This window comes from Lepisosteus platostomus, chromosome 7 (genome assembly GCF_059453375.1).
Source record: "Lepisosteus platostomus isolate fLepPlt1 chromosome 7, fLepPlt1.hap1, whole genome shotgun sequence".
NCBI classification, from domain to species: domain Eukaryota; kingdom Metazoa; phylum Chordata; class Actinopteri; order Semionotiformes; family Lepisosteidae; genus Lepisosteus; species Lepisosteus platostomus.
In genome coordinates, this window is record NC_142617.1 from 13,771,160 (window position 1) to 13,837,984 (window position 66,825).

General features: G+C 36.9%; 5 protein-coding genes across 5 annotated transcripts; all 5 read right to left on the bottom strand.

Moving 5' to 3' along the window:
- Positions 1 to 8,751: 8,751 nt before the first annotated feature.
- Positions 8,752 to 9,726, bottom strand: LOC148658311 (olfactory receptor 51F2-like). The gene has a single exon (XM_088641936.1). The coding sequence runs from the start codon at positions 9,724 to 9,726 to the stop codon at positions 8,752 to 8,754; it is 975 nt and encodes a 324-aa protein (XP_088498062.1).
- Positions 9,727 to 25,074: 15,348 nt separating this feature from the next.
- LOC148658312 (olfactory receptor 51F2-like) lies at positions 25,075 to 25,902 on the bottom strand. The gene has a single exon (XM_088641937.1). It carries the CDS (start codon positions 25,900 to 25,902, stop codon positions 25,075 to 25,077), a length of 828 nt encoding a protein of 275 aa, XP_088498063.1.
- Positions 25,903 to 40,355: 14,453 nt separating this feature from the next.
- Positions 40,356 to 41,339, bottom strand: LOC148658313 (olfactory receptor 51F2-like). Its single transcript, XM_088640695.1, has one exon. The coding sequence runs from the start codon at positions 41,328 to 41,330 to the stop codon at positions 40,356 to 40,358; it is 975 nt and encodes a 324-aa protein (XP_088496821.1). The 5' UTR covers positions 41,331 to 41,339.
- Positions 41,340 to 45,131: 3,792 nt separating this feature from the next.
- Positions 45,132 to 46,127, bottom strand: LOC148658314 (olfactory receptor 51F2-like). Its single transcript, XM_088640718.1, has one exon. It carries the CDS (start codon positions 46,125 to 46,127, stop codon positions 45,132 to 45,134), a length of 996 nt encoding a protein of 331 aa, XP_088496844.1.
- A 9,173-nt stretch (positions 46,128 to 55,300) lies between these two features.
- On the bottom strand, positions 55,301 to 56,278 carry LOC148658315 (olfactory receptor 51F2-like). The gene has a single exon (XM_088641938.1). The coding sequence runs from the start codon at positions 56,276 to 56,278 to the stop codon at positions 55,301 to 55,303; it is 978 nt and encodes a 325-aa protein (XP_088498064.1).
- Between the last annotated feature and the right edge of the window lie 10,547 nt (positions 56,279 to 66,825).

The window sequence follows — 66,825 nt, forward strand, 5'->3', positions numbered from 1 at the left end:
TAAAATATTCATTTCCTATAAAAAGTCAAAGTATGGATTAAATTTTATTATAATTAAAAAAACATTAAATTCAAATCATTTTAAAGTATTTTTACCATAGATTCTGTATATAACAGAAGTCAAAATACATTCTAATAAATTGTTACATACTGTAACTGTATAAGACAACAATCTACCTTTTCCTTCAAATTCATTACTTCATTAACATTATAATCAATATTGCATTGTGTGCATTATAATCAATATATTAAATATAAATAAAACTGTATTGTGTGCTTTATTATTGTTGTTGTTGCCACTTCCTATAGCCTTACCAAAAATATGCTGCAAAATTTTAGACTTCTCTATGGGCACAGTAAATAGAAAATCTAACTTTCATTAGTACATAACAATTAAGAGATACAGCATATGTTTTCTAAACAATACTGTATATTCTTTCAATTAATTTAAACAATAATATAGTATTATTTCAATATAACTTTTTTCAAAATGTAATTACAGGTTATAAGATATTTTATAAATTAAAGAAAGAAAATCCAATACTCACCAAAAATGCCAGTAGCACATATAAAAAGATGATGAAGCTGAAGTACTGTTATAAAAGAAACAAACATCACTTGTGACTTTATTTGGGTTTTGTTGAAAAATATATACATCTTGTGCTTTAACATTTTTTAGCATTTTTTTTCTTATGGGTACACATACAAAATCATTTGAGCTTTCAAAGTTCCTCAACTGTAAAGTTTATTTTTTATAAAGAAATGCAATTCATTTCACTGAATAAATAGAAATATAACACTAACAAATAACAAAGGTACTAATACTCACTACAATATAATTCTATAGAGCTTTCTGTGATGTTCTCTATAATGTTGTATTTACTGCTCACCGTGTTCTTGTAATTTCGTATTTGGTTCTCATAAAAGAAAGAAAATATTAAAACATGTTTAAGTATTGTAAATGACTGTGCATCAAAGCATACAAGTACCATTGGTGAGAAACGAGTTCGTTTTATAAAGAAAATGTTGTATCAACACAATCAACTTGGGAATGTGTAAGGCAGCAGTCTGTACTGTCGATCTACCTGTGCTCCACAGAGAGGTAAACATGACTCATTTAATTATATGGCACTGTGTGCAATACTGGGCGGAGCGGTGGCTCTGTGGCTAAGGATCTGTGCCTGTGACTGGAAGGTTGTCGGATCAAATCACGCAGCTGGCAGAGGAATCCTACTCTATTGGGCCCCTGAGCAAAGCCCTTAACCCCAACTGCTTCAGGGGCGCTGTACAATGGCTGACCCTGCGCTCTGACCCCAAGCTTCTCTCCCTGTCTGTGTGTCTGTGTCTCATGGAGAGCAAGCTGGGGTATGCAAAAAGACGAATTCCTAATGCAAGAAATTGTATAGGGCTAATAAAGCAACATTATTATTCTTATTATTAGAAATAAAATGTATTCTTCGTTGCTTGTTTGTATGGAAGCCCATTTACGCCAGGGAGTAAAAAAAAAACGCGACTTCATATCTCAGAATTGCGACTTCTAAATGGCCACATTTCATTGTCCTTTTGTTATTTTAACGGATTTGGGTTCTAGGGCTTGTGCCCTTGCCGCTTCCACCGTAGTTCGTGCCTCACTCCATTGGCTCAAATCCAGATCTTGCCAGCTGAGCTAAAGAAGACCTTCTTTTTTAAGTAAAAAAGGAATTGTACCAAAATTGTTCTGGATAGATTTCCAAAATGTTATTGTTAAATATTTAAAGGTAAATGTTAAGTTTAAAGATTTTGATATTTTATATTTTTATATTTGTATCCAATTTGGATACAGGATATGTTCTTATTATTAATCTGTTAATTATGTTGGCGAAATACTTCATTCACAAAAGTAAATGGTCTAATACTGCTCCCTCTATTAATGCTTTTAATTCCTTTTTTACTTAAATTCTATTAGAAATTTAAAGAATGAAAAGGCAAGACATACAATGGAAATATGTAAAAAGTATAAGTTTCAGCTTTAATAATTGTGAATTCCTCTGGAAGTCCACCCGTTTCCACCCGTCCCTCAAATATACGGTTAACATATCTTCCACTACTCTTCCGTTTCTAGACATCAACTTCTCCATCAACTACCCCCGACTCTCCACTTCGGTTAATTACAAACCCACAGATTCACACAGCTATCTCCTGTATAGCTCATTTCACCCCAAACACACTAAGAACACTCTCTCTTTTTCACAGTTCCTTCGGCTACAACGATTATGCAGCGACGACATGGACTTCCAGAACCAAGCCCTCAAAATATACTCCTTTTTCATCAACAGAGGATACCCCAGCAATGTTATTGACAGGGCCCTTGCCCGAGCCAAAAACACCCCTCGGACCATCAACTCAATCAGGAACTCCCGCCGTAACAACCGCATTCCTTTGGTGCTTCCCTACCACCCCAACACACTTTCTATCCCCAGGACTATTAACGACAACTTTTCCATCCTATAGGATGATCCCTCCATTGGGGCCCTCTTTTCTGAGCGCCCCATCATCTCATATCGCCGACCACCTAATCTGCGCAACCTTCTTGTTCACAATTACTTGCAAGTACACATCTAACACCACACTCATTCAAGGCTCAGGACAATTCAGGATCACCCAGACAGCATCTTGTACCTCCAGCAACCTTATTTACTGTATCTCTTGCAGTAAATGCCCAGCCATCTACATTGGAGAAACAGGATGGAGGCTCAGAGACCACTTGAGAGAACATGTCAGGGCTGTGAAGATTAAAGATCTCTCCAAGCCCATTGTTTCTCATTTCACCTCTGCCGGCAATGACCACCCTAATCTCTCCATATGTGTTCTCAAAGACAGTTTTCCGAACTCATACATCAGAAAGACTACAGAAACCAAAATTATCCTGCAGCTAGGATCACACCTTCCCCATTCTCTTAACGACAGACTACTTTTCTTCTCAATTTTCTCCATTCATTGGAAGTTTAATTTCACACCTCTCTACACCTATTCTGACTTCACACCTCTTGATTGGCCTCTCTTTCTGTCCCCTGTTCTCGCCTCTCACTCCTCCTATCTCCCAGCCTTTGTTCTCACGCTACATTACCTTTGCTTACTGCCTTGTCTTTCTCACATCTGAAGAAGGCTCCGCAGCTGAAACATTCTGTTTTCTTTCTTCTTTTTTCAGCATTGAATAAACCTATTACTTGTTTGTTTGCACCCTACGCATGCTGATGCAGCTACCCACCTGAGCTACTACTTCCTCTGGAAGTGTCTAATTCTATCTTTTTTTCATATTCTGTCCCCTTTTTTGCATTTCTGGTGTTTAAATAAAAACCACCTATTAGCAAAGTAACATAATGATACTCCCTTTATAAAAGGGAATAAACTAAGATTATGAAGTTTCATTTCAATTTGCAGAGAAAAATCTCCAAATACAAAATCATGTACTATTAAATCACACAATAACATCGGCATTGCTATATATATATATTATTCAATATATCATTTTAATGTGTTAGCTTTTAGAAAAAATAAATAGGGTCCATGTTACAGTGCATACAACATCTGTAAAGCAGGAGATCAAGGTGTCTATGAAAGGTACAAAGTCAACAGAGAGATGAAGATGAATAATTACACTCTAGCAGAATAACACTTCCTGAGGGCACTGGAGAGAGAGTAGCAGAATGTAGAGAAAATACGCACAAAGGGAGACAGACTGTATTAGTCCCAATAGAGTAAATACAGTAAGTGCAGGATTGTAGAATAAGTATATACAGAATGCAATAAGGAGAGAGAGGCAGAGAGACACAGGGCCCAGAAAATGAATGTGTAAAAAAGAAGCCATAACAGGCAGCGTGATGAAACAGTGAGGGTGCTACAAAACAGTGTGGGAAGAAAAGCATAAAAAGTTCACAACATGGCAAAATAAAAGGAAGCTACAATTGCTAACGTCAAACATATGAGCTATAAATCAGCAATAAACTACAACAAAACATTCAATCTGTTCATCACAGTATCTTAAACAGCCAGAAACTATTGTCGAAAATAGTAAGAACATACTATTACGTTAGTCAATATGAGTGTCTTTTATATACTAAGGTTAACATTCAAGCAATGGTAGCAAAAACTAAATCTACTGTACAGTATGTTTAATTGGCACTAATCCAATTATTTCAACTGAAAAAGCTTATTATCAGCTTTCACCCTAGCCACTATCCCTCGTGAAACATCGGCAAGTTATGGAGTCTTCATCACTGAAGCTCCTCCCAAACATGTCCTAACAATTATTCCTCCTTTAAATTTACTGAGGTTTCTTCTTCAAGTCGTGATAGCTAAAATAATGGTCAAATGAGCCTGGCCAGTGTTTTTATACATGACCCTAAGAATGACATGTCATGTCATTCACCAAACTGCTTTATACCATACAGTGTCGCCTACCCGGAAAGCAATGAGCGAAAGGCAGGGTACACCCTGGATGGGGCGCCAGTCCACTGCAGGGCAAGTGCAAACCAATCATACATGGAGACAATTTCGAGGCCATGGTAAAGGCAATGGTAAGGGGAAGTTTGGCCAAGACATCGGGATAACTCCCTACTCGTATTGAGAAATGCCTGAGGATCTTTAATGAGTCAGGACCTCGGTTTAACATCTCATTCGAAATATGGACCCTACGAATGATGGGATCTTAATTTCTATAATATTAATCTGTTAATTATTTCTTATTCTTAACATTATTTTCTCCTAAAATGCTGTTATTAATAGATAATAATAATAATAATAATAAACTTTATTTTATATAGCACCTTTAAAGGTGGCTTCTCAAAGCGCTTTACAGGATGACAATAACAATAAATAAGAAGACTACAACAATAAATAAGAAAATTTCACAAGACAGGACACAATTATAATTACAACAATACAGTACAATACAATAACAATAGAGGAGACCGTGGAAGATGGTATTAAGAAGAGCAGAGGGGTGAAGAATGGAACCAGTTAAGTAAAGGCTTTTCTGAAAAGGAGGGTTTTGAGTCTGGATTTGAAGGAGTTTAGAGAAGGTGACTCTCTAATATCCTTGGGCAAGGAGTTCCAGAGCTTGGGGGCATAGCAGGAGAAGGCCCTGTCGCCCATACAATGTAGACGGGCTTGGGGGACAGTAAGGAGGGCAGAATTTGAAGAGCGGAGGTTGCGAGGTGGGGAGTAGGGCGATAAAAGTTCAGACAGGTATTGAGGTGCCAAGCCATGTAAAGCCTTGTAGGTGAGCATGAGGATTTTAAAGTCTACGCGGAATTTGACCGGAAGCCAGTGCAAGGACTCCAGGATAGGAGTAATGTGAACACTTGCACTAGATCTGGTCAGGATTCTGGCTGCTGAATTTTGGACATACTGCAGCTTGTTCAGAGTAGATTTAGATACCCCAGGGAGCAGAGCATTGCAGTAGTCAATTCGAGAGAATACAAATATGTTGATCAGCTTTTCAGCCACAGTTAATGATAGCATAGGGCGTAGTCTTGCGATATTTCTAAGGTGAAAAAAAGATGTTTTGACAGTATGCTGTACATGTGGGTCGAATGTTAAGCCAGAATCGAATATAACCCCAAGGTTTTTCAATTTTGATTGGAGCTCAAGTACAGAGCCATCTACAGACAGGGTTACAGGACTGGCTTTACGAAGTTGATGGGGGGTACCAATAAGCATGACTTCAGTCTTGTCACAGTTAAGATGAAGGAAGTTTTGAGTCATCCAAATTTTTATGTCAGAGATGCAATTAGATAGAATAGAGACAGCCACATCAGTGTCGGGTTTGGTATGGATGTATATTTGAGTATCGTCAGCGTAAAAATGAAAGCTGAAGCCATGTGATCTTAAAAGCTGACCAAGTGGGAACATGTAAATGCTGAAGAGCAAGGGGCCCAGTATTGAGCCCTGAGGGACACCAGACTTGACAAGACCAATTTCAGACCTGTACCCATTGAGAGAGACAAAGTGACAGCGATCAGTGAGGTAAGACTTAAACCATTTGAGGGCAGTGTCAGAGACTCCAAACACAGTCTCGAGACGAGAAAGCAAGATGTTATGGTCAACAGTGTCAAAGGCAGCACTGAGATCAAGAAGGATGAGTATGGAAAGAGAACCAGAGTCAGAAGCTATTAGGAGATCGTTGGTGACTTTGACTAGGGCGGTTTCGGTGCTGTGAAGTTGACGGAAGCCAGATTGGAGGGGTTCGAAAAGGTTGTTTGTCATGAGGTGGTTATGTAACTGAAGTGTGACAGCACGTTCTAGAATTTTAGAGAGAAAGGGTAAGTTGGAGATGGGGCGAAAGTTGTTAAGATTGTCGAGAGCCATGTTAGGCTTCTTTGGCACTGGGGTAATAGCAGCAGTTTTGAGGACCGTTGGTACAATGCCGGTGCTCAAGGATTCATGTATTATATTGAGGACAATGGGACAGAGAGAAGAGAAACAGGACTGGAATAAAGTGGTGGGAATGGGATCTAAAATAGATGTGGTGGGTTTCATGCGCGTAACTAGTTTGTTTAGGGATGCTGAGTCAAGAAGAGAGAAGCTGGAGAGACGGGAACCAGAGAAGTTGGATGAGGAGGGAGGAGGTGTGGAAATTATATCCGTAGTGGAGAGAATGTGATGCTGGATGTTGTCAATCTTAGAACTAAAGAAATCTAAGAATGTGTTGCAAAGTTGTGATGAGGCAGGTAATGTGGTGGGGCAGTTTGGCTTGAGCAGTCTGTTGATGGTGGAGAAAAGATGTCTGGGATTGTTTTGGTGATTTTCAATGATGTGAGAGAAGTAGGTGGATCTAGCAGACTCTATAGTAACCTTATAATCAGATAAGTAATCTCTCCAGGCCTGATAATGTACATTTAGGCCGGAAAGACGCCACCTAAGCTCAAGTTTGCGAGAGGCTGCCTTCATGAAACGCAGATGGTCATTGTACCAGGGGGCAGGGCGAGAGAAGGAGATGGTTCGAGTTTTTCAAGGGCGAAGCGGGCGATAGATTACTTGGAGTATTAATATCTATTGGTTTTCGTCTATAAAAAAATCGTCGTTAAAACTTTCACTTACTGTATAATGTGAATATTCAAAGGAAGAAGACTGCGCTTTTTATAAAGGCTCCATATTCCAATTAATATAAATATACAATGTAGAATAAACTAAATGGTGAGACTATTCTGTGTGTAAAAAATAGGAAAAATTTATTTACTGATATACTTGCCTAGATGTGTGAAGGAGAAAGAGGGAGTGTTTTTTTTAACAGATGAAATATTGAGACATGTGCTTTTATTATTCTCTACTAACAAACAATAATATAGCTAGATTAATATGTTTTACTTGTTTTTGTTTTTAATAAAAAGTAATAATATTTTAAATGTTCTTTCCAGACAATTTGTGGGACATTGAATAGGAATTGAGAACACAGGTCATAATATGGAGTGCTACAGTCTTGCCTGTTTGGATAAAATTCTTCACAGCATGTAGTCTTCCGTCATGTATGAGCTGAATACACTGACACAAAACTACATGTGAAGTACTATCCACAGATATCCATACAGTATATCATGTACAGTGTTAGTATCATTCTTGCAGAATGCCTTCGTCTAGATGCCATTAATTACACTACTGTTTTGCAAGCTAAAATTAAAATTATTAATTTTAATTAAAATGTTTGGATGGATACCTACTGTACCTCAATAGAATAAAAAATAGATTTCTTAACAATTTAAATATATTAAACCAAATATTGTGCAGACTTTTATCAGAAACAATGCAGTGCATACACTGCATACACAAAATCCTTCAAATCACTACTCAAAACATTTATTTTAATATGACCTTTTTGTTCTTCACATGAATTATTGCTTTAAAATATTACGTTTTTAAATCTACTATATATAATATGTTTTTGTAAGTAAAATATAAAATACAATTATCTGTTTTATAATTGCCATTTATACACAATTAATAATTATACACAATTCTGTTTACTGTATGTAATTAATCCAATTAATGTTATACAGTATTGTGACATATCTCATTTGAGGTGTGATAGAAACGTAGTAACAACATCCTGTCAATAATGTAATCATTTTGTCTAATGATATTATTTGTCGCTAGTATGCATACAGGAAAGCATTAATGTACGTACCAATTGACAACTGCCAGCTCACAGCTGCAGTACTTTAAGGATTCACTACACCACATGTCAGTTTTAAAGAGCTGTGCAGTTCCGAATCACATTATTAGAGAAAAATAAAAATTGCCATGATATGCAGCTGTCTGGAACACTGAGGTTCATACTGCAGTCTCCCAACTGACACATGGAGCATTACCTAGATTGTCTGTATATTGGGAATCAGTGTTTATAGTTACCACTCATGTTTTCTATAATTAGATGACGATAATTTAAACACAGATCCTCCATTTCTTTTTTTAGAGACTGTCTACTGTTTGTTTGTATATTGTCTCGATGCACTGTCTGCACTTTGTTTTTTTATACTTTTTAACAATCCAGAGACATTATTCCATTGTACCATTACATGTACCAGTTACATATGGCAGTAAAGTTCAAGTTCAACTTCAGTGAGAATGTTACAGATTGGTGAGGTAAGAACATAATCAAGAAGTGTGTAATATTATCAAAACAAAAGGTACAGTAGCTCAAACAAGACAGGAACATTAAAAACAATAAGTCTTATACATTAATGAAGACACCGCACTAATGTCATATATTAAAACTCTACAAATTCTGTTTTTTGATTGTCTTGTTCCTTTCGTGAAACTTTTTCACTGCTTTTATTACCTCATCTGTTTTGATTGTGTAAATGATGGGGTTCATCATTGGTGGAATGGTGGAAGATAAGGATGTACTTATTATTCTGGTATTTGGGTGAATAGTGGTAATGTTTGCTGCAATGTAGATGGCAGATATCGGAAGGTAAAACATTGCCACTAAGATCAAATGGGAGGTGCAGGTTTTCATTGCTTTTATGCGTTCCTCCTCTGAAGCGATTTTCAGTAATGCCACTATTATACATACATAAGATGACAGAATTAGAGTCAAAGGTGCAGCTAGCAATATTGTAGTACCAATCTTGGCCATTACATAGTTAGGAAAATTGTCATTGCAGGACATCCGATAAATAGGTCCATGATCACAGAAATAGCTGTCTATCACAATTGATTTGCAGAATGATAGTCTGGTAGTGAAACCTACACCTACAATTACTACTCCAGCTGCTAGAATCCATATTCCAGCTAATATTTTACCCATCCCAGTAGTAGTGATGATGATATGATACTTCAGAGGAAAACAAATAGCAACAAATCTGTCATAGGCAAGTGCAAGAAGAGTTAAAGACTGCATGAATGTAAACAAATGTACAAAAAACATATTGGCCAAGCAGCCTTCATACGTGATGAATTGGGAATCAAAGAGAAAAGTCTCAATCGTCTTAGGAATGAGAGCTGTGCTGCCACACATGTCAACTACAGCTAAATGAAAAACAGCCACATACTTTGGGGTATGAAGGCTTTGCTCCACATATATAATTAACATAATGAAAGAGTTTCCTAATAGTGTTACAGTGAAAACAAAACACAAGAAAATGTAATAGTATTTCACATAAGGAATATTAGAAAGTCCATTGATATAAAAGAACTGAGGTCGAACTAATGAAACATTTGGAGGAAGTGTTGAATTCAAGGAACTCATGAGGGTGTTTTTTCCCAGTTGTCCTGAAATTCAAAAAATTAAATTAAATTAAATTAAAAAGTTGTTATTGTATTGCATTTTAAAAGTTTTTCTTTCTATACTACAATTTACAACATGCAAGAATTTCAACTCCAGTAGTACAGAATGCAGCCAAAAAAGATGAAACCTTGGTGCTATTTTTGCTCCATGTAAACAATAAGCATGAATGTAATAATGCTTCACATGAGGAATATTAGAAAAATCATTGATATACTGGAACGGAGGTGAATCAAATGAAACATTTTGAGGAACTGTTGAATTGAAGGATATCATGTTAGTTTCTTTACAATTGTTTTTTTTTCTGTCCTGTAATTAAAAGGATTTAAAACTCAATATTAAAAAAAAATGGACAATACATCATTTTCGTTTTATTTTACTTTGTCATATAAGGAAAGACTTGATGATTGGAGATCTTAATAACAAAATTGAGAATTGGTTGCATTACTATCTTAAGGTTATTAAAGGGCATTTGGAATTGTAGGTGTGGATTAATCTTATGTTAAGGGTGTAACTGTAGGTTTAATTTCCTTCGAAGCAGGATATTAAATTATTTTAAACAACATACACTACTTAGCATACATATAGAATTTTAGATTTTATCAATCAATTAAATGCAGTACTATATAGAATACAGTATAAAACAAATTGCTTTCCTTGGAAATTAATTTAAATGATCTTAAATGAATTGTCTTATACTTAACAGAAATAAAGCCAAGCACCATCTCGTGCATTACCCACTTCTCAGAAAATAATAATGAAAACAGTATAATAGTATTGTAAGTTTTAGTGCTGGGACTGTAATAACAATGGTTTCACAAGAAAATAGTTTCACAATGTAGTACAGTGCAGTGGGATAATGCATAAGAAGTCCAAATTGATTCTGTAATTATAATATTTCCACATAGAAAATAAAACACGTTAACATTTTTATAATTATTGAATGTAATATGACTTTGTAAATCTTATTTTTGTAGGAAATGACTTTGTATTTTTAATTTCTTGTTCAATAAACAAATATTTCGATGTTAAGAATTTAATCGTGTAAGGAAAGCAAGCACTTTATACTCACCCAAAAACTTCTTGTTCATGTGAAAAGGAAGTGGGAGATAAAATGCAGCTTTGAAAAACAAAAGCAACAATTGTGGCATAATTTGAATTCCTTAAAATGTTTCTATCTTGTCTTCTGACTATACTTATTTTCTTTTTCATGTGCAACACTATAATGACTCCACTGTTACATTGCTTATACTTTAGAAATAGAGCACATGGAAGTAGAATAAAGTCAGTATTTAAAGTCATTAACAAATATTGTTTTTTGAAATGTAAGATATAACTAAAACTATACAACTGAAATATAGCTGTGGAGTGTTATATAATGTGCTGTGCAATTGCATTATCTTACCAAATAAAGAAATTTTAAAATATTTTAATATAATACCTGATAGAGTAAAAGAGAACACAAGTAAAAATGACAAAAACCTAAGGCCTTTTATAAATAAGATCCTGCAGAGTGCAATCATCATGGGAATGCACTGTTCAACAGTATTACTGTGGGACTCATCAGTTCCACTCATAAGGACTAAGTAAAGTAGCAAAGTATTTTCTTTGCCCAGACCAACTATAAACATGTACACACTTGTACCTTTCACATCTTTCTAAACTCACAATTCTGAAAGTAACGTACTTTCCTGATCACACCAACACCTCTAAATGAAGCTTTTATTATTTATTATATCAGTTTTACAGATGGCCAGGTCAGATTGACTATATATCCTGAGTAGAGCCAATTAGGTGCCAGTACATTTTGGCAGTTTTTAGTTTTTTTTTGTTTGGTGGTTTCTAAGCATTTATTTTGGAAGGTCAAGTCTGGTAAAAACCCTACACAGGAAAACATTGATGTAGACTTATTTAATAATGGGGTTATAGGTGTGTAAACTTTGGTTGATCGAGTCTGTTTTTAGGTTTTAGAGGAACAGTGATCTGAGAATGTCTGCCATATGTCACAACTCTCTTCCTATCCCTAGAGGGCACTCCACTTTTCTGTCCTGTTCCTTTCTTCCCTGTGCCCATGCTTCCGGTGCATCTGGTGGAGGTTTGTCATTTATTCCTGGTCTGTCCTGTCCTCCTCGATCAGCATTGGGTTCGGTTGTCGAGAGGCTCGCCTCACCAGGTCACCCCACATCCACTACCTGAGGGCTTATGTCGTGTCCCTGACTCTGCCTGATACCTTGTTCCTGCCACTTCGCATAGGCTGTTCCTGTTCTGCCAGTCTTTCCATGGATAGCCTCCGGATTCCATGACAGAATGGCCGAGCCTGCACTGGACCCCGCAAGCTGTTCTGGCCTCCCTGGCTTCTGGTTTCTTGCCTGCCCTAGCCTCTGTTTCCCTTTCTCCCTGGTCTTTTTATGTTTCATTTGTCCCCATGGATTCCAAGGTTTTATCGGTTGTGCATTAATTTTTTGTGTTGTTTGTTCCCCTGTTCCATCAGGGTTTTTTTATGTTGTGGGTTATTTTTTAATGTTTCATTTGTTGCCTTGGATTCCGGGTTATTTCTGTTGTACCTTTTTTTACGTTTTGCCTGGTTTTTGTCCCTGGCCTCAGGATCCCCGCCCAGCTCCCCCTTCCTCTACTAATAAAGTTTACCCCGAAGGAGGGGGTTAGCTCTCAGCTGTGGAATCCTGGAGGTTTCCTTTCAGTTAAATGACGTTTTTCCTGCCCCCAGTGCTATGCAACTTATTATCTTTGTGCGTCCGGAGCCATCCTTGAAAGGGGGTACTGTCACGACCCTCTTCCTACCCCTAGAGGGCGCTACACCTTTCTGTCCTGTTCCTTTCTTCCCTGTGCTTGTGCTTGTGCTTTCGGTGTGTCCGGTGGAGGTTTGCTATTTCCGGTCTGTCCTGTCCTCCTCGCTTGGCATTGGGATCGGTTGTCGAGAGGCTCACCTCACCAGGTCGCCCCACATCCGCTACCTGAGGGCTTATGTCTCGTCCCCGACTCTGTCTAATATCTTGAGCCTAGAGTGAATTCCTGTGTTTGCTCCGTTCCTGCCGCTTAGCATAGGGTCTACCTGTTCTGCCTGTCTGTCCATGGCAAGCCTCCGGCTTCCGTGACACCATAGTGTAGAGTGAATGAGATCCATGTATGATGTGGGTGTTGGAATGTAATACAGCAAACAAGTGGCAGTAGGGCCATCCAGCTCTAACTCAATCGAAGACACTGTGTTGTCTTGAAAAGAGCATCCTAAGGTCATCCGCAATATGAACCTTTACAAAAAGGCAAGATATGAATTGCAGAGAACGCTAAAAGGGAATATCATAACAGAATAGAAATACAAGCTGCCTCTTCCAATGTGTGCCAAATGTGGTGGGGTATTCAGACATTAACAAATCATAAAGCTAAAATAAGCATTGTTATATCCACTGATACTGATTTCTCTCCCCCAGATCAGTTGAATGCCTGTTATGCTCGGTTTGAGAATGGAATCATGGAGCCACAAGCGCCAGTGTTCCCAACCGCTGATGATACAGCCATGTCTGTCACAGAGGCTGAAGTCAGGGCAAACTTCGGACGGGTGAACATACGGAAGGCGACTGGCCCAGATGGCGTTCCTTTCACTTTTACAATCTTCCATTTCTATGTGTTTTAAGGAAACTACCTTTATACCAGTGCTGAAGAAAAATACTGTGACCTGTTTAAATGATGACAGACTGGTATCATTCACTGCATCTACTGTAATGAAATGCTTTGAAAGGCAGGTCATGAGGCACATTAACACAATGATACCTGAGTGCTTAAACCCCCTGCAGTCTACATACCGGAGTAACAGGTCCACTGACGATGCTATTTCCCTGGCTTTTCAAACTGCCCTGGCTCATTTGGATAATAATTTAGATATTAAACCTTAATGACCTGGGAGTCACCACTTCTTTACAGTATGCAGCTGGATTCTGGATTTCCTGACTGGCAGACCACAGACTGTGAAGGTCGATGGAAAGCTTTCTTCCATGCTGACCATCAATATACAGTAGGTGCCCCTCAGGACTGTGTGCTTAGCCCCCTGCTGTTTTCCACGTATACCCACAATCATGTGGTCAGACACAGCTCCGACTCCATCTACAAATATGGTGATGACACTACCACCATTAGCCAAATCACCTGTAATAATGAGACAGCCTACAGGGATGAGGGCAGGAAGCTGGTGGAATGGTTCCTCGACAATCTCTCCTTCAATGTCAGCAAAAAAAAAGATCTGATCATCAATTTTAGAAAACAGGCAGGGGGGGAACCACATCCCTGTTCAAAATCAATAGGGTGGCTGTAGAAATGGTTAGAAGCTTCAAGTTACTGGGTACCATTATTACTAACGATTAAACATGTTCCGAGCATGTAACTGGAGCCACACAGAAAGCACAACAGCACCTTTACCTCAGGCAGTTGAAAAATGTGGTCTCCCTTCAACTATGCTTACTAGATTTACAGGTGCACTATTGAGAGTGTGCTCACGTGTGATATTACATTATGGTTTAGCAGCAGCTCGTTGTCTGACCAGAAGGCATTGCAGGGGGTGATCAGGTCAGCCCTGTCCATCATTGGAGTATAGCTCATCTCTGTTGTGGACATTTTTATAACTCGCTGTTTCAGGAAGGCTGGAAGTATTTGTTGTGCCAAACAAAGGGCATCAGCCGAGAGTTTGTGTGTTGAAAGTCGTTTTTATTTTATATGCATATGGGAGTCTTGCTCTTGTACGCAAGACTCAAAAGACAATGCTTAAAGGGCTCTTTTATACAGTGTAACAAACAATACAAGATACACTTCCACATGAATCCCTGCTTGCATTGTGACTTTATATACTAGAAAGCTGACCAGTACCTACAGATGCAGCCATTCAAAATGCGCGGGTGATACCGCATTATTTTCCGGTGCGCTGTACGCAGTCTACCGCGAGTTACCGGTAAATACCGCTAGTTACCGTAAATTCTCCTATAATACCGCAAGCAAAATAATAGTATCCGGAATTTCCGCAGGATGGAGCTAATAAAGCTCAACCTCTCATGTTTGAGCTGTCGCCATCAAAGTCTTTAACAAAGATATTACTAATAATATTAATAATGAATGACCTTGGACAAGCTGTAAACTCAAAGTATTGCCCTGGTCCACATTCTTTTTTTCATTGACCGTCTTTGTAAAAGTAACACCACAGCATTTCGCAATCACGCATTTGTTCCCAATCATGCAAAGTACAGTAATTTTTGAGAATCGATTCACCATGCCTTTCACATGCTCATAAAAGAGATTGATTTAGGAACATAAACATATTACCGTATGCAAACTGTACTGTATAGAGTATGTATATGTATATTTAATGTCTTAACTGTACCCGTTTAAGTATTGAATATTTATATGGAATTTTACCACTGAAGGGAAATCTTAGTGCCTGAGCATAAAAAGAATAGGAGCATACTGTAACGCATGTGAAGGCCATAAACAATATTAATTTTGGAACTTAAACATACAGTATATGGCTGGTCTCGATACTTTAAAGAAAACATATACACCAGTATTCCATTTCTCCCTAAACATTTTAAGCATCGAAGTCTTTAACTAACGTGATACGGGAGTCAAAAAGCATACTTTTAGAATTTGATTAAAAGGGAATATAATATGGAATCGTGTATCTAAAGAAATTAATAACGATATAATTATATTCATGTTGCAAAAAAACTGCAACGGACATAAAAACTCCCTTGCTTTTAACAGAGCGTTTCATAATTTCCAACTACGAAATTTATTTAAACTGCGACACTTATCATTCAACCAGAGCTCGAAATATCACAAGGATCCCCAAGAGCACAGCAAAGACTGTATTAAAAGTATACTAGTGACAAACCAGTATACTTTATATATTTTTTTCTGAACCGGGGAAAATCTGATCATGTTTCTCTACAACAATAATAAAAACATTATTTTACATATCACCTTTATGTGATATCACCTTAAGGACAGCACATACAAGGGTTAATTGCACAATGGACCGCGCAAAGAAATTTAAAATAGTCTTCTTTAGGTGTGAGGGCAGGAGTGGATCGCAGAAGGCATAATCAGCAAATTAGGAAAACAAAGAACAGGACAGGTGAGACGTTTATCCAGAGAGTGAGTGATCAGAAAAAGGAACAGCTGTTACGCCCAGGTTTTACGCTCTCTCTCTCTGCTGAAAGAATAAAAGCATTTTATTAAAAACGCATTTGTGTTTGTCTGGGTATTTACTTTGTAATCTGTGGTTTACATCTACTGTATTGCTTTGAGATGCCACTTTTAAAGGTGATATGTCAAATAAAGTTTTTTTATTATTGTTATAGAGAAACATGATCAGATTTTCCCTGGTTCAGAAAAAAGCCGATTAAAATCTGTAATCTTTCCACTTGTATGTCATCGGAAAATACAAGAAGTTTCTGCTTTGTGTAAGGATGGTATCAAAAAGTAATCTAAGTGGTGAGAAAGCTGTGCTCCTCAAAGCGCTTTACAGCATAAAAACAACAGCAATAGTGTTAAGCGGGAGTGCTGGCTGTGACGAATTAAACCGGTTTCACAGGTATTTTCAAAGAAGAAGGGGGTGAGATTTCCAGCGAAAGACACCTCCCCCTCCAAAGGCAAGGAAGTTCAGTACTTACTAGTTAAGAAAGCTAGGCTCCTCAATGAAATCGCTTTAACATGCTAATGCGTTGGTGTAACAGTCCAGGCGTGGCAAGCTTCTAATGTCAACTCGACTCGATTGGAAGACAATGAGCGTATTCTAGCCCTAAATGAATTAATAGCAAACATGGTTTACATAAAATACATTTTTCCAAGAAAGTTTATAATAATACGATCTATAGTTGAAATCTGAGCCTAAATAAAAAGAAAAAGCATTTTCAGAGAGCAATCACGCTGTGTTTATGTAGAAAAAGCGATTAGGTTTATGAGCAGTCTAATTACTTATTCGTTTAAAATGCTATATAAAAAAAGTGTATTATTAATTTGCTGGACAGAGCGGTGAACATTATTATGGATAAGACAAAGATAACGATCCTAATCAGTTTAGAAATCTGTGTACGCTGTAAGGTTTTTACTTCTTAAACTTTTAAAATACACGTTTCGAATAGAAAGAAATCATCTTCCTGGTACAGTATGTATAGCAAACCAGCACGTCTTTTTTCTCCAATCAGAGGGGTAAGACGCTCGGTTAAAAGCAAAGGAGATTGTCTGTTATAGTGGACATAAAAACAAGAGTTCGCTGGCATTATATCCTAGAAGACACAGATCGGCGCCAGACCAGGAGAATGCCCGCAGCGTAAGAGAAAATGCCTGATGAACTAGGGATTGGACAGTTTCCAAGTGCTTGTACAATCGATGGAAATGTTCAAATAAATGTGCAAAAGAAATAAAATAATCATTTATTTCTTTATCATATTGGCTAGCTTATGTCCTCTCTTTGCTTATTAGTGGCTGTGTTCCTGCGTCGGGTAGCAACAGGTGACTGTTCTCAGGCGGAAGATGTAAACAGCTTAATTTTCGTGTTAAATAATTTTTTTAAATTAAAATTCATTCCATATAGCAATCGCATATTTGGGTACCATTTCATAAAACTTTCATGCTTAAAATGTATAGGGAGAAATGGAAGACTGATAATGGAATGGCATGGAATGATGATAAGTGTCGCAGTTTAAATCATTTCCTTAGTTAGAAATTGTGAAACGCTCTGTTAAAAGCAAGGGAGTTTTTCTGTCCGTCGCAGTAAAAGAAAATGCCTGACAAAGTAGGGCTTGGACAGATTCCAAGTGCATTTTTGCAATTTACATTGCATTGTCCATTGTGCTGCTGTAATACAGTTTAAAATAAGTCTAAACTGTATCAGCTTTATTTATGGGTTGCAATTTAGAAAAAGTTAAAAACCGCACTCAAAATGCAATTTAGAGCTTTCTGGCAAGAGGAGACACCCAAATTAATAATGTAACATGCCACTGTTTGTGCATGAACAAAGTTATACTGCTATTTCATTAGATACGCGATTTAAAAAAATAAATTTTTTGAATCCCCGGTGGAATACATTCCATAAGATTCAGCGCTTTTATATATCGCCTTTAAAGCTGGCTTCTCAAAACGCTTTACAGGATAAAAACAACAATAACAGCAACAACAACAATATTGTATTTCATTGCACTTTGAAAACCAAGTAATAACTTAACTATATGTGCAATCGTTTTATGATATGTCGCTGTTGTGAATGTCTGTGGAGTGTATCTTATTTGCCTGTCTGTCCTGGCTCTCTTGCTCGCCCTCCCCCCCTCTCTCCCTCAATTCAATTCAAGGTGCTTTATTAGCATGACAGATGGGTACAATCGGTGTTGGGTATTTACTTTGCTTTGAGATTCCACTTTTAAAGGTGGTATATAAAATCAAGGCTTTAACTTGCTTTAACTCCGCAATGTATTAAAAAAATAAAAACAATTACAATCTAATCTTTCCACGTTTGATCCCAAGATCCCAAGAAAAATAAATCTAAACAGGGAGAAAGCTATGCTGAAAGTTTATTGAGATACTTAGAAGACAAAGATATCAATTTATGTTGCATTTGTCTGATTGTGAATCAAAAAACACATATATTTAAACCCACGTTTGCGATTTAAATCAAAACACAATTTAAATCAATATAAATGTTTATATTGTAATGCCTAGGTGACTATTCATTGTTATTAAAATGACTTAAATTCGATCATGTTGTGATATTTAGAAATATAAATTTGTTTGGTGCGAGTGAGGTTTTATTTAATCTCTGACCAAGGGAAACGTTTCATTTTTTCAAAGAAATGTTTGTTAAAAAACAAATGGTTCCACAGTGGGATTCGATCACAGACCATGTGACATGGGAGTCAGGAACCTAACCCACAGCGCCACCGGCAAGGTCACATGCAGAATGCCGAAAAAGCACTACAGAAACATTATCAACAGACAATGTACAGCGTGTACTATTCTTATGTTGCAGTACATGAATATAATTATATCGTTATTAATTTCTTTAGATACGCGATTCCATATTATATTCCCTTTTAATCAAATTCTAAAAGTATGCTTGTTGACTCCGGTATCTCATTAGTTAAAGACTTCGATACTTAAAATGTTTAGGGAGAAATGGAATACTGGTGTGTATTTTTTCTTTAAAGTACCGAGACCAGCCATATACTGTATGTTTATGTTCCAAAATTAATATCGTTTATGGCCTTCACACGCGTTACAGTATGCTCCTATTCTTTTTATGCTCAGCTACTAAGATTTCCCTTCAGTGGTAAAATTCCATATAATTATTCAATACTACAACGGGCACAGAAAAGACGTTTACTGTAAATCTTTCTACGACAGACCAACGGACCACAAGTGCCCCTGTCGGTCAACCAATCAAGTACCGCGCGTCATCCTGCGTCTCAATGCGCGACACCGTAGCCAATTACCTCCGGTACGTGTCTCTACCGCGCACTTTGAATGGCTGCATCTGTATATTTTCTTTACTGCTGGCTTGCGTGACAAGCAGCCCCTTCTGCTTGTAACTGAATAGACCATTTGTTCCAGGAGAGGTCACTCAGTCATTTCCCTGAGAACCATGACAGCTTTGGGAATCCCTCCTTCCCTCTGGTAAGCATTAAAGGAGCATAAAGGCACACATTTCCAGATTCAAGGACTGTTTCTTCCCACAAATTATCAGATTATTGAACTCTTTCCCTACCACTGACTCACACTGATGTTTTTCTTTATCTTCTCACACTGCTTGTCTGAATTTTTTTTAAATGGCATGTGTTACGAAATAGAAGTGAGGACCCTATGCAGAAAACCTGAATTATATCCAAAGGTGTAGTCAAGAGGGTGTAGTGTGCTCTCACAAGGCACCAGTTCTGTAGGGGTTTGGGCTTTTACTGGGACAATTATTAATTGTAGCAGTAAGTCACAAAATGATTCCTTTAATGGCTTTAGAATCCAACCTTGCGATATAACTCAAACAACGCACACACACAGGTACTAATACACAAGAATACATTTATGAATACATAAAAAATGCATATAAACCTAACAGATCTTATCGAGAGGGTTATCAGAATACAAAAGGTATATATTCAATCAGTCACGAAGAGTTACACATATCAAGAGGACATACGTTCGGTATATCATTCATTTAGACTGTTTTGTAATTGAACTTGGTTACAACTTCTACATTAGATACTCAAAATAAGTACATAACTCTTAGGAATTAAATTTATATCAGCTGGTTGGGATAACAATTGAATTCTCGAGCAGTAATGCAGTGAAGTTGAATACTCATCCAATCTCTGGGGATTCAGATCTCCTGCGGGCACAAAGAAGCAGTTGCAGGCTTGTTGCTGTCCAATCCACGCTCTCTGGCTCAGTGCCAGACAGTGCTGTGCGCCTTGCAACGGTGTGCTGCTGATGCTCACCGACCGGCTAGTTAGTGTTGGCTTTAACTAGCAAAGTTTGTGCACAGGAGAAAAGATGACTTTGGGTCCCAGCAGGTCAGGAAAAGGACCGGTTCGTTCCTGATGAAGCGCTAGTTCTGAATAGTGATTCAGCTGTGCACAGTTCCGACCTGTTCACGAGGCTTGCTGCTGATGCTAACCTCGGGTGGATCCCCTGGTTATTCTCTGGCAACCTCCGCTCTAGACTCTTAGAACAAAGGAAAGTTCTGGCACTCGGACATACTGGCCGTTCCGTGGTTGTCTGGGCTGGCAACCCAGAGAACCCAGGAAGGATGGTCAGGAGGCGCGCTGCGAGAATGTCCTGCCCCTGGGAGCCTTTCTGCTCCTGAGCTGTCCTGCCCTGGAATTATTTAGAATAGTCTCGCACCCCTGGAATTCTCTTTAGAATAGCCCCCTACTGACTCTCTGTGTTGCCTGTTTTTACCTGGAGGAACTTCAGCTTGTACATTGGCTGAATGTTTCATGGGCATCAGAGACCCATGTGGATTACTCGGCCCTACCAGTCCCTGATTGGTTGATCAAGGTGAGATATGAGTCACTTACTCCTGACACTTAGGAATGTAGTCCAGATGTCAATCTGGCACTCCCTAGACAGATAGGCGCCAATGGATGACCATTGATCATGATAGCCAGGCTTAGCTAAGTGCATCCCCATTTGGGAGCTGTCCCTTATCAAAAGAAAACATCTTCAAATCAGCCTGCATGAATAGCTTCTCTGTGGCTGCACCACAGAGATGAAGAGAGAGATGGGGCCTCATTTGGGAAAGCACAGCAACACTTAATTCTGTCTTATTAATAAGCCTCGCCGCTGCAAGGGCAATCCGAGGTCCAAAAGCCATGGGTAAACAAGCCAAGCAAAAGTACAAAACCAGGAGCAGAGCCATAAGCCAAGAGTCAAAACCAGAGCGATCAGTAAAGAGCCAAAACAAAAACCAAGCCACATATTTGGGGAACAAACCAGGGTCAGGAAGCCAATAACCAAGCAGTAAGTAAGTAGAAAAAGAGATAGTTGCTCTAGCCAGGAAAACCCTAATACTGAGCACAGAGGACTAATTGGGAACCATGCTGGAATGCAAGGTGGAATGACGAGTCTTCCGGGGACATGGCATAAAAGTATATTATAACTCGTTGTTGCTGCTGTTTATGTTTTGGTGATTCCTTTAATGTCTTTGTATTGGAGCATACATGCAAATAAACATTTCATTGCACATGTGCATATGACAAGTAAACTGAACTGAACTGATACAGAAGTACAGATGCAGCCATCGAGAATGTATATAGAATCAAAACACACATTAAAGGAAAGCAAATTGCAATATACTACAGTCTGTTCCAGCATATTGAATTTAGCCCTTATTTGCTCAGAAAAGGATGAGCATGTGCTGCCTTAGATGTTAGTGAAATGGTAGCATCATTTATTTTTTTCTTAGCTATATTTCTTGAAAATATAACAAAATCATATGAAACACAATAGTTAGTACTTTAAAATGTCATGTGGCTGTAAAGTTTTTTTCTGAAAATCTATTAAAAACTGTGAATGGAGGCCTCATTTTTGTCTGGTGTCTGGTTTCATGAAAATTCTCAGAAAAAAAATTAACTTAATGGAGTGAGTATAAAGTAATCAAAACATCTGAAATTGTTAATATTAAAATTTGCAGTACAGTCAATCATTTAAGTACAGTACCTCAACCGATAATTTTATTTTAGATTTTTGAATAATAAAAGCATGGTATGTATAGGGACTTTAACAAAATATCATGTTTTAAGCAAATAAACATGTAAAACAAAAACAAAAAAGAGGCCAGATTAAAACAGAGGTTTTGAGTAGTGATTCGAATGACTTTGTCAAATGCTGTAAATTGCCTTGTAGCTGATACAAATCTGCATTGCACTGTTAAGTGGTTTCTTTTTGAAGGCATCCTTAAATTCCCTGGATTGCATGGATTCAATTTATCTTCTTTATTTCTTTTTATGTAATCATTGTATTTAATGACATTTTTGGAGGCTACCATACATATAGTATGATTGGCGCAGGGAAGAACTAATAAGTTAATAAACATTTAGCACTATATAGATTTTTATGACAACCACTCACAGCTGTTGTACTTTAATTCACTATGCTCCCTGATAGGTTTACAGAATAGTGCAGTTCTGCATCAAAATATTTTTTAAAATACCACAGGATACCCTAACATCTCTAATATCTGCATCAGCACCACTTGCTGATGTGAAGAGAATTTGTTTACATATCCCCCAAAAGTTGTAAATCATCAGATAAAGCAAGCTCCTGAGTCTGGTTACCTTGAGAGACTGTGGGTGGAAGCTTGTAAAGTGGGGTAAGACTCAAAGGTCATAACTACACCAGAGGAGGGAGAAACAGAGATTGGCGACCTGTAGCCATGTCAGCTAGGGCAGAGACAGGTGCAGGAACCAGAGCTGGTGGGGACTGAGAACAAGGAGGCAAAACCAAGTTCAAAATGATCCTGTGCACTCAGGACAGAGTGGTCAGGAGGTAAATGATGGTCAGATCACCAAGTCAAGTTGTGCTGGAAAGGCCAGTTAGTATGAGGAAATGGTGAGGTGGGAGTCAAGCTGGGGTTGTGCAAGAGACACACAAAAAAACAAAGAACTGAAATGTAATGTAATGTTTTGCACCAATATCAATGAGAGATGTCTAACTTTAGCAACTATAGCCACAGAGAAGCTATTCATGCAGGCTGATTTAAGGTGTTTTCTTTTGAAAAGGAACAACTCCCAAACAGGGATGCACTTAGCTAAGCCTGACCATCATGATCAATGGTCATCCCTGGTGCCTCTCTGTCTATGGAATGCCGGAAGACATCTGGATTGCAGTCCTAGGTGTCAGGGGTCAGTGGCTCATCTCTCACCTTGGTCAACCAATGAGGGACTGGCAGGGCATGGTAACACCACGTGGGTCTCTAATGCCTGCCAAACTCTCACTCAATCATCACACATCTGTGCCTTGGTTAAAAAGGTAGCTCAAGTTCAGGTCAGGGCTCTCCTTGGCTATTTTTGCGCACCCTCAGAGACAATCACGTGACAACCAGTGTTGGCTGCACTGGGACTTGGACTTTGTTCTAAGTGCGAGGCCGAGGATCCCATACATACTCAGAATTCTGCAACGACCAACATGAATGCTCCGCTTGATCAACGGCAGCCTACAGTTGGACCCTCGTTGACAACCTGAATAGTTTATTCAGAAACAGCGCTGGACCGGGAACGGACCAGTTTTCTTCCCGAGTAAAAGAGTGACTTGTGAGGACCCGCGGTCACACTCTGTGCATAGAGACTACTAGTAGACCCCTGGGAGAAACGGCTGCACTGCACGCCGTAGTTAGATTCCTCCGTCCGTCCTACTCCGAGCTGCACCTCGACTGGTTGGCTGGTAGCCAGAGGACGCCAAGACGATGCCTATTGGACGATCACTGGGACAGAGTTGCAACGGAGCCTGCCAGCTGGTTTTGGTGTTTGTGCCGGGAAATCCAAACCCATACACAGTGGTTAAGTAAACCCTATGTTCCACATTGCATCTCGAGAATTTAATTGTTACCTCAACACAAGTTGTTATCAATTTAATTCATGAGTAAGGTATTTACTTTCGAGTCTAGTGTAACAGCGTGACACTGATTAGCGTTATGGTATAGCCGAACGGTATATTGAAGTATATTCTCTGTTGTGTATGTCTTTGTGTTTGCATCTCTACGAGATTAAATACCTTGTATTTTTTATAACCCTCACAGTAAGATCTGCCACCTGCAGACTGATATATGTTTGGTGCAATTTATGTTTAATAAATGTATCTCGTGTATTGAATCCGTGTGTGTGTGTGTTGCTAGTTGTTCTGACGATTGATTGTCTAAAAGCCATAACGAATCACCTCGTGATTACTGCTACAATTAATAATTGTCTCAGTAAAATCACAAAACCCCTACACTGTGCAACAATAGGATATAGGTTGAGGTTATTCTATTCTTAACTTGATCACTTGGTCAAATAATGTAAATTTAAGACTTGTTAATAATGACATTTTAAAACATTACATGAATGCCATTATTATTGATATTAAGTACTAATTAATTAACAATTAGATAGCACATATGTGATTGTATGCAAAATAATACACTTCACAGTTTAAGTCATATTAGCACCAAGAGAGTCGTGGAACCTGTAAAGGTTGTAAAATGCATATATATTTTTTACAATTTACAAAATAAAAAATATCACCAAATAATGAAATAAATTCTATAAAATATTACAAAGACAATCATAATGTAGTCAAAATATTAAGAAAAATTAAAGGATTTAATTACAATGTGTTGTGTTTATAATAAATTGCAATGTGGTCGATATTACATTATGACACAATTCACGATCTGAAATAAAAGAAGAAGCTCAAGGCTTCTGTGAAAGTTGCAAAATCAGCAAGAGATGAAGTTGAAGGCTTAAACAGTTACACTCTGCTAGGGTGGCAGCTCTAGAGAACATTGGAGAGATAATAGCAGGACAGAGAGATTGAGCACGAAGGGAGGGAGACTAGACATGTTGTTAGATTGCAAAAAAGGAGAGAAACATTATAAAATAAGTTCTGCTCTGGAAATACAGTATAGGTACACTGAGTGCAACAGAAAGACAGAAGAGACAGAGTGATGAAACAGTACAGCACTGGCAAGACAAAAGGTTGCTCTAACCAGTTAGGATCAAACAAGAAGGCAAAAATGTAAGACTTATACATTCCTGATGACACTGCACACTAATGTCTTATATTCAAACTCTACAAATTCTGTTTATTGATTCTACTTAGGTTTATATATTTTTTGTAAGACTTTTGCACTGCTTTCATTACCTCCTCTGTTTTAATTGTGTAGATGATGGGGTTCATCATTGGTGGAATGGTGGAAGATAAGGATGTACTTATTATCCTGGTATTTGGGTCAACAGTAGTAATGTTTGCTGCAATGTAGATGGCAGATATCGGAAGGTAAAACATTGCCACCAAGATTAAATGGGAGGTGCAGGTTTTCATTGCTTTTATGCGTTCTTCCCGTGAAGCGATATTTAGCAAAGCCCATATTATACACATATAGGATAACAAGATTAAAGTCAAAGGTACAGCAAGAAATACTGCAATACTAATTAGTCCAATTACATAATTGGGAAAATTGTCATTGCAGGACATACGAAACATGGGTCCATGATCACAGAAATAACTGTTTATCACAATTGATTTGCAGAATGATAGTCTAGTAGTGAAACCTACAGCTGCAATTACTTCCCCAGCTGCTAGAATCCATATTCCAGCTAATATTTTACACATTCCAGCAGTAGTAATGATGATATGATATTTCAGAGGAAAGCATATAGCAACAAATCTATCATGTGCCAATACTACAATGGTAAGTGACTGCAGAGCCATAAAAAAATGTACAAAAAACATATTGGCCAAGCAGCCTTCATATGAGATGAGTTGGGAATCAAAGAGAAAGGTCTCAATCATCTTAGGAATAAGAGCTGTGCTGCCACACATGTCAACTACAGCTAAATGAAAAACAACCACATACTTTGGGGTGTGAAGACTTTGCTCTATGTAAATAATAAACATTATGAAAGAGTTTCCTAATATAGTTACAGTGAAAATAAAACACAAGAAAATGTAATAGTATTTCACATAAGGAATATTAGAAAATCCATTGATATAGAATAACTGAGGTCGAACTAATGAAACATTTTGAAGGAATTCATGAGGCTGGTTTTTCCCAGTTTTTGTCTCTGTCCTGTAATTAAAAATTCATTATTGTATTGCATTTTGAAAGTTTTCTTTCTGTACTAGAATTTATGCAAGGATTTCAACTCCAGTAGTACAGAATGCAGCCAAAAAAAGATCAAATCTTGCAGCATGTAAAGAATAAACATGATGAAAGAGTTTCCTAATGCAGTAACATAGAAGACAAAACACAAGAAAATGTTTCTTCACAAGGTAGTTTCTTCACAATTGTTTTTTTTCTATCCTTTAATAAAATTCAAAGCCATATTGATGTTATGAAGTTAATCGTGTAAGGAAAGCACGTTATACAGTACTCACCAAAAAACATCTTGTTCATATGAAAAGGAAGAGAGAGATGAAATTCAGCTTTGAAAGACAAAAGCAGCAGTTATGTCATAAATTGAATTCCTTAAAATGTTTCCATCTTGTCTTCTGACAATATTTTTCTTTTTGATATGCAACACTATAATGACTCCACTGTTACATTTCTTGTAATGTAGAAATAGAGTGCAAGGAATTAGAATAAAGTAATTCCATTACTAATATTTAAAGTTATTAACAAATATTGTTTTTTGAAATGTAAGAAACAACAATAAACTAATTTCAGATACATAGAGTTATTATATACATATACAAATACAAAATGGCTGTGGAGTGCTATGTAAAGTGCTGTGCCATTGAAATATCTTACCAAATAAAGAAATTGTGAAATATTTGAGTATAATACTTCATAGAGTAAAAGAGAACACAAGTATAAATGACAAAAACCTAAGGCCTTTTATACATAAGATCCTGCAGAGTGCAATCATCATGGGAATGCACTGTTCAACAGTATTACTGTGGGATTCATCAGTTCCACACATAAGAGCTTTTCAGAGTGAGAAACATTGCTTGTTAATTATATGGAGATGTAAAAGTAGCAGAATTAATAGTTTCTTACTCTCGACCAACTATAAACACGTACACACTTGTACCCTTCACATCTTTCTGAACTCACACTTTTCTGAATGTACAATAACATACTTTTCTAATCACATCAACATGAACCTCTAAACAAAGCATTTAATCTTTATTAATAATAATAATAATAATTGCTTACACTTATATAGCGCTTTTCTGGACACTCCACTCAAAGCGCTTTACAGGTAATGGGGACTCCCCTCCACCACCACCAATGTGCAGCATCCACCTGGATGATGCGACGGCAGCCATAGTGCGCCAGAACGCTCACCACACATCAGCTATCAGTGGGGAGGAGAGCAGAGTAATGTAGCCAATTCATAGAGGGGGATTATTAGGAGGCCATGATTAGTAAGGGCCAATTGGAAATTTGGCCAGGACACCGGGGTTACACCCCTACTCTTTTCGAGAAGCGCCCTGGGATTTTTAATGACCACAGAGAGTCAGGACCTCGGTTTTACGTCTCATCCGAAGGACGGCGCCTGTTTACAGTATAGTGTCCCCGTCACTATACTGGGGCATTAGGACCCACATGGACCACAGGGTGAGCGCCCCCTGCTGGCCCCACTAACACCTCTTCCAGCAGCAACCTTAGTTTTTCCCAGGAGGTCTCCCATCCAGGTACTGACCAGGCTCACACCTGCTTAGCTTCACTGGGTTGCCAGTTGTGAGTTGCAGGGTGATATGGCTGCTGGAAGAGGTGTTAGTGGGGCCAGCAGGGGGCGCTCACCCTGTGGTCCATGTGGGTCCTAATGCCCCAGTATAGTGACGGGGACACTATACTGTAAACAGGCGCCGTCCTTCGGATGAGACGTAAAACCGAGGTCCTGACTCTCTGTGGTCATTAAAAATCCCAGGGCGCTTCTCGAAAAGAGTAGGGGTGTAACCTACTACTCTAGGGGTGTAGTCTCACCCAGCCAGCTTTACAGCTGGCTGGGTGAGACTGACTATATACAGTATCCTGAGTAGATCCAATTAGATGTCAGTATATTTTGGCGGTTTTAGTTTTTTTATATCAGCTTTACAGATGGCTGGGTGAGACTGACTATATACAGTATCCTGAGTAGATCCAATTAGATGTCAGTATATTTTGGCGGTTTTAGTTTTTTATGATTAGAGGTTTCTAAGCATTTTTTTGGAAGGTCACGACTAGCAAAAACCCTACACAGGAAAACATTTATATTTATGTAGATTTATTCACTAATGGAGTTATAGGTGTGTAAACTTTGGTTGATGGAGTTTGTCTGGCTAATCAAGGTTTTGGAGGAACAGTAATCTGAGAATGTCGGCCATAGTGTAGAGTGAATGAGAACCATGTATGATGTGGGTGTTGGAATGTAATACAGTAAACAAGTGGCAGTATAGCCAACCAGCCTTAGCTCAGTGGAAGACACTGTGCTGACTTGAAAAGAGCAACCTAAGGCCTTCTGCAATATGGAACTTTATAAGAAGGGAAGGTATGACCTGCGGAGACCTATCAGGGACCCCAAAAGGCAATATCAAAACAGACTAGAAATACAAGCTGCCTCTTCCAAATGTGGTGGGGTATTCACGCAAATGCAAATCGTAAAGCTAAAATAAGCAGTGTTATATCCACTCATTTTGAATTATCTCTCCCGGATGAGCTGAATACCTGTCATGCTCAGTTTGAGAAGGGAATCACAGAACCACAGAACCGCCAGTACCAGTGTTCCCAACCACTGATGATACTGATGTCACGGAGGCTGAAGTCGGGGCAACCTTCAGACGGGTGAACATGTGGAAGGCAACCGGCCCAGATGGTGTTCCTTTCACTTTTACAATCTTCGATTGTTCTTAAAGAAAACTGCAATTACACTAGTGCTGAAGAAAAATACCGTGACCTGATTAAATGATTAAAGTATCTACCACCATATCTACGGTAATTAAATGCTTTGAAAGGCTGGTCATGAGGCACATTAATACATTGGTTCCTGAGTGCTTAGACCCCCTGCAGTTTGCATACCGGTATAACAGGTACACCGACATTGCTATTTCCCTGGCCTTTCACACTGCCCTGGCACATTTGGAGAATAAAGACACATACAGATGCAGCCATTCAAAGTGCACGGTACAGACACGTACCGGAGGTAATTGGCTACGGCGTCGCGCATTTTGACGCAAGAATGCGTGATTGGTTGACCAACAGGGGCACTCGTGGTCCGTTGGTCTGTCGTAGAAAGATTTACAGTAAACGTCTTTACTGTGCCAGTTGTAGTATTGAATATTCATATGGAATTTTACCACTGAAGGGAAATCTTAGTAGCTGAGCATAAAAAGAATAGGAGCATACTGCAACGCGTGTGAAGGCCATAAGCGATATTAATTTTGGAACTTAAACATACAGTATATGGCTGGTCTCGGTACTTTAAAGAAAACATACACACCAGTATTCCATTTCTCCCTAAACATTTTAAGCATAGAAGTCTTTAACTAACTGACCCCACCTGTTGCTTTAAACGAAAAAGGTTTTGTAGAGTAACAACTTCTTCATCAGGTTTTCCCTCATTAACAGCAGGCTTTCCAGCTATCGTTTGTTTGGTAAATATGGATTTACAAACTGCATTATTAACCAAACCATAAAAAAATGTTTTGACACCGACACGTTAATCGTTTAAACCTTTATGCAAAAACAACAAAGGAATCATATCTCGCCACTTGGCAGGGTGTTATGATGAAATCATGTCTTTGTTGTTGGGGTGACTTTTTTGGTAGTAATATGATGATTAATATTACTAAGTAATATTCTTTAGTTTTTTATTATTGTTATAGAGAAACATGATCAGATTTTCCCTGGTTCAGAAAAAAGACGATTAAAATCTGTAATCTTTCCACTTGTATGTCATCGGAAAATACAAGAAGTTTCTACTTTGTGCTAAGACATTAACGAGTACAACCCCCCTCTCTGCGGGAGTGCTGGCTGTGATGAATTAAACCGGTTTCACAGGTATTTTCAAAGTAGGAAGTACAGTACTTACTAGTTAAGAAAGCTAGGCTCCTCAATGAAATCGCTTTAACATGCTAATGCATTGGTGTAACAGTACGGGCGTGGCAAGCTTCTAATGTCAACTCGACTCGATTGGAAGACAATGAACATATTCTAGCCCTAAATGAATTAATAGCAAACATGGTTTACATAAAAGACATTTTTCCAAGAAAGTTTATAATAATACGATCTATAGTTGAAATCTGAGCCTAAATAAAAAGAAAAAGCATTTTCAGAGAGTAATCATGCTGTGTTTATGTAGAAAAAGTGATTAGGTTTATGAGCAATCTAATTACCTTTTTGCTTAAAATGCTATATAAAATAAAGTTTATTTAAAGATGAATGATAAGTGTCGCAGTTGAAATAATTTTCGTAGTTAGAAATTATGAAACGCTCTGTTAAAAGCAAGAGAGTTTTTATGTCCGTTGCAGTAAAAGAAGATGCCTGACAAAGTAGGGCATAGACAGATTCCAAGTGCATTTTTGCAATTTATGTTGCATTGTCCAATGTGCTGCTGTAATACAGTTTAAAATACAGTAAGTCTAAACTGTATCAGCTTTATTTATGGGTTGCAATTTAGAAAAAGTCAAAAACCGCACTCAAAATGCAATTTAGAGCTTTCTGGCAAGAGGAGACACCCAAATTAATAATGTAACATGCCACTGTTTGTGCATGAACAAAGTTATACTGCAATTTTCCTTAGATACGCGATTAAAAAAAATAAATTTTTTGAATCCCCGGTGGAACACATTCCATAAGAATCAGCGCTTTTATATATCGCCTTTAAACACATATATTTAAACACACGTTTACGATTTAAATCAAAACGCGATTCAAATCAATATAAATGTTTATTTTGTAACGCATAGGTGACTATTCATTGTTATTAAAAAGACTTAAATTCAATCATGTTGTGATATTTAGAAATATAAATTTGTTTGGTGCGAGTGAGGTTTTATTTAATCTCTGACCAAGGGAAACGATAATTCTATCGTTATTAATTTCTTTAGATATGCGATTCCATATTATATTCCCTTTTAATCAAATTCTAAAAGTATGCTTGTTGACTCCGGTATCATGTTAGTTAAAGACTTCGATGCTTAAAATGTTTAGGGAGAAATGAAATACTGGTGTGTATGTTTTCTTTAAAGTACCGAGACCAGCCATATACTGTATGTTTATGTTCCAAAATTAATATCGTTTATGGCCTTCACACGCGTTGCAGTATGCTCCTATTCTTTTTATGCTCAGGCACTAAGATTTCCCTTCAGTGGGAAAATTCCATATAAATATTCAACACTTAAACGGGCACAGTTAAGACATTAAATATACATATACATACTGTATACAGTACAGTTTTCATACGGTAATATGTTTATGTTCCTAAATCAATCTCTTTTATGAGCATGTGAAAGGCATGGTGAATCGATTCTCAAAAATTACTGTACTTTGCATGATTGGAAACAAATGCGTGATTGCGAAATGCTGTGGTGTTACTTTTACAAAGACGGTCAATGAAATAAAGAATGTGGACCAGGGCAATACTTTGAGTTTACACTTACAGCTTGTCCAAGGTCATTCATTATTAATACTATTAGTAATATCTTCGTTAAAGACTTTGATGGCGACAGCTCAAACATGAGAGGTTGAGCTTTATTAGCTCCATCTTGCGGAAATTCCGGATACTATTATTTTGCTTGCGGTATTATAGGAGAATTTACGGTAACTAGGGGTATTTACCGGTAACTCGTGGTATTTACCGGTAACTCGCGGTAGACTGCGTACAGCGTACCGGAAAATAATGCGGTATCGCCCGCGCATTTTGAATGGCTGCATCTGTATGTGTCAGCTTTGATTGGGTCTGTTTGGATATTTGAGATTCATATTGCACATTTCTTAGAGATTTCTTAGAGATTTGTAGAGATACCTCTAAAAATCATGGAGTTATCTCTAAAAATGGGAGCTTGTATTAATCTATACAAGCAGTAGAGTTTATTCTTTTGTGATGGAGTTATACAGAAAAATGGTTTAAAGAGGGATTTAGAAATTATAGCTATTACACAGTTGCTCATTCGATTTAATAAATATAATGCTAAAACAGGAATAGTGCTGAACAATTAATGTTATCATTTGAATATAGTTATGATTTCAACCACCTATTAGCAAATTAACATAATGATATTCCCTTTATAAAAGGGAATAAACTAAGAATATAAAGTTTCATTTCAATTTGCAGAGAAAAATCCCCAAATACAAAATCACGTACTATTAAATCACACAATAACATTGGTATTGCTATATATATATTATTCAATATATCATTTTAATATGTTAGCTTTTAGAAAAAAGAAATAGGGTCCATGTAACAGTGCATACAACATCTGTAAAGCAGAAATAAAAGCAGGAGATCAAGGTGTCTATGAAAGGTACAAAGTCAACAGAGAGTGCTTCCTGGGGGCACTGGAGAGAGAGTAGCAGAATGTAGAGAAAATACGCACAAAGGTAGACAGACTGTATTAGTCCCAATAGAGTAAATACAGTAAGTGCAGGATTGCAGAATAAGTACAGATGCAGCCATTCAAAGTGCGCGGTACAGACACCGCGGTACAGATACCGCAGGTATGATGACACGGGGTACCGCGGTGCGTGATTGGTTGACCGACAGGGGCACTCGTGGTCCGTTGGTCTGTCGTAGAAAGACTTACTGTAAACGTCTTTACTGTGCCCGTTGTAGATATTGAATTTTACCACTGAAGGGAAATCTTAGTAGCTGAGCATAAAAAGAATAGGAGCATACTGTAACGCGTGTGAAGGCCATAAACGATATTAATTTTGGAACGTAAACATACAGTATATAGCTGGTCTTGGTACTTTAAAGAAAAAAATACACACCGGTATTCCATTTCTCCCTAAACATTGTAAGCTTCGAAGTCTTTAACTAACGTGATATTAATTTTGGAACGTAAACATACAGTATATAGCTGGTCTTGGTACTTTAAAGAAAAAAATACACACCGGTATTCCATTTCTCCCTAAACATTGTAAGCTTCGAAGTCTTTAACTAACGTGATACCGGAGTCAACAAGCATACTTTTAGAATTTGATTAAAAGGGAATATAATATGGAATCGCGTATCTAAAGAATTTAATAACGGTATGATTATATCCGTGTACTGCGGCAGGGCCGTGTAGGGCTGTTTCGCCTGCCTGATCATGCGAGCTGTCTTGTAGCCTACTGGTCTAGGTGCGTGACTACCAACTGGCAGGTTGTGTGTTTGAATCTGGCTGGTGCTGGACTTTTCATTTTTATTTATTTATTTTTTAATCACGTAACATAAACATATTACCGTATGCAAACTGTACTGTATACAGTATGTATATGTATATTTAATGTCTTAACTGTGCCCGTTTAATTGAATTAAAAAAATTATTTAACACGAACATTAAGCTGTTTACATCTTCCGCCTGAGAACAGTCACCCGTTGCTACCCAACGCAGAATGGTGATTGGCTGACACTATCTGACACCCCTCTGATTGGAGAAAAAAGACGTGCTGGTCTGCTATACACACTGTGCCAGGAAGAGGATTTCTTTCTATTCAAAACGTGTATTTTAAAAGTTTAAGAAGTAAAAACCTTACAGCGTACACAGATTTCTAAACTGATCAGGATCGTTATCTTTGTCTTATGCATAATAATGTTCACCGCTCTGTCCAGCAAATTAATAATAAACTTTATTTTATATAGCGTTTTAAACGAATAAGTAATTAGATTGCTCATAAACCTAATCACTTGCTTTTTCTTTTTATTTAGGCTCAGATTTCAACTATAGATCGTATTATTAATAACCATAATAACAACCAACCAACAAAAACAACCATATAAACATAATGGTGGTGCTGGACCTTCCAGTTTTATTTATTTTTTAATCGCGTAACATAAACATATTACCGTATGCAAACTGTACTGTATACAATATGTATATGTATATTTAATGTCTTAACTGTGCCCGTTTAAGTATTGAATATTCATATCTAATTTTACCACTGAAGGGAAATCTTAACATAAACATACAGTATATGGCTGGTCTCGGTACTTACACACCGGTATTCCATACACAAACATACACAAAAATACACACCGGTATTCCATTTCTCCCCAAACATTGTAAGCTTCGAAGTCTTTAACTAACGTGATACCGGAGTCAACAAGCATACTTTTAGAATTTGATTAAAAGGGAATATAATATGGAATCGCGTATCTCAAGAAATTAATAACGATATAATTATATTCATGTTGCAAAAGAACTGCAACGGACATAAAAACTCCCTTGCATGGTTTCATTACGACCAGAATCGGTCTTGAGATATTTTTAACTTGATTTACAGTATTTGAGAGGTATGTCTTAACACCGATACTACAGTGCTTAAGTACTGCTCACGTATATGTTTCTAGGTTTATATTATGCATTTCATACGGTCAAATTACTTTTGAGCAACTAATAAGAAGCGCGAAACGGTATGCGTTTTACTTTCGTTTTGTGCTGGAACCCGTGGATTGATTAGAGATATCAAGTACATACAAGTCATTTTTTAAATGTTGTAGTTCATCTTGAAAAAATGTTACGAGTACATCATCTATCAACAATTACACAGGTTCTGTTTCCATATTGCGGATTTTGGTTACGTAATATTATTTTCTAGATTTCACGTTGTGAATATGATGGGATGTCTGATGGGATGTTTCTAAAAATCCATCCTCTGTAAAACGTCTTCTCTAGTTGTCCTGCATATGTATTCGCTAATGAAGCTGTGTGTTCTGAGCCTGGATCTCTACATTTCTGTATGAACCAGCTTAGAGGGCTAAAGACAGCTTGTGTTTAAATTGACTTGATGTGACTTGTTCTGTGCCAAGTCACATTATTTTATAGCGTTTTTAAAGCGTTATCAAATACGGTGTTACTGTAGTTTACAATGGTTTGTCACATGGTCTGTGATTGAAACCTGTAAAACCGGTTTAATTCGTCACAGCCAGCACTCTTCAGGTGTGAGGGTCTTCTGCTCAGAATGAAACGCTAAAATGTTTGTGTATATTCTAATGGTAGTGGGGGCGGGGTGTGTGGGAACAGGTTTGGTTGAAATTGCATTGATATAATTCAAAATATTTTGCTAACAATGTTAACTGTTTATGAATAATAAAATGTATTAACTAAGGAGTAGGATGGCACAGTTGTTAGTATGTTTTTTGTTTTGTTTCTTTTTCATAAATACAACAGTAGTACCTGATGTCTCAGTGGCTTTCAAAATTAAATTATGCATGCAAACCTGTGAACTAGAAAGATAACTAAGATATCCATCCATTATATTCCATAATATCCATGAAATATATGGCGCTGAAATACAGTATGTGTGACGCATAAAAGACACCAAGGGATTGGGTGAGCTCCCATCACAAAAAAAAAACTGCGAACCTGCACTACAGCGACCATAGTACAGTATGGAGTCCAAGGCGTTTTACGGGAAGAGACGGGGTGCTTCTGCCGCCCCAGCTTCCAAAGAGCGAAGGGTAAGCAAATACAGCAGACTTCATCTGAAATACGCGATTACAGCGCATATTACAAGGTATTATTGCCGTTTTGAATTTTAAATTCAATTATAATTATTTCTTCGTAGCCTGTTCTTCAAGAAAACACTGCACGGGTGAAACGATCTACCACCAGGACAGTAAAAAAGAAAGCGGTAAGACGGAAAAAAAGAAAAGTGTATTTTGACTTCTGTTCCGCGACTGATGAATACTACTGTGTGACTTTATTTCTTACATGAATTATGTTATTTTGCCACAGGCCGTGGGTCTCTGCTCTCGGCCACTGGCCAGGGTGCCAACCTGTAGAAGCAGCACCTGTATGGAGACATTTCGGCAGCAGCGGGAGCATTACGATGCATTACTGGGGAGGATTGGGAGGCTAGAGTTCCAGCAGTCAAACAGTTGAGCAGCTGTCTCCCGAAAAGTGCCTCTCCCCGCCGCGCAGGCTGCAATGCCTGGCGGAAGCTCTGCCCCCCGCAGAGCACACACCGCCTCAGGACACTCCATCCCGGCCTCTCAGTTCACCACCGCGCAGGAATCTGTTGATGCTGTCCCCGCCGGCTATCTCCCCCCAGGAAGCACAGCGGAATTCACAGATGCCAGTGGGACGAATAATTCTCCCAGATGTCCAACTGCTACCCATCACCCAGGAGATGGAGGGGGGGTTGTACTTGCAGTGCATCGGCATAGACGGGAAAGCAAGAGCCGACCGCTACGCCACCCTCGTGTTTCGAAATCTTGCGACTTTTGAAATTTACTGGGGGTGGACCACGTCTGTAAATTTCGATGGGTCCAGAGGCAAAAGTACCTTGCCTTGCAATCTCCGGGAAACCATTAGTACGATGGTGAATCGGAGATTCTCAACCCTTGCTGCGTACGACTGGAAAAGAATTCGTGATCGGATCAACGAAATGCTTCGTAGGAGGAGGCGGTCTTTTCCTCTTGTCTAACAGTCTGTCCACAAACAAAACATTCCTGTTAGACAAGAGGAATTGAAAAAAAAACAATTTTGTCAATGAAAACCGGTGTGTGTGTCTCTCCCTGCTGGATGTCCCTCTCACAAACTGCTGAATGAATAAAATAATTTTATTGAAAACGAGTTTGCGATTGTCTGGTCTTTAAATTCTTGAGATACGCGATTCCATATTATATTCCCTTTTAATCAAATTCTAAAAGTATGCTTGTTGACTCCGGTATCACGTTAGTTAAAGACTTCGAAGCTTACAATGTTTAGGGAGAAATGGAATACCGGTGTGTATTTTTCCTTGTGATATTTTAAGCTCTAGTTGAATGATAGGTGTCGCATTTTAAATCATTTTCCTAGCTAGAAATTATGAAACGCCCTGTTAAAAGCAAGGAAGTTTTTATGCCCGTTGAAGTAAAACAAAATGCCTGACAAAGTATGGCTTGGACAGATTCCAAGTGCTTGTACAAATGTGCTAAAGAAATTATACTTTGAGTATACAGCTTGTCCAAAGTCATCCATTATTAATACTATTAGTAATATCTTCAGTAAAGGCTTTGATGCATAAATATTTCTGATAAAGGTAGGTTGTGTACTTTTGTCCAACTGAGCAATCTTGCTTTCATAAAATATACCAACCTTTTAATGACTGATGATTAACATGCTTTAATACACAGTTCAAAATTAAAGGCTCAAATGCTGTACATGAGAGGTTAAGCTCCCCCTGGCGGTTTTACAAGGCGATGCCGGATAGTTAGTCATGTGACACACGTGAAATGCGTGATACCGCGTGATACCGTGACACGCCCACCGGGGTATGCCGCGAAATACCTCACCCATTTTGAATGGCTGCATCTGTATATACAGAATGCAATAAGGAGAGGGAGGCAGAGAGACACAGGGCCCAGAAAATGAATGTGTAAAAAAGAAGCCATAACAGGCAGCGTGATGAAACAGTGAGGGTGCTACAAAACAGTGTGGGAAGAAAAGCATAAAAAGTTCACAACATGGCAAAATAAAAGGAAGCTACAATGGCTAACGTCAAACATATGAGCTATTAATCAGCAATAAACTACAACAAAACATTCAATCTGTTCATCACTGTATCTTAAACAGCCAGAAACTATTGTCGAAAATAGTAAGAACATACTAATATGTTAGTCAATATGAGTGTCTTTTATATACTAAGGTTAACATTCAAGCAATGGTAGCAAAAACTAAATCTACTGTACAGTATGTTTAATTGGCACTAATCCAATTATTTCAACTGAAAAAGCTTATTATCAGCTTTCACGTTAAATACTGTTAAACCATTACTGCTGATATGTTACCGTAAACCTTGAACAAATGCATGGACATCACAGTCAAGGAGTATGTGCTTTCATCCACAGTTGTCCCTAATTGATGATGTCTCTGCCTCAGACTTCCATGCCAAAATTACCCTAACCACTATCCCTCGTGAAACATCGGCAAGTTATGGAATCTTCATCACTGAAGCTCCTCCCAAACATGCCCTAACAAGTATTCCTCCCTTAAATTTACTGAGGTTTCTTCTTCAAGTCGTGATAGCTAAAATAATGGTCAAATGAGCCTGGCCAGTGTTTTTATACATGACCCTAAGAATGTCATGTCATGTCATTCACCAAACCGCTTTATACCATACAGTGTCGCCTACCCGGAAAGCAATGAGCGAAAGGCAGGGTACACCCTGGATGGGGCGCCAGTCCACTGCAGGGCAAGTGCAAACCAATCATACATGGAGACAATTTGGAGGCCATGGTAAAGGCAATGGTAAGGGGAAGTTTGGCCAAGACATCGGGATAACTCCCTACTCGTATTGAGAAATGCCTGAGGATCTTTAATGAGTCAGGACCTCGGTTTAACATCTCATTCGAAATATGGACCCTAAGAATGATGGGATCTTAATTTCTATAATATTAATCTGTTAATTATTTCTTATTCTTAACATTATTTTCTCCTAAAATGCTGTTATTAATAGATAGATTACTTGGAGTATTAATATCGATTGGTTTTCGTCTATAAAAAAATCGTCGTTAAAACTTTCACTTACTGTATAATGTGAATATTCAAAGGAAGAAGACTGCGCTTTTTATAAAGGCTCCATATTCCAATTAATATAAATATACAATGTAGAATAAACTAAATGGTGAGACTATTCTGTGTGTAAAAAATAGGAAAATGTATTTACTGATATACTTGCCTAGATGTGTGAAGGAGAAAGAGGGAGTGTTTTTTTTAAACAGATCAAATATTGAGACATGTCTACTTGTGCTTTTATTATTCTCTACTAACAAACAATAATATAGCTAGATTAATATGTTTATTTGTTTTTGTTTTTAATAAAAAGTAATAATATTTTAAATGTTCTTTCCAGACAATTTGTGGGACATTGAATAGGAATTGAGAACACAGGTCATAATATGGAGTGCTACAGTCTTGCCTGTTTGGATAAAATTCTTCACAGCATGTAGTCTTCCGTCATGTATGAGCTGAATACACTGACACAAAACTACATGTGAAGTACTATCCACAGATATCCATACAGTATATCAGGTACAGTGTTAGTATCATTCTTGCAGAATGCCTTCGTCTAGATGCCATTAATTACACTACTGTTTTGCAAGCTAAAATTAAAATTATTAATTTTAATTAAAATGTTTGGATGGATACCTACTGTACCTCAATAGAATAAAAAATAGAATTCTTAACAATTTAAATATATTAAACCAAATATAGTGCAGACTTTTATCAGAAACAATGCATTGCATACACTGCATACACAAAATCCTTCAAATCACTACTCAAAACATTTATTTTAATATGACCTTTTTGTTCTTCACATGAATTATTGCTTTAAAATATTACGTTTTTAAATCTACTATATATAATATGTTTTTGTAAGTAAAATATAAAATACAATTATCTGTTTTATAATTGCCATTTATACACAATTAATAATTATACACAATTCTGTTTACTGTATGTAATTAATCCAATTAATGTTATACAGTATTGTGACATATCCCATTTGAGGTGTGATAGAAACGTAGTAACAACTTCCTGTCAATAATGTAATCATTTTGTCTCATGATATTTTTTGTCGCTAGTATGCATACAGGAAAGCATTAATGTACGTACTGTACCAATTGACAACTGCCAGCTCACAGCTGCAGTACTTTAAGGATTCACTACACCACATGTCAGTTTTAAAGAGCTGTGCAGTTCCGAATCACATTATTAGAGAAAAATAAAAATTGCCATGATATGCAGCTGTCTGGAACACTGAGGTTCATACTGCAGTCTCCCAACTGACACATGGAGCATTACCTAGATTGTCTGTATATTGGGAATCAGTGTTTATAGTTACCACTTGCTCATGTTTTCTATAATTAGATGAGGATAATTTAAACACAGATCCTCCATTTCTTTTTATTAGAGACTGTCTACTGTTTGTTTGTATATTGTCTCGATGCACTGTCTGCACTTTGTTTTTTATACTTTTTAACAATCGAGAGACATTATTTAAGAATTCCATTGTACCATTACATGTACCAGTTACATATGGCTGTAAAGTTCAAGTTCAACTTCAGTGAGAATGTTACAGATTGGTGAGGTAAGAACATAATCAAAAAGTGTGTAATATTATCAAAACAAAAGGTACAGTAGCTCAAACCAGCTAAGGTCAAACAAGACAGGAACATTAAAAACAATAAGTCTTATACATTAATGAAGACACAGAACTAATGTCATATATTAAAACTCTACAAATTCTGTTTTTTGATTGTCTTGTTCCTTTCGTGAAACTTTTTCACTGCTTTTATTACCTCATCTGTTTTGATTGTGTAGATGATGGGGTTCATCATTGGTGGAATGGTGGAAGATAAGGATGTACTTATTATTCTGGTATTTGGGTGAATAGTGGTAATGTTTGCTGCAATGTAGATGGCAGATATCGGAAGGTAAAACATTGTCACTAAGATCAAATGGGAGGTGCAGGTTTTCATTGCTTTTATGCGTTCCTCCTCTGAAGCGATTTTCAGTAATGCCACTATTATACATACATAGGATGACAGAATTAGAGTCAAAGGTGCAGCTAGCAATATTGTAGTACCAATCTTGGCAATTACATAGTTAGGAAAATTGTCATTACAGGACATCCGATAAATAGGTCCATGATCACAGAAATAGCTGTCTATCACAATTGATTTGCAGAATGATAGTTTGGAAGTGAAACCAACAGCTGCAATTACTACTCCAGCTGCTAGAATCCATATTCCAGCTAATATTTTACCCATCCCAGTAGTAGTGATGATGATATGATACTTCAGAGGAAAACAAATAGCAACAAATCTGTCATAGGCAAGTGCAAGAAGAGTTAAAGACTGCATGAATGTAAACAAATGTACAAAAAACATATTGGCCAAGCAGCCTTCATACGTGATGAATTGGGAATCAAAGAGAAAAGTCTCAATCATCTTAGGAATGAGAGCTGTGCTGCCACACATGTCAACTACAGCTAAATGAAAAACAGCCACATACTTTGGGGTATGAAGGCTTTGCTCCACATATATAATTAACATAATGAACGAGTTACCTAATACCGTTACAGTGAAGACAAAGCATAAGAAAGTGTAATAGTACTTCACATGAGGGATGTTAGAAAAGCCATTAATGTAAAAGAACTGAGGCTGAACAAATGAAACATTTGAAGGAATAGTTGAATTCAGGGAGCTCATGGCTGACTTCTTTCTTCACAATTGTTTTCTCTTTCCTGTAATTAGAAAAGTCATTTTTGTATTGAATTTAAATGTTAAAAAATCTATGACATTATAGTTCAAAATACAAGGATTTCAATTACAATGTTCAATTGCCACATTCAGCTGGTCACTATTGTCTAATTTTTAATACAATCAATGATACTTCTAAATGGACAAACAAGAACCTGAAGCAAAATGTTGATTATGATCTACATCATTTTGATTATGCAGTTGTTAAAAGGCATTTTTCCAGGTGTAGTTTAAAATTAAGTTAAAGGTGTACCAGGTGGTTGGATTTCCTGCTTTGTATTGTATCAACATAATTTAAACAATATACAGTACTTTGCATGTGGTTGTCATATGCTATGGTATCATCTTGTTGTTATATACCAATGAATTGTGGCAGTTTTAAAATCAGTTTTTGCCAGGGTGAATTCTAAAAAAAAGTAAAGCAAATAGCATGCCTTGGAATTGAATAATAATGATACCAGTCTTATAACAAATAATGTGTAATGTAACATACATTACGTTATACATTAAATTGCATTGTAATGCACCATTACAATGTATTACATACTACTTAATTTCAGAACACAAAAATATAGACAATATTAGAGTTATCAGTACAGTGATAAATAGTATAATGTCACAAAAAGAAAACAAGCTGGTTCCATACTCACCAAAACTACTCTTCTCGCATGTATAAAAGAAAATGGAGATGAAATGCAACCTTAAAAGAATAAAAAGCTTAATTTGTGTTTCTAATTTTGTGTTCTATCTTATCTCCTGTTTAAGTATTTTGTTTCTTTTTAAGGCTCAACACTTTTATACATCCACTATTATAGTGTTAACATTTTCATAATACCTCTAAGTTTGGTTCTAAAGAAGACTGAACTACTGAATTATCAAACAACAATAAAGCACTTAAAATACACAATATAAATATATATTTTAAGAAAAAAACAGTTTTTTTAAGTGCTCTATAATGTATTTTTATGTTTGGATTCTTTGCAATTAAAATGCATTAAAGTATTTAAGTACTATAACTCACAGGACATCAATGTGTGTGAGTAAAATAGAAAATAACCTAAGGGCTTTTATACATAAGATGCTATAGACTGCAATCAACATGGGAATATACTGTACAACAGTCTCTACTGTGGCACTATCGGTGCTCCAAAGATAGAGTAACATGTCTCATTTAATTATATGGAGGTGTTTGTAATAGAAGACATTAAAGTGTCTTTTTTCTTTTTTGCATGTTCTTCAGGACAACTCAGTTATTAATATGTACAGTCTTAAGAAAGATAAATATACTGCTGATTTTGCAACAATATGTATTCACACATTTCTTTATATAACATACATTACTGGTGACACTAGCAGCATTATGTATACTGAGTAGATTAAATGAATAGAACTACACATAAGCTAAGCATATTTTAAAATTAACAGGGAATCTAATAATACAGTCTTTAATTATTTTAGTCTTTTTATTTTGTTGCTTCTAATTTCCAAGTACTTTTTCTAAGTAGTTTTCAAAATTGATTCACTGATTTTTGAGGGTATTTAAAATTTCAAACTTAAATTTAAATATACATTTTAAGCAGAGAAGCACAAAGATGTTGAACATCTAAACAGAGCAGGTAGTGTCGCTGCAGTTATTAGTTGGCTGCCAAGTATTACCTAAATCTTCAACAGATCCCTAAGTCACCAGTGGCATTATGAACAATTAATGTTCTTGAAAATCCTGAGAACTTTAAGTTTTTTTGGTTTATTTGTTAAAGGTGAAGAAGTTGCAACCTCACAACAGGACAAGGAAAACAATTTCTTTTTTGAGCTCATGGCAAGTGGCAGGGCTTGGAGGGACTCAAATTCGACCCCATCATCAACTTGCACTGATTGATGATGGACAATCACCTGATTTAGAAAGTTCTTATTTGATGTGAGTTTGATAATTTGTTAGAGTACGTACTTATTGTGAAATGTGTTTTGTGAAATAATGTTTATTTTGATAGAAAAAAATATTGGGAACCAGTAATGATTTACCACTTGCTGATGTTTTCTATGACTGAATGGCAGTGGAAAATTTACATGCAGAGCCCCCCAAAGTAATAAAACCATTAGCTAAGGCAAAGTCCTGAGTCCCATGCCCTTGAGAGACTGTGGGTGGAAATTTGTAATTTGAAAGAAGAGTTGAAGGCCAACATTGCACCTGTTGGACACCATAGGAGGGGGAAAAGCAGGTAAGAAACCTGTACTCGTGTCAGCTGGGGCTGTGACTGGTGAGGGTTAAAAATGAGGAGCTCAAACCCAGTGCAAAATGATACTGTATATTTATACTGTATACATACTTATACTATATGCAGTCTGAGGACAGAGTGGTCATCAGCAATCTGGGGGATTTTCTACATGGACAGTAAATAAGTGGAGGAGGAGGTAAATGATGGTCAGATCACCAAGTCAAGCTGTGATAGAAAGGTCAGTGACCATGAGGAGATGATGAGGTGGGAGTTGAGCTGGGAGTGTGAAAGAGGCACAGAAAAGTAGTGAAATGTAAGGTCTCACACCAATGACCAAGAAAGACCTCTGACCTTAGCAAGTACAAAACACTGAACATGAGAAAAACTGCACACAAAGTAGTGTTCAGCAGTTGAGTGACTCTAACAGGGAATCTAATAATACAGATTCCTACACAGATACCTTTTGTATTCTGCTAACCTTCACTATAAGATCTATGTTAATATACACGTTTTATTTATAAATAAATGTATCCTCGTGTATTAGTATCCGTGTCCGTGTGTTGCTGAGTTCTTCCGCAAGGTCGATTTTCTAGAAGAATCATTTTGTGATTTACTGCTACAATTAACAATTATCCCACTAAATGCACAAAACCCCTATGGCATCTATATGTAATGGTGTGCCAAAGTGTACAATTCACAGCATAATGCTTGTTAGCACTAAGAGATTCCTAGAACTTAAAGGCAGCAATTATCAATTTTACAATGTACAAAATTAAAAAATAATCAACTGCAGAAGTAAATACTTTAAAATCATACAATAATATTCATAATGTATTACATTTATTTTGAAAAATTGAAAAATCTAATTACAATATGTTGTGCTTAAAATAAATAGGAATATTGTCCACAGTATAGTATGACACACTTTTGAAGTTGAAAAAAAATAGGTTTCTATGAAATGTACATAGCAGAGATGAAACTTAAAACAAAATCAACTATAGTCTGGTAGAGTCACACTGGTAGAGTGACAGTACCACAGACCATTGAAAAAAGAATAGCAGAATAAGAAAAGAATTAGCACAAAAGGAGAGAGTCTCGATAGGTGATGACAGATTGAGACTAGAAGGAGAGAACACAGTAAGAAGAACAAAATAAGTAATGTGTAGGTTTGTAGAATAGGTGTAAAGCTTAAACAGTACAAGGAGAAAAGTACAGGCAGATATAGCTGAATAAATAAAGTGCAACAAAGAAGCCAGAAGCAGAATAGAGAAACAGTGAGGGTGCTGCATGACAATGAACAAAGAACAAAATAAAGAAATGCACAAAACTGTTAAAAAATGTCTACTTGCTGCTACGTTCAAAGAAACTAGCTACATGTCATTACAAAACATAAAAATAATATGAGTTTCATTCATTTCTCATTGCATTTCATGAACAATTACATGGTTTCATATTCAATTCCTTCAAAATGTATACTGTATATTAATCATTCTTATACATTCCTGAAGATACTTCACTAATGTCTTATATTCAAACTCTACAAATTCTGTTTAGTGATTCTACTTAATGTAGGTTTAATTGTCTTGTTTCTTTTGTGAAGCCTTTTCACTACTTTCATTACCTCCTCTGTTTTAATTGTGTAGATGATGGGGTTCATCATTGGTGGAATGGTGGAAGATAAGGATGTACTTATTATCCTGGTATTTGGGTCAACAGTAGTAATGTTTGCTGCAATGTAGATGGCAGATATCGGAAGGTAAAACATTGCCACCAAGATTAAATGGGAGGTGCAGGTTTTCATTGCTTTTATGCGTTCCTCCACCGAAGCGATTTTTAGCACTGCCAAAATTATACACGCATAGGTTAAGAGAATAAGAGTCAAAGGTGCAGCAAGCAATACTGTAATACTGATCTGGGCAATTATATAATTGGGAAAATTGTCATTGCAGGACATACGATACACAGGTCCATGATCACAGAAATAACTGTTTATCACAATAGATTTGCAGAATGATAATCTGGTAATGAAACCTACACCTACAATTAATACCCCAGCTGCTAGAATCCATATTCCACCTAACATTTTACCCATTCCAGCAGTAGTAAGCATTAAATGATATTTCAGAGGAAAGCAAATAGCAACAAATCTATCATATGCCAATAATACAACGGTAAATGACTGCAGAAATTGAAATAAATGTACAAAAAACATATTGGCTAAGCAGGCTTCATATGTGATTAAAGGAAAATCAAACAGAAAAGCCTCGATCATTTTAGGAATAAGAGCTGTGCTGCCACACGTGTCAACTGCAGCTAAATGAAAAACAGCCATATACTTTGGGGTGTGAAGACTTTGTTCTATGTAAATAATAAACATAATGAAAGAGTTTCCTAATAGTGTTACAGTGAAAACAAAACACAAGAAAATGTAATAGTATTTCACATAAGGAATATTAGAAAGTCCATTGATATAAAAGAACTGAGGTCGAACTAATGAAACATTTGGAGGAAGTGTTGAATTCAGGGAACTCATGAGGCTGTTTTTTCCCAGTTGTCCTGAAATTCAAAAAATTATATTAAATTAAAGTTGTTATTGTATTGCATTTTAAAAGTTTTTCTTTCTATACTACAATTTACAACATGCAAGAATTTCAACTCCAGTAGTACAGAATGCAGCCAAAAAAGATGAAATCGTGGTGCTATTTTTGCTCCATGTAAACAATAAGCATGAATGTAATAATGCTTCACATGAGGAATATTAGAAAAATCATTGATATACTGGAACGGAGGTGAATCAAATGAAACATTTTGAGGAACTGTTGAATTGAAGGATATCATGTTAGTTTCTTTACAATTGTTTTTTTTCTGTCCTGTAATTAAAAGGATTTAAAACTCAATATTACAAAAATGGACAATACATCATTTTGGTTTTATTTTACTTTGTCATGTAAGGAAAGACTTGACGATTGGAGATCTTAATAACAAAATTGAGAATTGGTTGCATTACTATCTTAAGGTTATTAAAGGGCATTTGGAATTGTAGGTGTGGATTAATCTTATGTTAAGGGTGTAACTGTAGGTTTAATTTCCTTCGAAGCAGGATATTAAATTATTTTAAACAACATACATTACTAAGCTTACATATAGAATTTTAGATTTTATCAATCAATTAAATGCAGTACTATATAGAATACAGTATAAAACAAATTGCTTTCCTTGGAAATTAATTTAAATGATCTTAAATGAATTGTCTTATACTTAACAGAAATAAAGCCAAGCACCATCTCATGCATTACCCACTTCTCAGAAAATAATAATGAAAACAGTATAATAATATTGTAAGTTTTAGTGCTGGGACTGTTATAACAACGGTTTCACAAGAAAATAGTTTCACAATGTAGTACAGTGCAGTGGGATAATGCATAAGAAGTCCAAATTGATTCTGTAATTATAATATTTCTACATAAAACACGTTAACATTTTTATAATTATTGAATGTAATAGGACTTTGTAAATCTTATTTTTGTAGGAAATGACTTTGTATTTTAAATTTCTTGTTCAATAAACAAATATTTCGATGTTAAGAATTTAATCGTGTAAGGAAAGCAAGCACTTTATACTCACCCAAAAACTTCTTGTTCATGTGAAAAGGAAGTGGGAGATAAAATGCAGCTTTGAAAAACAAAAGCAACAATTGTGGCATAATTTGAATTCCTTAAAATGTTTCTATCTTGTCTTCTGACTATACTTATTTTCTTTTTCATGTGCAACACTATAATGACTCCACTGTTACATTGCTTATACTTTAGAAATAGAGCACATGGAAGTAGAATAAAGTCAGTATTTAAAGTCATTAACAAATATTGTTTTTTGAAATGTAAGATATAACTAAAACTATACAACTGAAATATAGCTGTGGAGTGTTATATAATGTGCTGTGCAATTGCATTATCTTACCAAATAAAGAAATTTTAAAATATTTTAATATAATACCTGATAGAGTAAGAGGTAAGAGGTAAGAGAACACAAGTGAAAATGACAAAAACCTAAGGCCTTTTATAAATAAGATCCTGCAGAGTGCAATCATCATGGGAATGCACTGTTCAACAGTATTACTGTGGGACTCATCAGTTCCACTCATAAGGACTAAGTAAAGTAGCAAAGTATTTTCTTTGCCCAGACCAACTATAAACATGTACACACTTGTACCTTTCACATCTTTCTAAACTCACAATTCTGAAAGTAACGTACTTTCCTGATCACACCAACACCTCTAAATGAAGCTTTTATTATTTATTATATCAGTTTTACAGATGGCCAGGTCAGATTGACTATATATCCTGAGTAGAGCCAATTAGGTGCCAGTACATTTTGGCAATTTTTAGTTTTTTTTTTGTTTGGTGGTTTCTAAGCATTTATTTTGGATGGTCAAGTCTGGTAAAAACCCTACACAGGAAAACATTGATGTAGACTTATTTAATAATGGGGTTATAGGTGTGTAAACTTTGGTTGATCGAGTCTGTTTTTAGGTTTTAGAGGAACAGTGATCTGAGAATGTCTGCCATATGTCACAACTCTCTTCCTATCCCTAGAGGGCACTCCACTTTTCTGTCCTGTTCCTTTCTTCCCTGTGCCCATGCTTCCAGTGCATCTGGTGGAGGTTTGTCATTTATTCCTGGTCTGTCCTGTCCTCCTCGATCAGCATTGGGTTCGGTTGTCGAATGGCTCGCCTCACCAGGTCACCCCACGTCCACTACTTGTGTCGCGTCCCTGACACTGCCTGATACCTTGAGCCCGGAGCGAACCCCGTGTTTGCTCTGTTCCTGCCACTTCGCATAGGCTGTTCCTGTTCTGCCAGTCTCTCCACGGATAGCCTCCGGGTCCAAGGTTTTATCGGTTGTGCATTAATTTTTTTGTGTTGTTTGTTCCCCTGTTCCATCAGGGTTTTTTTATGTTGTGGGTTATTTGTTAATGTTTCATTTGTTGCCTTGGATTCCGGGTTATTTCTGTTGTACCTTTTTTTACGTTTTGCCTGGTTTTTGTCTCTGGCCTCAGGATCCCCGCCCAGCTCCCCCTTCCTCTACTAATAAAGTTTACCCCGAAGGAGGGGGTCAGCTTTCTGTCCTGTTCCTTTCTTCCCTGTGCTTGTGCTTGTGCTTTCGGTGTGTCCGGCGGAGGTTTGCTATTTCCGGTCTGTCCTGTCCTCCTATTTTTTCTTTAGTTTTGTATTTAACTTATTATATGATAGTCAGACTTATTGTATATTTGAACAATGAAAATATATTTTTACAAGATGCGGGGGAAAGTGCAACAGCTTATTACAGTGCTAAATTTAATATTATTGATTGCTAATAGTTTATGCTAACACCTAACTTTCTTAATTAGATGTATTTAAAACAGTGAATTAAGTGTAACATACTATTCAGAAATACAATCGAAAATAGTTTTGTGGTGTTTGTATGGATGAAACGTTTCTAAAATGTATAACGTAACAAAATTAAAGACGATTAAAATCTGTAATCTTTCCACTTGTAATGTCATTAGACAGAACAACACGTTTCTGGTTTGTTTTAATTAGTTAGTATTAGTTAGTAGTTAGTAGTTTTAATTTAATTAGTATTGCAATTCGCACTGATTCCCTTGCAAAGATATGGACTTAAGAATATTCGTGCCTGGTCAAAAAATGGCATAAAGCACTTAAAATGAATATGGTTAATAATAGTAAACTGTAACATGCTGTAACAAGATCGGTTAAACTGCGAAGAAAATGCTTTCAGAGAAAATGTTTCAGGTGTGAAGAACATAGATCTCCAATGCAATTTCAACCAAACCAGTTCCCACACACCCTGCCCCCACTACCATTAGAATATACACAAAGCACTGAAATCTTTCGAGCTAATGATCAGGTGACCCGAGAGAGAGCGAGAGAAACACCAAGGGGTGCGGAACCAGGGAACTATTTACATGGAAAACGGGCGATCTTCCCAGACTGTCCGCCCGTTTCACTGTTACCTGGATACCTCTTTATTTAGAACTCACTAAAACTGATTTTTAGTTTAGAAGGATTCAAGTAGGGTTTTAGATGAAAGGCAGCGACCTTAATCAAGCCCAAATCATAATTGAACCCATTCAGAGCCTACATTACATTTTAGCGTTTAATTCTGAGCAGAAGACCCTCACACCTGAAGAAGGCTTGCGTTTCCTCTCTTCTCTTTTAAGCATGTGTACAATGTGTAATACAATTACAATGTGTAATTACAATGCTGTAATACAATTTGAATCGTATGGGGGGGGGGGGAGGTGTCTTTCGCTGGAAATCTCGCCTGCTTCTACTTTATGAGTACAACCCCCTCTCTGCCAGAGTGCTGGCTGTGACGAATTAAACCGGTTTCACAGGTTTCAATCACAGACCATGTGACATGGGAGTCAGGAAACTAACACACAGCGCCACCGGATTTGATAACGCTATAAAAACGCTATAAAATAATGTGACTAGGCACAGAACAAGTTTACAGCACAGTACAATAATAAATGCTGACCATGACTTTAGAAGCATAAATTGCCTTACACTCAATTTAAACACAAGCTGTCTTTAGCCCTCTAAGCTGGTTCATACAGAAATGTAGAGATCCAGGCTCAGAACACACAGCTTCATTAGCGAATACATATGCAGGACAACTAGAGAAGACGTTTTACAGAGGATGGATTTTTAGAAACATCCCATCAGTGACATCACTGAAGTCAACTCCTAGGTACTGTAACTGTCGTGTGGATAGTTTCACAAGAATCAGACAAAGGTTTAAGCATCGCTTGTTCTAGATAAAACTGCAAAAAAAAAAAACAACAACCCATAATGTACTTCTTTGCGGCTCTGTTTGCCCAAATCATATATTCACAACGTGAAATCTAGAAAATAATATTACGTAACCAAAATCCGCAATATGGAAACAGAACCTGTGTAATTGTTGATAGATGATGTACTCGTAACATTTTTTCAAGACGAACTACAATTTTTAAAAAATGACTTGTATGTACTTGATATCTCTAATCAATCCACGGGTCCCAGCACAAAACGAAACTAAAACGCATACCGTTTCGCGCTTCTTATTAGTTGCTCAAAAGTAATTTGACCGTATGAAATGCATAATATAAACCTAGAAACATATACGTGAGCAGTACTTAAGCACTGTAGTATCGGTATTAAGACATACCTCTCAAATACTGTAAATCAAGTTAAAAATATCTCAAGACCGATTCTGGTCATAATGAAACCATGTTTCGTGTATGTTTTCTTTAAAGTACCGAGACCAGCCATATACTGTATGTTTATGTTCCAAAATTAATATCGTTTATGGCCTTCACACGCGTTGCAGTATGCTCCTATTCTTTTTATGCTCAGCTACTAAGATTTCCCTTCAGTGGTAAAATTAGATATGAATATTCAATACTTAAACGGGCACAGTTAAGACATTAAATATACATATACATACTGTATACAGTACAGTTTTCATACGGTAATATGTTTATGTTCCTAAATCAATCTCTTTTATGAGCATGTGAAAGGCATGGTGAATCGATTCTCAAAAATTACTGTACTTTGCATGATTGGAAACAAATGCGTGATTGCGAAATGCTGTGGTGTTACTTTTACAAAGACGGTCAATGAAAAAAAGAATGTTGACCAGGGCAATACTTTGAGTTTACACTTACAGCTTGTCCAAGGTCATTCATTATTAATACTATTAGTAATATCTTCGTTAAAGACTTTGATGGCCACAGCTCAAACATGAGAGGTTGAGCTTTATTAGCTCCACCTTGCGGAAATTCTGGATACTATTATTTTGCTTGTCGTATTATAGGAGAATTTACAGTAACTCGCGGTATTTACTGGTAGCTTGCGGTAGACTGCGTACAGCGTACCGCAAAATAATGCGGTATCGCCCGCGCATTTTGAATGGCTGCATCTGTATGTCTCGTCCACGACTCTGTCTAATATCTTGAGCCTAAAGTGAACTCCTGTGTTTGCTCCGTTCCTGCCGCTTAGCATAGGGTCTACCTGTTCTGCCTGTCTGTCCATGGCAAGCCTCCGGCTTCCGTGACACCATAGTGTAGAGTGAATGAGATCCATGTATGATGTGGGTGTTGGAATGTAATACAGCAAACAAGTGGCAGTAGGGCCATCCAGCTCTTACTCAATCGAAGACACTGTGTTGTATTTAAAAGAGCATCCTAAGGTCATCCGCAATATGGACCTTTTACAAGAAGGCAAGATATTGTAACGCTTACGGCCGACAGGCACTGTGTAAGAGCCGGCGCACCAGAGCAGGTGACATCACCGCCCTTCCCTGTGATAGCAGGACTACAGCTACTGGGCTGAAGAGAGATCTCTCTTTAGCTCACGGGGCTGGGTCACTGCAAAGAGACGCGGGAGTCCCGGGTTCGAGCCTCAGTCGGGATGGGGCAGACCTGATGCGGCGAGGGTGCCCGCCTGAGCCCCCCGTTGCGTTACAATATGAATTGCAGAGAACGCTAAAAGGCAATATCATAACAGAATAGAAATACAAGCTGCCTCTTCCAATGTGTGTCAAATGTGGTGGGGTATTCAGACATTAACAAATCATAAAGCTAAAATAAGCATTAGTTATATCCACTGATACTGATTTCTCTCCCCCAGATCAGTTGAATGCCTGTTGCGCTCGGTTTGAGAATGGAATCATGGAGCCACAAGCGCCAGTGTTCCCAACCGCTGATGATACAGCCATGTCTGTCACAGAGGCTTAAGTCAGGGCAACCTTCAGACGGGTGAACATACGGAAGGCAACTGGTCCAGATGGCGTTCCTTTCACTTTTACAATCTTCCATTTCTATGTGTTTTAAGGAAACTACCAGTGCTGAAGAAAAATACAGTGACCTGTTTAAATGATTACAGACTGGTATCATTCACTGCATCTACTGTAATGAAATGCTTTGAAAGGCAGGTCATGAGGCACATTAACACAATGATACCTGAGTGCTTAAACCCCCTGCAGTCTACATACCGGAGTAACAGGTCCACTGACGATGCTATTTCCCTGGCTTTTCAAACTGCCCTGGCTCATTTGGATAATAATTTAGATAAACCTTAATGACCTGGGAGTCACCACTTCTTTACAGTATGCAGCTGGATTCTGGATTTCCTGACTGGCAGACCACAGACTGTGAAGGTCGATGGAAATCTTTCTTCCATGCTGACCATCAATATAGAGTAGGTGCCCCTCAGGACTGTGTGCTTAGCCCCCTGCTGTTTTCCACATTTACCCACAATCATGCGGTCAGACACAGCTCCGACTCCATCTACAAATATGCTGATGACACTACCATCATTAGCTGAATCACCAGTAATAATGAGACAGCCTACAGGGATGAGGTCAGGAAGCTGGTGGAGTGGTGCCTCGACAATAATCTCTCCTTCAACGTCAGCAAAACAAAAGACCTGATCATCAATTTTAGAAAGCAGGGTGGGGACCACATCCCTGTTCAAATCAATAGGGTGGCTGTAGAAATGGTTAGTAGCTTCAAGTTACTGGGTACCTTCATTACAAATGATTTAACATGTTTCAAGCATGTAAATGAAGCTACTGTACACAGAGAGGACAACAGCGCCTTTACTTCCTCAGACAGTTAAAAAATGTGATCTCTCTTCAACTATCCTTACTACAGTACATTTTACAGGTGCACTATTGAGAGTGTGCTAACATGGTATTACGGTATGGTAATCTGCTCAGAAAAGATCGAAAAGTTGAGCATGTGCTGCCTTGGATGTTAGTGAAATGGTAGCATTGTTTATTTTTTTCTTAGCTATATTTCTTGAAAATATAACAAAATCATATGAAATACAATCGTTAGTTTTTGTTTTGTATTTAATTACATTTTTGGATGATAAAATGCATATAGTATGCATATAACACTACATGTACTGTATATAGTTTTTTATGACAACCACACACAGCAGCTGTACTTAATGATTCACTATGCTGCCTGATAGTTTTACAGAGTAGTGCAGTTCTGCATTAAATTATTTTAAAACATACCATGGGATACCCCAACATCTCTAAGATATGTATCTGCACTTTTGCAGAAAGTAATGAGATACCACTTGCTGATGTGCTGGAAAGGCCAGTGAGTATTAGGAAATAGTGACTTGGGAGTCAAGCTGAGGTTGTGCAAGAGACACATGAAAAACCAAAGACTGAAATGTAATGTTTTGCACCAATGTCAAGAGAGTCTAATTTTAGCAAGTACAAAACACTGAATGTGAGAAAATATGTGCACGAGGAATGTTTAGTAGTTGAATATTTATAGAATGTGTAGAAGAGCTGAAGTGTAAGATTAAAATTTTACCTCCTCCACAACTTCTGTGTAACAATTGGATATAAAGTTGAGGTTAATCTATTCTTCAATTGATCAATCAATTGAAAGAAAATAATGTAAATCTAAGACTTGTTAATAATGACATTTTAAATAATTACTATGAATTGATTATTATTATTATTATTATTATTATTATTATTATTATTATTATTATTATTATTATTATTGATACTAAGTACTAGAGACTTTAACAATTAGATAGCACATATGTGACCGTATGCCAAACAACGCACTTCACAGTATAAGCTGTATTAGCACCAAGAGAGTCGTGGAACTTGAAGGTTGTAAATTGGATATATTTTTTTTACAATTTACAAGATAGAAAATATCACCAAATACAGAGGTAAATTCCATAAAATCATACAAAGACATTCATAATGTAGTCAAAATATTAAGGAAAATTAAAGGGTTTAATGACAATGTTTTGTGCTTATAATGAATGGGAATATGGTCGATATTGCATATTGACACAATTCAGGATCTGAAATAAGAGAAGAAGCTCAAGGTTTCTGTGAAGGTAGCAAAATCAGCAAGAGAGAAAGTTGAAGGCTTAAACAGTTACACTCTGCTAGGGTGGCAGTTCCAGAGAGCACTGGAGAGATAATAGCAGGACAAGGAGAGATTGAGCACAAAGTGAGGGAGACTGGACATGTTGTTAGATTGCAATTGGAAGAGAGAAGCATAGAGACAATAAAGACAGCAAGATTGAGAAAGATAAAAAAAAAGTTATGCTTGGGAAGGTACACTAAGTTTTACAAAAATGCCAGAAGAGACGTAGTGATGAAACGGAGAGGGTGTTGGAAATCGGTGAGGGAAAAACATAATATGTACAGCATTGGCAGGACAAAAAGTAGGTCTAACCAGCTAGGATCAAACAAGTCAGCAAAAAAGTAAGACTTATACATTCCTGATGACACTGCACACTAACGTCTTATATTCATACTCTACATATTCTGTTTATTGATTCTACCAAGGTTTGTCTTGTTTCTTTTGTGAAACTTTTGCACTGCTTTCCTTACCTCCTCTGTTTTAAGTGAGGAAGTGATTGCGAATTACTGACAGCGGAGTCTAATTGAACTTGGGTGTTGTCATCCCTCCTGAACTTTCATGACCAACACAATATTTAAATTGCTTGTTTGCTCTAAAATATTTTGGAATATGCTTAAATTTGGGAATCCCATTTGACCCACTTAATGCAATGTCACATACTGTATATAAAATGTGTAAATATATAATGACATGTTGCATGCATGCCAATTTCTATAATTTTCTATTTTCAAACCCATTAAAATCTGTTTATTGATTCCTCCTAGGCTTAATTATCTTGTTTCTTTTGCAAAGCTTTCTCACTGCTTTCATTACCTCCTCTGTTTTCATTGTGTAAATGATGGGATTCATCATTGGTGAAATTGTAGAAGATAAGGATGTACTTATTATTCTGGTATTTGGGTCGATAGACGTAATGTTTGCTGCAATGTAGATGGCAGATATCGGAAGGTAAAACATTGCCACTAAGATTAAATGGGAGGTGCAAGTTTTCATTGCTTTTATGCGTTCCTCCTCTGAGGCGATTTTTAGTAATGCCAATATTATACACACATAAGTTGACAGTATTAAAGTCAAAGGTGCAGCTAGCAATATTGTAATACCAATCTGAGCAATTACATAGTTGGGAAAATTGTCATTACAAGACATCCGATAAATAGGTCCATGGTCACAGAAATAACTGTTTATCACAATTGATTTGCAGAATGATAGTCTGGTAGTGAAACCTACAGCTGCAATTACTACCCCAGCTGCTAGAACCCATATTCCAGCTAATATTTTACCCATTCCAGCAGTAGTAATTATGATATGATATTTCAGAGGAAAGCAGATAGCAACAAATCTGTCATATGCAAGTGCAAGAAGAGTTAGTGACTGCATGAATGTAAAACTATGTACAAAAAACATATTAGCCAAGCAGCCTTCATATGAGATGAGTTGGGAATCAAAAAGAAAAGTCTCGATCATTTTAGGAATAAGAGCTGTGCTGCCACACATGTCAACTACAGCTAAATGAAAAACAACCACATACTTTGGGGTGTGAAGACTTTGCTCTATGTAAATAATAAACATAATGAAAGAGTTTCCTAATATCGTTACAGTTAAAACAATACACAAGAAAATATAATAGTATTTCACATAAGGAATATTAGAAAATCCATTGATATAGAAGAACTGAGGTCGAACAAATGAAACATTTTGAGGAAGTGTTGAATTCAAGGAACTCATGAGGAAGGTTTATCCCAGTTGTAGTCTCTGTCCTGTAATTAAAAAGTCAATTATTATAATATATTGCATTTTAAAAGGTTTTCTTTCTGTACTAGAATTTACAACATGCAAAGATTTCAACTCCATAATAAACATGATGAAGGAGTTTCCCAATAGAGTAACAGTGAAGAAAAAACACAAGAAAATGTAATAATGCTTTACATGAGGAATATTAGAAAAATAATTGATATAATGGAATGGAGGTCAATCAAATGAAACATTTCGAGGAATTGTTGAACTGAAGAAGATCATGGTAGTTTCTTCACAATTGTTTCACAATACAAAAGTATTTCCTCTGTACTAGAATTTTCAATATGCAAGGATTTCAAACTCAATATTACAAAAATGGAGAAGACATAATTTTGGTGTTATTCTGGCACCATTATATTCCTGTGTCATGTAAGGAAAGAGTTGCCAATTGAGTATTTGCTGCATTAAAGTATTTAGGTTATTAAAGGGCAATTTGGAATTCTAGGTGTGGATCAATCTTAAGTTAAGGGTGTAGCTGTAGGTTTAATTTCTTTCTAAGCAGTGTATTAAATTATGTTAAGCAACATAAATTACTTAGCATACATTGTTATTGTGAGTTTCAGTTGGATCTGTAATAATCATTTTCCATGAAAAAGTAAATAGTTTCACAATGTAGTACAGTGCAGTGGGATAATGCATTAGAAGTCCAAATTGATTCAGTAATTATAATATTTCTAGATAAAAAAAATTAAACACATTTACATTTTTATAATAATTTAACGTAATAGGACTTTGTACACCTTACCTGACACACCTGAAGAAGGCTCCACGGACAAAACATTGAGTTTTCTTTCATCTTTTCAGCATGGAATAAACCTATTACCTGTTCCTTTGCAGCCTATGCATGCTGATGCAGCTACCCACCAGAACTACATTATACATCTTATTTTTGTAGGAAATGATTATGTATTTTATATTCCTTGTCCAATAAACAAACATATTGATGTGATTAATGTAATCATTTAAACAAAGCAAGCACGTTATACTCACCAATAAACGTCTTGTTCATATGAAAAGGAAGAGGGAGATGAAATGCAGCTTTGGAAGAAAAAAGCAGCAGTTGTGGCTTAATTTGAATTCCTTAAAATACTTCCATCTGGTCTTCTGACAAATGTTATTTTCTTTTTGTCACGCAACACTATAATGGCTCCACTGTTACATTGTTTATACTTTAGTAATAGAGCACAAGAAATTAGAATAAAGTCAGTATTTAAAGTCAATAACAAATATTGTTTTTTGCAATGCAAGAAACAACAATTAAATCACTTCAGATACATATAATTATTATATACATATACAATACAAAAATAGCTGTGGAGTGCTATACTGTATAAAGTGTGGTGCCATTGTATTATCTTACCAAATAAAGAAATTGTAAAGTATTGGAGTAAAAGAGAACATGAGTAAAAATGACAAAACCTAAGGCCTTTTATAGATAAGATCCTGCAGAGTGCAATCATCATGGGAATGCACGGTTCAACAGTATTATTGTGGGACTCATTAGTTTCACTCATAAGAGCTCTTCAGAGAAAGAAACAATGCTTGTTAATTATATGGAGATGTTTGTTAAAGTAGCAAAGTATTTTCTTAGCCCAGACCAACAATAAACACTTGTACCTCTCATATTTTTCTGAACTCACACTTTTCTGTATGTAACATACTTTTCTGATCACACCAACATGAACCTCTAAACGAAACATTTATTATTACTTATATCGGCTTTACAGATGGCCAGGTGAGATTGACTATATATCCTGAGTAGATCCAATTACGTGCTAGTACATTTTGGCGGTTTTTGTTTTTTTTTGTTTAGTGGTTTCTAAGCATTTCTTTTGGAAAGTCAAGACTGGTGGTAACCCTACACAGGAAATCAATGATGCAGATGAATTCAAAAATGGAATTATGGGGGTGTAAACTTTGGTTGATCGAGTCTGTTTGGCTAATCACAGTTTTCAAGGAACAGTGATCTGAGAATGTCTGCCATATTGTAGAGTGAATGAGAACCATGTATGATCTGGGTGTTGGAATGAAATACAGAAAACAACTAACTCAGTGAAAGACACTGTGCTCACTTGGAAAGAGCATCCTAAGGTCATCCGCAATCTGGACCTTTACAAGAAGGCAAGGTATGACCAGCGGAGAGCTATCAGGGACGCTAAAAGGCAATATCGTAACAGACTAAATACAACCTGGAATACAAGGGAATCGGAGAGCCACAAGCGCCAATGTTCCCAGCCAGCTGATGATACAGCTATGTCTGTCATCGAGGCTGAAGTCAGGGCAACCTTCAGACGGGTGAACATATGGAAGGCAACAGGCCCAGATGGGGTTCCTTTCACTTTTACAATCTTCGATTGTTTTTAAAGAAAACTACAATTACACCAGTGCTGAAGAAAAATACTGTGACCTGATTAAATAATTAAAGTATCTACCGTAATGAAATGCTTTGAAAGGCTGATCATGAGGCACATTAACACAGTGGTACCTGACTACTTAGTCCTCCTGCAGTTTGCATGTATGGTGTATGCATACCGTCCAGTGATGATATAATTTCCCTGGCTTTTCACACTGCCCTGGCACATTTGGATAATAAAGTCACATACTGTACATTATGTCAGAATGCTATTCATCGATTACAGCTCTGCATTTAACTATATAGTTCCATCCAGACTAGTCAGGAAACTGAATGACCTGGGCATCAGCACCTCTTTAAGCAACTGGATTCTGGATTTCCTGACTGGCAGACCACTGTGGGGGTTGATGGAAAGATTTCTTTCATGCTGACCATCAATATAGGTGCCCCACAGGGCTGTGGGCTTAGTAAACATTTAGCACTATATAGATTTTTATGGCAACCACAAACAGCTGCTGTACTTTAATGATTCACTATGCTGTCTGAATTTTTTACAGTTTTACAGAATAGTGCAGTTCTGCATGAAATTATTTTAAAACATACCATGGGAAACCCCACCATCTCTAATATCTGCGTCTGCATTTCTGCAGAAAGTAATGAGATACCACTTGCTGATGTGAAGAGAATTTATTTGCAGATCCCAAAAGTAGTACAATCATCAGATAAAGCAAGCTCCTGAGTCTGGTGCCCTTGAGAGACTGTGGGTGGAAGATTGTAAAGTGGGGTAAGACTCAAAGGCCAAAACTGTACCAGATGTGCCAGAGGAGGGAGAAACAGAGATTGACGACCTGTAGCCATGTCAGCTAGGGCTGAGACGGGTACAGGCACCAGAGCTGGTGGGGACTGAGAACAAAGAGGCAAAACCAAGTTCAAAATGACCCTGTGGTCATCAGCAACCTGGGAAAATTTCTACTAGGACAGCAAATAAGCAGAGGTGGAGGAGATAAATGATGGTCAGATCACCAAGTCAAGTTGTGCTGGAAAGGCCAGTGAGTATGAGGAGATGATGAGGTGGGAGTCAAGCTGGGGTTGTGCAAGAGACACACAAAAAAACAAAGAACTGAAATGTAATGTAATGTTTTGCACCAATATCAATGAGAGATGTCTAACTTAGAAAATATGTGCACAAGGAATGTTTAGTAGTTGAATATTTACAGAATGTGTAGAAGAGCTGAAGTGTAAGATTAAAATTGTATCACCTCCACAACTTCTGTGTAACAGCAAATAATGAAATTGTATTACTATGAATTGGATGCCATTATTATTGATGCTAAGTATCAATCAATTTAAAAATTAGATAGCACATATGTTTACACTAAGCCTATGTTTACAGTTAAAAGAAAAAGAAAGTTAAAAGAAAAGGTCTGAGCATGTTCACAAATATTTTCCTAATGGGCATTTGAATACACCTGATGGTTGACCTCCATTTGATTGCTCATTCTGGCGTATACATAGGAAACAAAGAATTTTGTTTGTTGTTTTTCTCTTATCTTCTCTTGTCTCTTTTCTTTTCTTCTTATCTTATTTAATGGAAGAGGGAGGAGAGGTAATAAACTGGTAATGGATATATCTCCAGCATAATGTTCCTCAATCTAATTTCAACAACCACATACTATTGTGACTATAGCATTCTTGTTCATCTCACAAATGCAGGGTGAAATAACCCAGAATCCACCTGCAATATTGCATGAACAAGGCTTATGGTGCTGATCATCATGAATACCATCAACCATAAAATGCCAGCCCCCAAAACTCAAATATTGCTATGACATTGGAAAACATTTCAAGTTCAAGGTGATCAAGACAAAATTGTTTGCTTTACATTTCCTTACTTGTAGTTAGCTTATACTCCGATTTACATCTTAAAATGTCATTCCAACTGTAAATATATGGTTGTATTGGGGACTGTCCATCATTTTTCCCCAGTGAGAGATTTAACTATAATTTTAAATAAGGTGGAATAGACATGAAAAGAAAGTTAATCTACAGGTTACTTAAAGATGAACATTTCTGAATAAAATGTAAAGCCCCATTTAATTTAATTTATTGTTAAATGGGTAAAAAATAATCAAATTGCTATATGCTTCCCAGTACAGTATTCTGATTGGAGTATCATGCTGTTGTTCAAGTTCTAATTAGTGTAAAATGGTTTTAATAGGGGAGTTGTGAAATACCTAATAGTTAAGTTATAAAGTTAAAGCTGTTTTTTATAGTTTGTGATTTTTTAAACAACACATATTGTATGTATATGATTAAAGTACAAACTGTCTATCTTTTAGTATGTTGGAAATAAATTAAAGTAAGAAAGTGTGTCTCAACTGAGTCCTTAATTTTTCATTCAAATAAAAACAAAAAATAAAATAAAATTGGGAATTCTTCTGTATGTTTATTATTATTTTTACATCATTACTATTTCCACTAGCTGTTAATTAAATACTTAACATAATGGTATTTCAATTAATACAGTTTTTTTATAGTCCCCATTTACAAAAGGAGAAGCACAGAGCTTAAAGGATACCAAAATGTATAATTATACACATTTACTAAGAAAATCATCAAATACAGAAAATCATACATCATATTTTAAATAATAAAATGTGATGCATTATGTATTCAGAAAATAATTGCAAATTTAAAAAATCTACTTATAATTTTCTGTGATTATAATGAATTTGAATAAGGTCCATAGTACATTATGAGACACTTCAGTAGTGGAAATAAAAGCAAGAAATCAAGGGTTTCTGGGAAAGCTACATAGTCAGCATGTAAATGAAGTTAAAGGCTTAAAAAATATACTCTAGCTGAGTGACAGCTCAAGAGAATACTAGAGAGAATAGCAGGATAAGGACAGACTCAGCATGAAGGAAGACCTGAAGAGTGATGATAGATGGTAGATTCAGACTAGTACAAAAAGAGACTGCAAAGACAATAAAAAGAGAGGAGGATAATAAAATAAGTGTAGGTTTGTAGACATGTTTGTATAAAGACTAAGATATGGTGAAACAGACAAGGGGGGGTAGTTCCTAGGAAATAAAGGTACTCCTAAGTATAACAAAGAAGTAGAAGAAATTGGGGTTTTTCAAATTTGAGAAAGAAGAACAGCGTTAAAAAGTACATAAAACTGATAAAATTGGAGTTACAACCAACAAGGTTGAAAAAAGGTCCAAAGAAATGAAAAAATCTGTTTATTGACGCTCCTTAGGTTTAATTGTCTTGTTTCTTTTGTCAATCTTTTTTACTGCTTTCATTACCTCCTCTGTTTTGATTGTGTAAATGATGGGGTTCATCATTGGTGGAATGGTGGAAGATAAGGATGCAGTTATTAGTCTGGTATTTACAGATGCAGCCATTCAAAATGGGTGGCGTATTTCGCGGTATACCCTGGTGGGCGTGACGCAGTATCACGCAGTATACGTGGTAAATCGCCTAATTTGACGTCATGCAGGAAAGTATCCAGCATCACCTTATAAAACCATCAGGAGGAGCCAATAAAGCTTAACCTCTCATGTACAGCATTTGAGGTTTTAAATTTAAATTGTTTATTACAGCATGTTAATCATCAGTCATTAAAAAGTTGGTATATTTTATGAAAGCAAGATTGCTCAGTTGGACAAAAGTACACAACCTACCTTTATCAGAAATATTTATGCATCAAAGCCTTTACCGAAGATATTACTAATAGTATTAATAATGAATGACTTTGGACAAGCTGTAAACTCAAAGTATAATTTCTTTAGCACATTTGTACAAGCACTTGGAATCTGTCCCAGCCCTACTTTGTCAGGCATTTTCTTTTACTGCAACGGACATAAAAACTCCCTTGCTTTTAACAGAGCGTTTCATAATTTCTAACTACAAAAATTATTTAAACTGAGACACTTATCATTCAACCAGAGCTCAAAATATCACAAGGATCCTCAAGAGCACAGCAAAGACTGTATTAAAAGATACTTGTATCAGATACATGAGAATCCAGGCTTTTTTATCAACGCTTTCTTTTCCGTATACCAGATATTATGGAACCACTTCAGAAGGGTGTCAGCCAGTCAGATTCCAGGAATCGGTACTTTAAAGAAAAAATACACACCGGTATTCCATTTCTCAACATTTAAGCATCGAAATCTTTAACTAACATGTGAAATAGCGTGTAAAAAAGTGGTAGTTTTAAGCTTTTCTGCTAATATAATATGATATCGCGTATCTAAAGAAATTAATAATGATATGATTATATTCGTGTACTGCGACAGGGCTGTGTAGGGCTGTTTTGCCTCTCTCTTCATGCGACTTCCCTAGTAGCCCACTGGTCTACATGCCTGATTACTAACCTACAGGTTGTGAGCTCAAATCCAGCTGGCGCTGTGACTTTTCTTATAACAAACATTTCTTCGAAAAAAGACAGCTAAAAAGCTGTACACCACCTGCTATACAGATACATATTGTAATACTTTCGGGTTTGGATAGGACGGACACAAGAACTCAGACTTGCGGACTTAAAGCAAGTTAAAGCCTAAGCCTTTATTTTTCTTCTCCGTCACCCCCCTCTTAGGCTGCGCACACAATCTTTTAAATTTGTATAGAGAAATGGAGGCTGTACAGTATGCGTTACAATATAAACATTTATATTGATTTAAATCGCGTTTTGATTTAAATCGCAAACGCGGGTTTAATTATATGTGTTTTTTTTATCATAATCAGACAAATGCAACATAAATTGATACAGTATCTTTGTCTTCTAAGTATCTTAATAAACTTTCAGCATAGCTTTCTCCCCGTTTAGATTTATTTTTCTTGGGATTTTGGGATCAAACGTGGAAGGATTAGATTGAAATTGTTTTTATTTTTTAAATATGTTTTAGAAAAGTGTAATCTATACTAAAAAGCTGTACACCACCTGCTATACAGATACATATTGTAATACTTTCGGGTTTGGATAGGACGGACACAAGAACTCAGACTTGCGGACTTAAAGCAAGTTAAAGCCTAAGCCTTTATTTTTCTTCTCCGTCACCCCCCTCTTAGGCTGCGCACACAATCTTTTAAATTTGTATAGAGAAATGGAGGCTGTACAGTATGCGTTACAATATAAACATTTATATTGATTTAAATCGCGTTTTGATTTAAATCGCAAACGCGGGTTTAATTATATGTGTTTTTTTTATCATAATCAGACAAATGCAACATAAATTGATACAGTATCTTTGTCTTCTAAGTATCTTAATAAACTTTCAGCATAGCTTTCTCCCCGTTTAGATTTATTTTTCTTGGGATTTTGGGATCAAACGTGGAAGGATTAGATTGAAATTGTTTTTATTTTTTAAATATGTTTTAGAAAAGTGTAATCTATACTAAAAAGCTGTACACCACCTGCTATACAGATACATATTGTAAAACTTTCGGGTTTGGATAGGACGGACACAAGAACTCAGACTTGCGGAGTTAAAGCAAGTTAAAGCCTTTATTTTTCTTCTCCGTCACCACCTGCTTGCCCGGCTATCCCGCGCCCCCGCCCGCCAATAGCGCGAGCCAACACACCGCCCACGCGCCCGAGAGAGAGAGAAAAGAGAGAGAGAGAGTAAGACCCAGGGGTGCAGAAGCAGGGAACTATTTACAAGGAAAACAGATACCACCCCAGACTGTACGCCCGCTTCACTGTTGGGTAGCCGCACTGGTCGGCGGCCTTCCTAAACCCCACCCTGACCACTTTCACTCCTGTCCTGCTCTTCCCCGCGCACCCCAGCCGGGCGCTCTTCGGCCTCTGCCTGGGGCGAATGTATATTTAGATATTTAGACCCGTCGCGGCACCGAGAGAGTGTCTGCATTTATAACTTAGTTTTTTAAATTAGTCAAGCAATATGAAGCATCTCCTTTTACTTTTAAGTCCCTTAATTATCATTGAGCACAGCTTTCTCACTACTTAGATTACTTTTTGATACCATCCTTACACAAAGCAGAAACTTCTTGTATTTTCCGATGACATACAAGTGGAAAGATTACAGATTTTAATCGTCTTTTGTTACGTTATACGTTTTAGGAACGTTTCATCTATACACCACAAAACTATTCTCAATTGTATTTCTGACTGTTATGTTACACCTACAGTAGTTCACTGTTTTAACACTGTTTTAGAACACTGTTCACTGTTACAGTAAAAGAAAATGCCTGACAAAGTAGGCCTTAGACAGATTCCAAGTGCATTTTTGCAATTTATGTTGCATTGTGCATTGTGCTGCTGTAATACAGTTTAAAATAATTAAAAGTCTAAACAGTATGGGTTGCAATTTGAAAAAAGTCAAAAACCACACTCAAAATGCAATTTAGAGCTTTCTGCCAAGAGGAGACTGTGCATGAACAAGGTTATACTGCTATTTCCTTAGATACGCGATTAAAACAATTTTTTTTTTGAATCCCCGGCGGAACCGGGCATCCATAAGAATCAAGTAATAGGTTTATTCCATGCTGAAAAAAAGAAGAAAGAAAACACATTCCATAAGAATCAGCGCTTTTATATATTGCCTTTAAAGGTGGCTTCTCAAAACGCTTTACAGGATAAAAACAACAATAACAACAACAACAACAACAATATTGTATTTCATTGCACTTTGACAGATCGTCCTTAAATCAATTGTTGACTCTTCTCTCTTTACTACTTGTTTGGAGTGACTGAGCTCCGCTCTGTACCACACAATGACCCCCCCAGAGTCTCTGCCCTGGGTAATTTGGGGTTTTTTGACAGAGGGCAAAAAACTCTCTCTCGCTTGCCCTCCCCCCCCTGTGTATTGTCTGTTTTTTTGTGCTGTCCTTTGACAAAACAAGGCTCACCAGATAATGTGAATCGAAACCTGTTTTTCTAGCTTTTAAAGTCGTGAGATGTGTAAGCGGGAACACATCATTATATCTTACATATGAAAAATACATAATATAGCTCCCAAACAAACGCAAATGTGTTTTTAATAAAATGCTTTTATTCACTCATAATCTGACAATTTCAGGAAGACTAAGGAAGGACTAAGGGAATTGTCATCTATTGTTGAAGCTCTGTGAGCTCGGTGACTTTGAGACCACTTGTTATCCCGGGTTGTTTGAATCGCCACAATTCAAATAGAGAAAAAAGAGCTGACTGACAAGATTTAAGATGTGGCTGTCAATGTTGGATTAAAAAGAACACGTTGCCCGACGTTAGTTGCATTGCTTGAAAAATAATTTTATTTCGAGAGACTGGATAAGTAATTCAAGTGTTTTTTTTTTAACTTCCTGAAAAATAAGTTATAATTTAACTATATGTGCAAACGCTTTATGATATGTCGCTGTTGTGAATGTCTGTGGAGTGTATCTTATTTGCCTGTCTGTCCTGGCTGTGCTCTCTCGTTCGCCCTCCCCTCTCTCTCTCTCAATTCAATTCAATTCAATTCAAGGTGCTTTATAAGCATGATAGATGGGTACAATCAGTGTTGGGTATTTACTTTGCTTTGAGATGCCACTTTTAAAGGTGATATATAAAATCAAGGCTTTAACTTGCTTTAACTCCGCAAGTCTGAGTTCTTGTGTCTGTCCTATCCGAACCCAAAAGAATTACAATATGTATCTTTATAGCAGGTGGTGTACAGCTTTTTAGTATAGATTACACTTTTCTAAAATGTATTTAAAAAATAAAAACGATTACAATCTAATCTTTCCACGTTTGATCCCAAGATCCCAAGAAAAATAAATCTAAATGGGGAGAAAGCTATGCTGAAAGTTTATTAAGATACTTAGAAGACAAAGATATCAATTTATGTTGCATTTGTCTGATTGAGAATCAAAAAACACATATATTTAAACCCGCGTTTGCGATTTAAATCAAAACGCAATTTAAATCAATATAAATGTTTATATTGTCAGGAACCTAACCCACAGCGTCACCGGCAAGGTCACATGCAGAGTGCTGAAAAAGCACTACAGAAACATTATCAACAGACAATGTACAGCGTGTACTATTCTTGTGTTGCGGTACCTTAATATAATTATATCGTTATTAATTTCTTTAGATACGCGATTCCATATTATATTCCATTTTAATCAAATTCTA

Excerpts from the sequence above, each read along its gene's own strand:
- LOC148658311 (XM_088641936.1), bottom strand. The coding sequence starts at position 9,726 with ATGAGTTCCTTGAATTCAACACTTCCTCCAAATGTTTCATTAGTTCGA.
- LOC148658312 (XM_088641937.1), bottom strand. The coding sequence starts at position 25,902 with ATGTTTATTATTTACATAGAGCAAAGTCTTCACACCCCAAAGTATGTG.
- LOC148658313 (XM_088640695.1), bottom strand. The coding sequence starts at position 41,330 with ATGAGCTCCCTGAATTCAACTATTCCTTCAAATGTTTCATTTGTTCAG.
- LOC148658314 (XM_088640718.1), bottom strand. The coding sequence starts at position 46,127 with ATGAGTTCCCTGAATTCAACACTTCCTCCAAATGTTTCATTAGTTCGA.
- LOC148658315 (XM_088641938.1), bottom strand. The coding sequence starts at position 56,278 with ATGAGTTCCTTGAATTCAACACTTCCTCAAAATGTTTCATTTGTTCGA.